Raw genomic sequence first — 72,089 nt, 5'->3', positions numbered from 1 at the left:
TTTCTAGATTTTGGCATAGTCTGCAGGATGCAATGGGAACAGAATTGAGATTTAGTACAGCATTTCATCCACAGACCGATAGACAAACCGAGAGAACTATTCAGACCTTAGAAGACATGCTTCGTATGTGCGTTTTGGATTTTCAGGGCAGCTAGGAAACATATTTGTTATTGGCTGAGTTTGCTTATAACAATAGTTTTCACACAAGCATCAGTATGGCACCATATGAGGCATTATATGGCAGAAAATGTAGGTCGCCAATTTGTTGGACAAAGGTTGGTGATAGGGCTATTTTTGGTACCGAACTTGTGCAAGAAACGACCAAAAAGATTAAAATCATTCAACAAAGACTCAAAACTGCATAGAGCTAACAGAAAAGTTATGCGGATCAATGAAGAAGAGACTTAGAGTATAAAGCGGGGATCATGTATTTATCAAAGTAACACCGATGAAGGGGCATACGAGATTTAGCAAAAAAGAAAAATTGACTCGTCGCTGCATTGGGCCATTTCAGATTCTCAAGAGGTTGGGTCCTATTGCTTACCATATTGCCTTGCCACCGAGAATGGAACAAGTGCATAATGTTTTCCATGTATCCATGCTTCGTGGGTATCTTAGAGACCCATTCCATGTGATTGATCACCACCGGATTGCTTTAGACAAGAATATGATGTATGAAGAATGGCCATGCAAATCATTGATCGACAGGTAAAGCAATTGAGAAACAAAACTATCCTTATGGTGAAAGTCGAATGGAAAAAACATTATGGGAAGGAGGCCACTTGGGAGAAAGGGGAAGAGATACGGCAATGGTACCTGCATTTATTTCCATTGGAAGGTAACTTAAGTTTGGAGGACCAAACTTTCTAAGGGGGAGAGACTGTGACGACCCCGGCCTCCGAACTATTATATTATATTATTTGAATAAGTCTAATTGCATAATTATGTGTTTAATTGTGTGATTACATGTTTAATTTTGTAGTTATCTGTTATTACATAGAATGTCTTCGCTCGAGTGGGGGTTTAAAAATAAGGGTAGTCGCTCGAGTGCAACCTCGGTCGCTCGAGCAGTCTGAAAACTTTTGTAAAATTTCTAGGAGCTCGATTTTCACGCTCAAGCGACATTTTCTTTGCTGGAGCGGACAAGCCGAATTCTAGAATTTCCATAATTGTGTTTGAAGTTCAAATTTGGCATTCAAAGGTTCCAAATTCGTGTTTTTGGTACAAAATCATAGGAAAACATTATAAAACATGGAAACATAGTTAATTTGGAACCAATTGCTCAAATCCATGGCAAATTCTCAACCAAACACTCCAACTTCAAGTTATAAAGCAAGTTTGACTCAAATTGGATTGATATTTCTTCAAAACATAATCAAGTGATATGAGAAGTATGAAAACATGAAGGACTCTTCAATTGAGGTGTAAATCTGCCATGCATGTAGGAATTTCATGGATTCTAACTCAACTTATGCATGCATGTACATGATTAACTCTTATCTTCCAAATTCAAGGTGATTCAAGCTTCTACCAAACAATTTCATGCAAATGAACTCAAAACCTAGATGAATTCAATTTCTACATGTTTCATTTTCAAGGATTAAGGTTGGAGATCATACCTAGGGCTTGAATTCAAGTATATACTAGCTTAAATCCCCAAGTCCTCCACTATTTCCTTCAAATTCTCCTTTCTCTCTCTCTAAATGTTGAGCTTAGCTTCCTTCTCTCTCAAAATCTCAACCCAAGTGTTTGTATAAGTGAGTTCAAAACATGTGCTAGGCTTATATAGAGTGTAATTAACTTGGCCTAATCAAAGTTAATTAAGGTTAATTAATTAGGCTCATTTCTAACTAAGTTTATTCTAATTATTTTTATCCGAATAAATTTTCAATTAAAGTTGCCATAAAATTCTAAATATTCTAATTAGTCTATTAAGCTAATCAATTTCAATTTCTCAAGTTGTCTTGGCTCTCAATTTCTGTCTCTAAGTTGCCAATTCGAATAGATATTCCATGTAATAACAGATAACTACAAAATTAAACATGTAATCACATTATTAAACACATAATCATGCAATTAGACTTATTAAAATAATATAATATAATATTTCGAAGGTCGGGGTCGTCACAGTCTCTCCCCCTTAGAAAGTTTGGTCTTCCAAACTTAAGTTACCTTCCGATAGAAATAAATGCAGGTACCGTTGTTGTATCTCTTCCTCTTTCTCCCAAGTGGCCTCATTCCCATAATGTTCTTTCGATTTGATTTTCACCATAGGGATAGTTTTGTTTCTCAATTGCTTCAATCCGGTGGTGATCAATCACATGGAATGGGTCTCTAAAATACCCACGAAGCATGGATACATGGAAAACATTATGCACTTGTTCCATTCCCGGTGGCAAGGCAATACGGTAAGCAACAAGACCCAACCTCTTGAGAATCTGAAACGGCCTAATGTAGCGATGAGTCAATTTTTCTTTTTTGCCAAATCTTGTATGCCCCTTCATCGGTGTTACTTTGATAAATACATGATCCCCCGCTTCGTACTCTAAGTCTCTTCTTCGTTAATCCGCATAACTTTTCTATCGGCTCTGTACAGTTTTAAGTCTTTGTTGAATGATTTTAATCTTTTCGGTTGTTTCTTGCACAAGTTCGGTACCAAAAATAGCCCTATCACCAACCTCTGTCCAACAAATTGGGGAACTACATTTTCTGCCATATAGTGCCTCATATGGTACCATACCAATGCTTGCGTGAAAACTATTGTTATAAGCAAACTCAGCCAATAGCAAATATGTTTCCCAGCTGCCTTGAAAATCCAAAACACACATACGAAGCATGTCTTCTAAGGTCTAAATAGTCCTCCCGGTTTGTCCATCGGTCTGTGGATGAAATGCTGTACCAAATCTCAATTATGTTCCCATTGCATCCTGTAGACTATGCCAAAATCTAGAAACGAATTTAGGATCCCTATCTGATACAATAGACACTGGAACCCCATGCAGTCGAATAATTTCATCAATGTAGATGGTAGCAAGTCTATATGCAATAAATGAAGTCTTTATAGCAAGAAAATAGGCAGACTTAGTTAGTCTATCAACTACAACCCAAATAGAGTCCATACCTCTAGGTGTTCGAGGTAGGCCAACGACGAAGTTCATGGTGATATGCTCTCATTTCCATTAAGGGAGACAATACTACAGCTAGGCCCTTGCCTGGGGGAGACAATACCATGGCTAGGCCCTTGCTTGGGGGTAATAATACCACAGCTAGGCCCTTGCCTGGGAAAAACAATATCATAGCTTTTGGATTGATTGACACACAGAGATCTCTAGTGTTAGACCATTAAGGTCCATTGTCATTGGAATATTATTACTTCATGGATATCCCACACAAATTGACATTGAATAATATTGATGATGAAGTTAATGGATTATTGAGAACTAAAATGAAATTTGGTTTGGCAATGTTATTGAACTTCATTCATATAACCTCTTTATTTTGTTATTACTCACTAAGCCCTAGCTCACTATTTACTTATATATGTATATAGGTGGGCAAGCTGAACATCAAGGTTAAAGAATGCCTCGAGTCTTCCCGGGTCAGCTTTTTTGAAGAGCTTCTGAACGAAGTAAACTAGGCTCGAGTGGAGCCAAGTTAGTTAGACCCCCTTTTGTTTTGCCCAATCATTTTTGTATGTGTATACTTTGGGGTTTTGTATAACTATAAGATTTTGCTGTTTGAACTTATGTGATGAATGTAATACCAAATAACTACAAAATTAAGCATGTAATCACACAATTAAACACATAATCATGCAATTAGACTTATTGAAATAATATAATGACACGAATCTTAGGCATGAATAATCATGCATAGTACGAATCTGCATAATACAAATATGACACGAATAATCGGTTTAATGAATAATTAATTACACATTTTAATATTATACATTTTTTAATATCATATTAATCTAACTTATTAAAAAGTATGTGAAATAAGATTTTAAGATTACTATAGGTTTCTTTAAAATTTTTAATTGAAATAATACATTTTTTGTGTACCATTTGAGTTAATCTAGTTCAAATATATACATAACAATATGATATAGTTTTTTTTAAATTAAGAAAGTAAAGTGAGTTGAAATCAAATAATGATGAAAATAATAGGGTATAGTTTATACACTTGATGTTTTTAATTAATGGTAAAAATTTTGTGTATACATCATTGTGAGTCAAATTATGAAGAATGCTATACTATTATCCTTCATAATTCATTTTGTAGACTTTATTTTGGGCTCCCAATGATAATTTGAACCATTCGTCTTATAAACTTTGAGGTAAAAATTATTTATGTAAAAAATCAATTTTATTGAATATCGATAAATAAATAAATAAATCATATTTTATTTTATAGACAAAATAATTTAAATTTAAACTCACAATTACTATTTATTTTAAAAAATAAAATATAAACAATTCATATATCTAATGATATTTAATAAAATTAATTTTTTCACAAACAAGAAAATTAAAAATAAATCATTCAAATTATTCTTTTTAATCCATAGCTAGACTGTCTAGCCTAGACCCATAAAATATGACATGGGCCTGATTTGGGAACTTGACTATTTATTTAAGTTAATTTTTAATTTTTTGATTATTTTAGATCGACTAAAAAAATTGTGTTTTGGATAACAGTTGACTCCATTTCGTGTGTAGTTGATTTGATGGTTATAAAGAAAAAAATGAAATAATTATTATTTGAATATAACTTTTTGTCTTATTAATTTATTTTTATTTTTTTTTAGTCTTTATTAGGCTATCTCCAATCGTTTATTAGATCTTTCATCAAATTTAAATTTGATGAAAAACGCGTTAAATGTCAGCTCCAACTCTTTCATCAATTTGACATCAAATTAAAGGAGAACCAAATCTTTCATCAAATGAAGGAAGCTTTTATCTTTCATCAAATTTTGCAGGTAGTCGTTGGTCAAACGTCTGCTCAAATGTCCTCCCGGTCATTCTCTCGGACAACTGAGTTTTATTTATTTAAATGTTAATTTTTCCTCATGGCCATACATCTTCTTGCACATCTTCCAGAACAATCAGCTTGTAACAAGATTTGATAAAATTTTTAAAGGGTGGTTTGCAATAGTCTAAATAAGTACACTTTTTGATTTTTTATAAAAAAAAAAAGTGTAGAAAAATAGAAAAAGTGATTAGAAAAGTAGATGTTGATAGATATGACCCAAATAAGTGTATGTAGGTAAAAAAAAATATTTTTTTTTTTGGTAAGTAAAAGTATATTTTTTTAGTTTACCCCAAACACTTACTAATTTACTATTAAGTGCATCACATCAAATTAAACCTTTTATTAAATTCTTACTTAAATTTAATAAAAATTTTGATACAGCATTATAAATATTCTAGCTATTTTAGTCAAAAATATTTATAAAGTTAAAAATTGATTTTTTTTAGTTGAAATTTATAATAAAAAAAAATAAATTAAAATAATTAATAAGATAAAATATCACATTAAACTTATAATTATTTTTTTTTATCATAAATATTATATCTAACCAAAAAATATATATATATATTTAATTAATTTTAAGCGAATATAGCATTGCTGACTCTCATATTACGGTTACAGTTTGATTCTTATCACCGAGCGCGTATCAGATAAGACGGCGGATATATCACTTTGGAAACGTCACTCTCCTTATAAATTAGCGTCGTCTTGGAGCTACTGTCACATAGTAGTGTTGTGATCTTTAGAGAGAGAAAGTAGAAAGGAGAGGGAGAGGGAGAGGGGCACAGAGTGAGTGCTTCGATCAAATTTCGTTTTTTTTTTTTTTCTCTCAGCCTTTGTTCTTCAATCTTACACTCTCTCTTCCTATATTTTCCCTCACTTTCTCTTCGATTCCTCCGAGCAAGACAAAGGTAAATAAAATACCGGAAAGGAAAGTAGAAAAGGAGTATTGTGAAAATTTCTCTCTTTCTATTGTCATCGATCGATCAAAACCCTACACTACAATCTCTCTCTCTCTCTCTAAATTTGTCTAATCTGATGATCTTGATGAATTATAAGGTTTAGATTTCTTCTATGTATCTGGGAAAGTCGATTTTCTCAAATGAATATAATTTTAGTAGATTTTGAATAATCTATGCTTGGTTGAAAAAATCCTAATTTTCAGTAATTTGATTAAGATGTTGCTGTCACTTAACTGAATTTGATCCATACCAATTTGATTTCTTTTTCAATTTGAGGTTTTTACTGTGTAATTCTGCATATATATGTATATATATGTTTTTAATCAACTTACTGTGAATTCTATGAACTCCATTGTCTTTCTGCGATTTTCAATATCTTCTTTGCTCTGCTTTATTTGTCAGATGGTGATTATCATCAACTCTGTTCTATTCCCACTGTTTTTCTCACATTTCCCCCCTCACTTTCTCGTGAATTCTAGCAAACAGAAAGTGATGAGAAAATTTACTCTGGTATATCGATCTGTCAAACCTAAGTTTTCAGTTCCTTTTTTTTGAAACTTTTTTAAAACAATCTCTCTAAATAACTCAATCAGTCTAATGAACTTGTTGAATTATGTAGCATAGATTTTTTAGTAAATCTTGTAGATATAATTGTCCGATCAAAACCCTAAGTTCATTGCTATCATATTCAAATGCTATTTCTCTTACTTTACTCATTTTGATTGATTATAAGATAGTGTACTTGTTTTGTTTTGATTATCTTTATCGACTGGTTGATACTTGATCAAAACTGAAATCCAGAAGTTTGGTTTGGTCTCTGAGTGTGTTGGCGTGTGAGGGTAAAAATATAAATGTTGTTCCTTAACTGATTTTTAATAATTTGAAGGTTTGGGAGGCAAGGAGGGCCATTTTGGTAATGTCTCTCAGTAAAGAGCTTATCTTATTGATCTTACAGTTCTGTCATGAGGAAGACCTCAAAAAGACAGCTCACATGTGAGTTTTAGTTTTCTTCTCTCATTCAATTTGCAATTGATTGTGTCAATTGATTTGTAATTGTTGTTGTTATCATTTCTGAGATAGGCTTGAGCATGAAACCGGTGTTTTCTTTGATATGGAATATTTTGAGGACATGGTGCTGTTTGGCAACTGGGATGAAGCTGAGAAATATCTTTCGGGGTTCACTAGACTTGAAGATGATAAGTATTCTAGGAAGATCTATTTCGAAATTAGGAAGCAAAAGTTCCTTGAGGCACTTGATGAGTAAGCCATCAATGACCAAAGACTCTACAAATCCATACTAATAACAAAAGTTTTATGTTTCAACATTGTAACAAAAAATTTAATGATAGGCATGATCGTGCAAGGGCCCTAGATATCCTTGTGAAAGAATTGAAAGTTTTTGCCATATCAAATGAAGAGCTGTACAAGGAAATGACCCAGCTCCTTACTTTTGATGATTTCAGGTAATATTGCAATTTTAAATATGTTATAAAGGTATATGCTTTCGTATGGGCTAAATCATTTTCATTTGGAATTGACAGAAAACATGGCTCGCTCTCCATGTATGGAGATGTATTATCTGCTAGAAAATGCATGATGAATGATATCAAAAATATTATTGACGCGGATCCCCTTTTCCAAGACAAACTGAAATTTCCTCACATCAACAAATCAAGATTAAGGCGTCTCATTAACCAAAGGTTTGTGGCTTTTATTTGTTTATTTTAGTTCAGCCTTGATGCTATCTTTTCTTTAAGTTGAATTTGTTTACTATGTAACAAGCAACACGACATCATTTCTACATAATTTCTAGCCGTGCCTATTGCACATTGACAGTGAACTGATTTTACTTTACAATCTGACAGCTTAAATTGGCAGCACATTCTTTGCTCATATCCTCAGCCTGATCCTGATATACAGACCCTCTTCATGGATCATCAATGCCCACTACCTGATCATTTTTCTAGTCAATCAGTTGAGAATGATCTGCTTGTTAGATCCTAACCGAAATTTGTAGTTGCTCTGTTTTTTCACATGGTCACCTTCTCATAAAGGCTGGCTGATTTATTTATTTATTTTGGATCTGTTTTATTCTATCTGTGTACCGTTTTTCTTAGAATGTTTAATTTTTGTATGAAGCCTTCGCAAGACACGGCGGCATCACCATCACGTTCCTCTTGCAAGGGGACTTCTTCTGTGACTCAATCTGCAATTCCTGATGGGCCTCTCAGTCTTGGTGCTCCAACCAACTCAGGGAGTGGTTTCAATTCTGGTAGAGTGATTTGTGTAGGCTCTGTGAACTCATTTAGTTTACTCAGATTGTTCATCGTGACTAAACTTTTAGTTGTTGCAAAACTAACAGGTGCTGAGGTTTCTGTTTGTTCATCTGAAACAAAGTCCTTTAGGACTTCCGATGAGGTAATTGGATCGACTAGTTTTGCAATAGAGTACAGTACAATTTCTGATCTACAATTCATTTAGTCTAACTTTGTTCATTTTATTGATAAGATCATTTCTTGTTCACCTGAGCACAGTGGGTATCAGCCAGAATTGTCCCTGGTCAACCTCACAGTCCAGTATTTAACAACCATGATGATTTACCCAAGACGGTTCAACGAGTTTTGACTGAAGCCTCTTCTCCAACAAGCATCGATTTTCACCCTGTTCAACAGAATCTTCTTTTAGGTTGCCTTACATGAACTTATGTTTTTGTGTAGAATAGATGATATTCTGCAATGAATCTCTGTGTTCTGAGTTGGTTTTAACTTGTGAACACTGTTAATGAGTTCTTCAGTTGGAACCAATGACGGGGACATAGGATTATGGGAAGTTTCTTCTGGGGAGAAATTACTTTCAAGAAAATTTCATGTTTGGAAGATTAGAAATATTTCAAAGACATTCGTGGTACATATCCCCTCCTTAACTATTTCACAAAAACCAGCAAGACCTCAGTTTAATGTCATGTGAATAATATGATTTCTACATCAACTCAATTATAATCAGGTTGCTCTGCTCAAAGATCCACATGTCTCTGTTAATCATATATCGTGGAGTCTTGATGGTTTATTATTCGGTAAGTTTGAAGATGAGAAAAACCCAAGTGATTTGGAAACTTACATTTAGTTTTTTGAACCTCAGCTATCTTCTTTTTCCCTAAGCAGGGGTCGCATATTCAAAACACATAGTGCACTTGTATTCTTATCATGGTGACAGTAAAATTCAGAAACGCTTGGAGGTAGATTTCTGATGGTTTTCTCTTTTGCTAATTTTTCTTTTTAGAGTTCTATATTTGCTTCTAATACTGACTTTTATTATCTAGATTGATGCCCATGTTGGTGGTGTAAATGATCTTGCATTCTCTGAACCAAATAAGGTGCTTTTTCTCATAACCTGTGGTAATGACAAGTTAATTCAGGTTAGTTACACAGTGAATTAGTTATATTTTCATTTCATAGTGAAGTTTACAGTTCCAGACCAACAAGAAAAGAAAACGAACGAGTTGACACTTCATTTACTATTGCTGATATAAGGTCTGGGATGTGAACACTGGTGCCAAACAATTTACTTTTGAAGGTCACGGGGACCCTGTCTATTCTGTTTGTGCTCATGTAAAAGAGAGAATTCATGTAAGAACCTTACTTGATACTGTTTATGGCCTTTTCTTTGTGATACATTTAATCTGGTATATTGTTGGTATTTGTCTTAAATTCGTGATATACATATATGCTTTCATGCCTCAGTTTATATTCTCAACATCAGCGAATGGTGAGATGAAAGCATGGCTATATGACAATATGGGACCAAGGGTAGCCTTTGATGCTCCTGGTCACTGTTGCACAAGAATGGCATATAGTACCGATGGTAAAAGGTGATTTATTGGACCTGCTATACTTCTTTGATGGTCTTGTATGCCGCGCTGAAATGTTAATATTACTATCAAACAACTTGTTAGGCTTTTTTCTTGTGGAACCACAAAGGATGGAGAATCATTCATTCTTGAATGGAATGAAACTGAAGGTTATGTGAAGAGGAGCTACCAGGGACTTGGTAAATGTTCCTCTGGTGTTGTGCACTTTGATACAAGCAAGAACCGGTTTTTGGTTGCGGGTGATGACCATTTAATTAAAGTTTGGGATATAGACCACGCTGAACTTGTAACAGTTATTGATGCAGATGGAGACCTACCTGTATGTTTTTCATTAGTTGTTCATAGCTTTTGATTGTTAAGTTTCATTTTCACTTTCTCAAGTGATATTTTCACTAAAAATGTAACAAATGTTTGGAGAATAAAAACAGTGCCTAATTTACTTAACTTCTTTTCTGTTTCTAAGGCAAGACCACATGTTCGCTTCAACAAGAGTGGCACATTAATGGCTGTTACTGCAAATCATAATAATATCAAAATATTGGCGAACCCATTTGGCCATGAGTTGTTGCAAAGTTCTGAAAATGGTTCCATTGATGCCTCTACAGTTCTCTCGGAAACTTTAGAAAGGGTTAGCACATTAAGTCTTCTCCTGTCCCTTTAGACTGATCATAGAAAATGTTAGTGCCTAATGGTTGTTGTTCATGCAGCTTGTGATCAATCCAATTTCAACTGCTTCTAGTTCTAGCGCTACAGAAGGTGGTGTCTCTGGCATGGGTAGTCCCGGGAAGGTTTGTGTAACAGAACATTATATGGCATACTTCATCACCCCATAAGACATCACATTATTAATTGAACTCATTTTCACGTACATTTGTATGTCATTTTGAATTCAAACTGGACCACAATGTTATTAAGTAGCACAAAGATTACCTCTGAAATTACATTCTAATTTTTATATTTTTTGTATTCGTAGAATGGAGATGCGGGTAACTCAAAGGACATAAAACCTGAATTACCTGCAGAATCCAATGAAATATTAGAGGTTTCGAAATCAGAAATTAATGAACCTTCTCAGTGTCAATCGTTGAGGCTCCCTTCTGAAGTGAAAATTGAGAAGGTATGACTTTTTTCCCCTCTTTTTCTTTTTTCTTTTTTCTCTTTTTTTTTTTTCGTCGTTTTAATGTACAAATTACTCATTATTATTTATATCCATTGTTGGCATGTTTTGGAGCATTTTCCCCTTGCTTCTACCATGTGCTCCTTGAAACAAGGAAAACAAAGGGTATGCATATTGCATAATAGTCACTAGATCTATAGTCTTGGAGATTGATTGGGACGAGTGGATCTTAAATAATTTGGAGATCAACTTCTGTGTTGGTCTAGTTTCAGAGAGGACTATGCCTAAATTAATAACAACTGTAAACCATTTAAGTTCATGTTCAAGTTATGTCAAGCACATAGGCATCTACTACCAATTTCATATTTGTTAATAGACCAGCTGTCATAACTTAAGTTTACCAATTGGTGGTGTATAGAAATAAATTGTGTCTCATTGCCTTCTCTTGTGATGAAGCAGATATCAAGGTTGATCTACACCAATGCAGGTAACTCCATAGTCGCATTAGCTTCAAATGGCATTCATCTGCTCTGGAAATGGTCAAGGAACGAAACTAATTTGAGTGGGAAGGTAAAAAAAACTAGACATCATAGTTTTTGTCTTCAATTTGAAGTTTGATTTCTTGAAGTCTGTTCGCCTTCTGATAGTCTCATTATGCAAGATGTTTATTGGTGCAGGCAACCACAAAGTTTCCCCCTCAATTATGGCAACCAAAGAGTGGATTGCTGATGACCAACGACCTTACTGGTGTTACCTTTGAAGAATTTTTACCTTGTTTTGCTTTGTCCAAGAATGACTCTTATGTTGTGTCAGCATCAAAGGGGATGATTTCTTTGTTCAACATGATGACATTTAAGGTAACCTAGAAAATATCTCAAAATCCACCAAACATTTAACTTTGTACAAGCATTTCACTAAGCATGTACATTAATATGATCAATTACAATTAAGTAATTTCTGATCAAGAAACCAAGAAAACTAAGGGAGAAAAAATGAAAAAAAAAAAAATCATTTGCCACTACTGGCTTCTTGAATTTCTACAAAATCATCCTAACTAACAAATCAGATTTATTTCATAAACAACTCCCTAGTCCTGAATCTGTCACCTTGGTTGCGTGTTGTTTTAAACGAAGCCATAGTCCTGAATCTGTCACCTTGGTTGCGTGTTGTTCTAAACGAAGCCAAGATCAAACTCATCACACAGAACTCTGTTGAAAAATTGTTGCAGAAAATCACAGCTTTCATGCCTCCACCACCAGCGGCAACATGTATTGCCTTTTACCCCCAAGATAACAATATAATTGCAATTGGCTTGGATGATTCTACAGTCCTGATTTATCATGTCCGTTCTGATGAGGTACCATATTTGTTTCCCTTGTGTTACATAATTTAAACTGATTCATTATACAAACTCACTCAATGTGGTCTCTTTCTTTGTCCATGCAGGTTATAGACAAGCTTAATGGTCATTCTAAAAGAGTAACTGGCCTTGCCTTCTCTAGTACACTGAATGTGTTAGTGTCCTCCGGAGCAGATGCTCAGGTTAGTATTCAACTTTCCTTTTCTACATTGGTATGTTTTATTTGGTTCTGCTTGTTCTCAGCCAAACCCCGAGTCCAATTGACCCATAAAGTTTGAAAGCCCATTCAGACCCACAATCCACAGTCAAGTGGAGGAGAACACTCTTATAACCAACTGAACTCGGATTTTTGAGAGCCACTCCTTGTTGGAAAGAGTTTACCTTCACATCCAATTGGTTTGGTTGCCAGATCCTTAGTAATTTCAGTTATGACCATTTCATAATACGGATTTCTGATTTTAATGATTTATTCTTCCGTTCTCATTATCAGATTGTTGTGTGGAATACCAATGGGTGGGAAAAGAAGAAAAGCAAAATGTTGCGGATTCCTGTTAGGGAGTTCCCATCAGCACCATCGAACACCTATGTCCAATTCCACCAGGATCAGAAACACTTCCTTTCTATACATGAGACTCGCTTAGCCATATATGAAACAACAGAATTAGAATGTGTGAAGCAGGTTTCTTCTCTCTTTCTCTGTCTCTCTCTGATTATAAGCAGTGTTTTTCAGTTTGCATAATGATATTCAAGTGTTTTTCTCTCACACTTTTAGTGCGTCATTGGAGAATTTTATGCACGGATCTCCCATGCAACATTCTCATGTGATAGCCAGTTAGTGTATGCTAGCTTTGTGGATGGAACTGTGTTAATATACGATGCCTCAGATTTCCATATACGATGTGAGGTCAATCCCGCTGCTTACCTTCCATCTGACATCAGGTACTTTTAAGAATTTTAGCTGATGCATGTTAAGTGTATTTAATCAATGGCAACTCTCTCTCTCTCTCTCTCTCTCTCTCTCTCTCTCTCTCTCTCTCTCTGGGTGAGTACCAATTATATGCTTTTTTTTACTGGACAAAGAGGGGCCTTGGGCCCTGAAATTGAGGTTTGGATAAAACAGGAGATAGTCTATGAGCCTGATTATTCACCTTAAAAAAAAAGTCTATGAGCCTGATGGCCATAGATGTGTGCATTGAGCTGTTGATATAAATTGCTCTATGTGTACAGATACAGATTATGCAAGAACTTAGTTGATGAGGCTAATGTAATCTCCATCAACTCTGAGTGATTGTTAAATGTTGTGAATGTTGCTTTCAAATTCAATAATTCCTTATTATTATTCAACAGAATTGTATCCGCAAGAGAGAGAGAGAGAGAGAGAATGTAATTACTGTTTCAATGTTGATGTTTCTGCCAACATTAGCTATAACAACATCTGCATATCAATCTCAGGCCAACTTTATAAGCATAGTTTTACATTTATCTAATATGTGGCTGCTGCTGGCTGCAGTTCGAAGGTATATCCGGTCACAATTGCTGCCCACCCACAAGAGCCAAACCAGTTTGCATTGGGTTTAACTAATGGCAGTGTCGTGGTCATTGAGCCTCTGGAATCTACAGGAAAATGGGTTGCAGTGTCGTCCGTCAGTCAATTAACATATCGTTTTTAGAGGATGCTTAATTGAGGCTTGAGTCAGGTGTAAATGAGTTATGCGAGTGGAAATAGAGTGGCATATGTAGACACCTAAAAATAAGGGTTGTAAGTCCTCGTGGAATGCATACTGTGTGGCTCTTTTTAATTTTAAGTACTATAGTTGAATAATGGTTTTTTTTTTTTTTTTTTTTGTTAGAATCCTTTCCCTTGCTTATTTGTCATGGATGGGACTATATAGTATCATGACTGGATGCTTTCCTCGAGTCCGATTTTATTCACACACACAATATACATATTTTAAATAGTTGAGCCTACAGTTTTGGATGGGTCATTACACTCTTTGGATATGGAGTCCACATATTTGAATTAATCATATAATATTATCTGCAATGAATCTCTCACTAATGATTTTGTTGTGTTAATCCAATGGCTTATATTTAAAGTTGAAGTAAAATTACATTATTTTAAGATAAATTATAAAAAATTATCGTGAAAAAATATGACACAAACTAAATTCCTCATAGGCATGCTATGTAAACTAGTTAGAGTCAATTAATAAGTTGCATAAGCTTGACTGGTTTGCCTTTACGAGCTTCAAATTAGGCACAAATTGAGTTTCATCATGTGCATTGACTTGTTAGGTTTTATGAGCTTCAAATTGAGCACAAATTGAGTTTCATCATATGCAAGTCCAAGGCCTATGCTATATTCTTCCCTTTTATATCATAAATTTTAGTTTAATTTTATAATTTCCAAAATTGCGTGTACCGATTGAGAACTCTTACTCCACTTTTTTCCATGGTTTTGTAAAGATAACACCAATAGCTATTTTAACCAGTAAAATTAAACACAATCATATTCTCTATTTTAATTAGAGAGGAAAAAGGAAGAACGAAAAAGGAGATAGTGAAAATATAAATAATTTATATTTTAAAAGTGAAAAGTCACTAGTTAAATATAGTTAGGACGATTGAAACTCCCCAAACTAGTCATTTAACTAACTAACCTGTGGAGAGATGAAATTAAGGAGTATTAAAATGACTACAAATTTCAATTTAACTAGCCAGTTGAAAACTTTGTATTTGCAGGAGTGCACGTGCATTGCTTGTGATTTTGTTTTTCTTTTTCTAATGTTTAAAAAGCACACAAGCAGCTAAAAAAGTTGACTTTTTAGCTAAAAAAGTCAAAAAATTAATTTTTTATCAACTTCCCAATATGCGAGAGGGAAGCTTTTATTAACTAAATTGAAATGGAATAAGTAATTATACATAAAAAAAATTCTAAAATATGACACAATGTAAATAATTATTCCACGTCTTATTTTCAAATAATGAAACTAATTGTAAGTGAGCTAAAACTACAATGCAAATTAAATATGGTCCCAACAAGAATTGAATAAAGAAAGTGCAAATAACAATTGATTGAATGCAGTGATTTTGCAGGAGAAGAAAATAAAGGAAATCCAAAGTAAGAGATGGCTTTAAGAGGTCACAAATTTATTGCAAATAACCCAAGGTGAGGTGGGTTATTCAGGTAGAGAGTGATAAAGTTAGAAATTACAGCCAATTCAACAAAGTCGAAAATAATAAACCCTAGTAGAATGCAAGTAGACTTCATATACCAATAGGTGCATACATATTCAAGCATCTACCTTCGCCCCTGCAGATGCATAACTTACACTGCTGTCCCTCATGGTTTTGCACTGACTTGACTGTTCATATCGAAGGAATTTAATTTTTATCTTCGTTGAGCAGGTCTTCAACATCTGGTCAGAATTTGAAAAAAAAAAAAAAAAATGAAGGAAAAAAATTAGCCAACCAATTGATTCGGTTGGGATTTAAAACAATCAGAATTACGGTAACAAAAATAAAAACAAATGAGTGAAAAAGAAAAGCAAAAACAGACACATGAAGATGAAAACTTTTTGCTATTGGGTGATCTAGCAAAACTCATTGAGAATAACCATTTCCTAAGCTTTCCGCTGAAACAATAATAGTAACTTAACCCAAAAGAGGTAAGAAAGATATGCAGGTACAGACAGATTTCGATAAGTAAAACATTGGCAATTTCGATTTTCAAATCTAGACATGTGTAGTTTTAAATTTATGATAAATTTTTTAGTTAAAAGCAGGATCCAGTTGGGAAACAGAACCAAGTGCAAAAAATTTCAGAAATTTTACTTTAACAGCCAAAGGCTCCATTAGACAATGCTTTCCGATAATTCCCACTGAAAGTTAAGAAAAGGCGAGAAATTTACATGGAGGAAAACACTGATTGGATGACGTCCACAAATTGTGTTCTCATACTCCAACAAGTACTGTTTAAATGCATCTGGATCTCCTGTTTCTATTATATCCATGCCCATCCGATCCAAGGCCTCAATAGATTTGTGGATAGCTCCATGGTTTTTGTCATAATGTGTGTAGTTGAACCTAACACCAAAAGATTTACTTCATATGTAAGTCTGGATAATAAACAAAAATAAGCCAGTCACGAGCAACTGAGTAACACTCCAACCATTTTGGTTGGGGGTGTAAATCTGACAAGGGATAAAGTATCATAAACAAAATGAGTACGCTTATAAAAAAATAAAAAATAAAAAAAGACTGCTTTTGAGGGACATACCGAGAACCCCAGTGACAAAAATCTGAAGACACAGAAAAGAAATTATTCGGGTCATCCACATATTTGGCTAGCAGCCGTCCAAACATGGCTTCATTTTCGGCATTAAGAGCACCAACCAAAATGGGTACAATTTTCACTGAGTACCTGTTGCAGTGTTACCTAGAAATCAGCCACAACAAGATATAAATAGAGAACAGAAATATATGCTGAAACAGACCCTACCCATGAAATACTTTAGCAAGATATGGCAAGTGCATCTCCATGCTATGTTCAGCTTCATCAACATGAAGATCCATCAGTTCAAATTTCCCTGTAGCTTTTAGCTCCTCATTGACTGATACAAAACCAAGCATGGATGCAATGAGTTTCATGTCGAACAAACAGTGTTAACGTTAATGGAATATGTAAATAGAATAAGGCAAAAACCACTTTATTGCCAATTAACCCTCATGTGATTTTGGACTCAAGTCTTACCGTTACATTTTCCGTTAAAACCGACAAAATGTGTGGCATCCTGTTTTGAATGGGGAAGAAAAACTATTCACTCAATGTTGAGTTTTAATGTGAAAAGACAACATAGCCCTTATCTTCATCTTCTACCTAAGAAAACTCTAACCCACCACCCCCTCCTCCCCTCCCCAGTTTTTATTACTTTGCGTGCATAGCCAATTGTACCTTTTACTAGTCTCTTCCCGTGGGAGCAATTAATACATTTGGCAGTCAGGCTTCTCTTTTCCATTTGGTGTATTGTGGAGAGAGAGAGAGAGAGGGAGCATGTTTCACATAATGAAAAAATTTCAGAGGACTTAGACCAATGAGCTGTTTGTTCTACTTATTACTCAGGATTGAGAGTTTAATCAGCTCTACTACAGATTTATAGGAAGGAACCGTTGACTAAAGATGCAGTAACAGTTTGCAAATATTAAAAGATACTTAAATGAGATAGGAAGTTAACACTCATAATCAAATGCAAAAATGGCCTTTTGGGATCAAATGCACAAATTATCACTTTGTGCATTTGATTATCAATAATTAGATCACAGATGTAGGTCACCAACTGGTGTCTTGTAAAATATAAAATGACTGTACTGAAAGAAAAAGATAACAATACCTTCCAGATCAATAGTTAGGTCGCCAACTGGTGTCTTGTAAACAGTGGCTCTTGAAAGAGCACACTTCGGAGTGTAATAGTGATGAGATGGACCGAGAAGAAACACCCGAGAACTGGGAAGTGTAAATTTTTCCCATACATTAGAAACAGAGACAGGAGCAGGTAAATTTCAAGTAAACGAGGGGGAAAGAGAGGAAGGGAGGAGGAAGACAGCAAGTAAACTTTATTATTTCATTTATGAGCCCCAGCGGTTAACAACTTGAATATGATCGATCACCTCACAGGCTCGCACTATAAGAGCAAATGCTAAACAAAATGATGAGATCGTATATACAACTTTCTAAGATGAACGGAAGAGGAGAAGTATTAGCACAACTCACACGCTTGATGGGTCTATGTTTGCAAATGCGTAGGCTGCTGCACGGCCTGAATATGAATAACCTGCATGACTAGTGGGTTCAATGCCACCAAAAGAACAACAAATGCATTAGATCCATAATTGTTGATTAGAGAATAACAGTGAGTGGTCCATGACAACTTACGGTGCAATCACCCCTCGTACATCAGGAGATTTCACCAGGCCAGATGCTCTGAGCCATCCATCAAGCTCTTCTTCTAATTTTTTCGCTGACAAACAAAAAGAATAAAAACATTAGGTAAATCCTTTTTCCTTTCATGAAGTTTTTGATAAATTAGAAGAATTCTTTATATTTTCCATGGATCATTGCTCTCTAGTAAATTGTTTGGCAGATAAATGGTTAGCAGTGATTTTTGACTGTGAAATGTTTGACTAATCAAAACTTGCAATTATCTAAAGAATATTTGCCAATATTCAAATTAATAAAGTACGACAAAATTTGATCCTATATTGGACAAATTAGTATTACCTTAGAATTTATACCACATCCTATGTAATTTAGATCTTCTCCTCCCCTAACATTTCCATTTTCAGTGATCATATCACTCTTCCTAACCATTGCGTCTATAGGTCTTCATTGTATATGACCAAACAATCTTATCATTTTCTCTCCCGAATTATCTTTACTTGGTCTTCCATTTCCGTAGCCTTGACATCTCTTATAAAATTAGCACCGGCATCTCCATCTCTCCGCAGTATTTATATATATATATATATAAACCCCCACCCACCTGTCCACATAGTAACCCAATAGTACCCTTCCCCTCAATCATCACCACACTGCCTAACTGTATCAGTAGAGCCACCTAATTCATAAGGTACATCCACTAAACCAAATTATGGGCCACTCTTATTCTCATCATTTGCTCTACACCAACACATACCAAGCAAGAGTCTCTCTCATCTTCTGTTACCATACCAATCCAACCTCCAAAGCTGCTCCACCCTTATCAAGCCGCTTTGTCCACAAAAGACATAATGCAACTGCTTATAACTCAAAATTGGTCACATAATGCACGGTAGGACAACGCCTTGTACATTAAAAAAAATTATAAAATTTAACATTTTGGACTGTCAACCACCGCCAGGTTTTACAATTTTCTCATTCCTATACAGGGTTTTTATTCTCGCATTCCTCTATGCTTAAAGATATTTAGGAAAATTTTCAAGCTTTATGCTTGAATACACACAAAAAAGGAATCTCTATAGACTACCTTCCCCCAATAGTTTTCCTAGAAATCAATTTTCCCTCTAGACCAACAAAGCCTTACGATCGTGAAAATTCATCAAATTACAGAAAAATTCTCAGACGAATCACTCGAAACCTCACTCAATCAGTAAGGAAAACCAAAGAATCGAAAAGAATGTGACAGATAGTGATAGAAATCTCTGAAAAGACAAGTGATTAAAAGGTTAATCAACGAGTGGCTGTAAAGGTCAAAACTTTGATGACTTACGATTGTCGGTGTACCATGATCCTGCATGCGATGCTCTCCTGATTTTCTCCATATGCTTAGAAACCCTAACAATCAATTTCGATTTTTTTTCTTTTAGGAATCGAGGATTGAAGTGCTCAATGTAGGTATATAGACATAGATATATAAAGAGAGACTACAGACAGACAGACAGACAGAGGCTATGGATTCCAGAGCCAAGTGTGCAAGCAAAAGCTATAAATAAAGTGAAAAAAAAGTGATCCAAACACCACCTCCTCTCTCTCTCTCTCTCTCTCTCTCTCTCCCTCCCTCCCTCCCTCCTTGGCAACAGTAGTTTTTTTTTACTTGCGGGGCAACTACATGCATTTTTTTTGCACCCATTAGTGTAACTGTTAAAACATATTATAAATTATAACTTAACAGATTATAAATTATGATTTTAATTAGAAGTTGTTAATTTATTTGGTGTACCTGTTGGATTATAAATTTAAGTTGCTGAATAATGTTTGTTAAATAAGCTGTGAAATAGTTTTTTCAATTAATTTTTATTTTTTGTTTGTCTACATTTCTCATAAAAAATAATAATAATAATCCATAATCCATTTGAGTCTTTTTCTATTTTTAAAAAAAATAAAAAATAAAAAAATTTATGAGTATAACCATAAATTAACATGTCCACAGCAGAAACTGATAATCAGAAGCAATGGGTGAGTAGCTTCTCAGAATCAGCTTTTTTGAGTTAAAATAAACTGTTAGAGTCGGAAGCTGTTTGAAAAAAGTTTAACCAAACAGTCCAAAGTAACTTTTTCAAAGCTAAAAGTCATAAGTTAGCTCTGAAAAGCTGAAACAAACACTCCCTATGTCTTGTAATTTTTTCTTCTTCTTTCACATGTAGTTCTTCTTCTTCTTCTTCTTCTTTTTATTACTTGTATCCCATAGTCTTTTAATTGCATTCTATCACAAACACATTTACATCTCATGTGTTCTGTAATTTTTTTCTCTTCTCCCACTTACATGTAGTTATCTTCTTTTTTTTTATTGAGGAACCTATTGGTCTCATTTAGAAGTAGACTATTTTAGTAGATTAAAATATTTGTGTTCGGAAAGAATGTTGAATTTTTTTTATAATTGAATCTGATATTTGTGAGAAAAAATATTTGTATTTGGGAAAAGAGTCTGATGTTCTGTAATTTTATGAATTTGATGTGACATTTTATCTTAGGCCTCGTTTGGGAAGTTGGTTATTTTAGTAAGCTATTTTAGCTTTTGACTATTTTAGTAAGCTAAAATATTTATATTTGGGAAAAGTGTTGAATTTTTTTTATAGTTGGATGTGATATTTGTGAGAAAAAAAGTGAAATGATTGTAGATGTGACATTTTGTCTTATTAACTATTTTAGTTTATTTTCTCTTTTTAAATTTTAGTAAAAGAAAGCCAATTTTGATTAAAATAGTTAATAAGACAAAATATCGCATCAAATCCATAATGATTTCTCTTTTTCTCTCACAAACATCACATCGAACTACAAAAAAAATTTAATCCTATTCCCAAATACAAATATTTTAACCTATTAAAATAGCCCAAAACTAAAATAATTTATTAAAATAGCCAACTTCCCAAACAAGGCCTTTGTAACATAAAAAAATAATTTATAAACTTTATCATATATTTATAATTACTTTTTTAATTTACCAGTTAATTTTTATTTTTTCTTTTATTTATTGATTTTTATTTTTTATTTTAAAAAGTTATCATATATTCTTGATTTTTAAATTTATTGATCATAAAAGTTAAAAAATCAATGTAATCTAAAAAATTATTAAAATTTAAAATTTTGAAAAAATGAATTTTTAGTGAATTTTTAAAATTTGATCTATATCTTTTTTATAAAATTTAATGTCTAGAACTTAAATTTAAAAAATTGACAAAAATTTTAAATTTTTTAACAAAGATTAAAAAAATATTGTGATTACTAAAACAAAAAAAACATTTACCAACTCCCCGGCCTTGCTTGGACCAAATTTACTAGGTAGTTTGTTAGATGAAAATTTTTTGTGACACCAGTTTTTTAGATGAAAAAATATAGAACTCAACCTAATGAGTCTTTGAAGTCGATCACTATTTTGTTCTCCACAAATGTGAGATAGAAGAGTTAAAATCATAATATTCAATTACAGGCAAAAAAAAGTTCTAAGAGAACCAAATTGTGTTTGGTTTTAATTTTTTGTATTTAATTTTGAAAAAATTAGTCTAAGGTTCCTCTCATTTTTTAGTAATAGAAGAGATTCACAATATTATTTTTTGATATCTAAAGTTCTTAAACCCCATACCCATCTATCACAGAGAAATTTGATATATTTCATGCTCTCTATCTCTCTCTCCCGCTGCTCTTCTCTCTCACTCTCGTCGATCTCAAAGATGAGATCACTCCGTTATTGTTCTGATCATACAATTCAAAGGCATCCTTCAGCCCTGCCATACCGTCGTCATCTCCGACGGCTCCGGCGTTATCGTCGCCGCCCTTGTAGAAATTGGTGAACTCTTCAAGACTGATGAAGCCGTCAAGGTCAGTGTCGAGCTCCTCCATCATCCATTTCACTTCGTCCTCCGATGTGTTGGATTAGAGAGCTTTCATGACTAATACGAGCTCCGTCGTCGAGATCTTGCCGTCGCCGTTGGCGTCGAAGTGATTGAACACTTTCTTTACCTCCTCCTTGTCCTGCAAGTACACTGATGACTTTGGGACTGAGTTAAGGTTAGGATGGGAATGGATTGATATCGACGAAGGAATTGCACGCTGTGTTGAAGAGTTTGGAAGAGAAGTGCTCATGAAGAGATTGTTTGAAAATGATCAAGTCTGTTGAATTTCTCTGAGAAGTCCAGTCCAGAAAAATTTGGATTCCCAGAATTTCTTTAGAGTTGTGGTAGTATTATTTTCTCTTTTCTTTGAGCTGTTGTTGACTCAAGTGAGATCATGCGTGGCTAGTTTGCAGTTGTTGTATCTGCTTGTTGTCCAGCTTATTCTAAAAGGGTCAAATCAAGCCATTAATGGGTGGAGTTGATACTATTATTGCCTCATGCTACCTCCAGTTAATCATTTGTCTTGTTGTGCATTTGTGTTGATGCGATCAAAGTGTTATTGCTTCTATGGCTTTCATGGTGCTGCTACAGCTGCTTATTTGATGTAGAAAGAAGATGATGATGATGATGAAGGCTATCAAAGAATTTTTGTGGAGAAAGAATTTCTTTAGAGTGGTTTAAATTTTCTCTAGATCAGGTAAGAACAAAGTAGATAAATTTTGAATTTTTCTGGAGTGGTTTGAATTTTGTTTAAATCAGGTAAGAACAAAGCAAAGAAATTTTGAATTTCTCTGGCGTGCTTTGAATTTTCTCTGGATTAGGTAAGAACAAAGCAGATAAATTTTGAAGCCTTGTGAATGCACCCTACAATAAATTACAGATTTATAGTCCAAATTAATTCTCAACAATTCAAATTTATAATCTAGAGAAATTCTCAATAATAATGGAGCCTTGTGAACCAGAATTTCTCTGTGAAGTCCAAAGAAAATTCGATCAGAGAAATTCTTTGTGAACTAGAAATTCTCTGGATCGATGTTGAAGGACCTTGGACATTATGAAAACATTGAATGTCCTTTATGCGATAAAATCTTAATACTAGGGACCTTAAAAAAATCTCTAATTTTTTGAAAATTAAATTTTTTATTTTTTGTATTTTTTTTGTTATTAGTAAGTATTTTCAAAATTTTAAAGTGTCGTTTGGAAAGTGGGTTGGCTTTTTGACTTTTTGACTATTTTAGCCTGGGGCTAAAAAGCCTAATTTGGGAAGGGCTTTTGGCTTTTTTGGCAGAGAAAGAATGTAATGATTATGGGTTGGATGTGATGTTTTCTCTTATTGGGCTAAAAAGCCTATTTTATTTTTTGTGGCTATTTTAGCCCAAAAAAAGCCCTAAAAGCCTCTTCCCATACAGAGGCTAAGTATTTTTTTAGATACACCTTACTTAAATGTATTTAAAAAGTAAAATATTTTAAAAAATAAATAAATACACAAGAATACAAAAATTAACTGAATTCTCTTTTTTTGTTTTTTTGTAATTTTAGTATTTAATGAATTTTTTAAAAATATTTTTCACAAATATTGTACTTTTTAAATGTATTTATATTTGGTGTATCTAAAAATTAAAAAAAAATGATTAAAATATTTTAAAAAATTAGTGAAAAGAAAAATAAAAAATTTCAATTTTCAAAAAAATAATAAATCCTGAAACCAAAAAACTACTTTTTAATAGGGCATTGATTAAAGTTTAAATAATAATAATAATAATAATAATAATAATAATAAAGACAATACTTGGAAATTGTTTGGCTAGCACTGAAAAAAAAAAAAAAATTTATCTTTTTTAAGTCACATCACCTCTTTATTTTGTTTTTATATTTTTTCATAAAAAGTCAAAAAATATATTAATCTAACATATCCCAACAAACCTTTGTTAGGGCAACTCAGAGCAAAGGAAGTAGGCCAACAGAGTAAAGTGGCATCACCATAATCAATCATATGAGAAATAGAAAAGATGTCACTCAAACCCTAAAATTGTCCCTAGTCAAGCAAGTGAAAAACGAAAAATTTCTCATCCAAAAAGCTATAAAGAACACAATGCATCTATTTCAATCTTAGGAAAAACACTTCAGACTAATCAAATTCTCCTGGGATGTCAAGATCCACAATGAATAGATTCAAGAAGGTATGATAAGAACGACAAATCAATTAAATAAGTAGACATAAGTTTCATGCCACTTCTGGAACCCAAAAAGAATTTTATGAATAAGCAAGCATGAAGCAACTAACAAATGAATAGTATAACAAATATTACCACTGCTTATTGGTTCAAATGACTTTACAAAACCAATCATTTACCCACTATCTCAAACTCTGAACAATCTGACAACAAAGAATAAGACTCCTGCTTCTTCATGTCGTCTTTGCTAATAAATCCCCTAATGAAGGAGAATAAAATCCACAAATGAGGGGAAAGAATGCTACATGCGTCTTTGCAGCCCAATCAAAAAAATAACTCACTCCCATTCCAAAACCAACACTCAACAACAAACTCTGTATCTTTGCTTCCAAAAACAACTTCTTAATGGTGAAAATAACAATCCATGAAGAAAACCTGCAATATCAGGAAAAAGAATATGTTTCACTCAGTAACAGCATGGTATTTCAACACCAGCATAGAAAACAATGATACATACTCAACACCAGCATAGACAACAATGCAATATACGCCATATGGTGAGAATTGGAAACACTGCACAGGAGAAATTTCTCCGAAGAAACAAGAAATAAATATATAAATCAAATAATGAAAGAAAGTTTCACCAGCACAAACACCTTCAAATCATCTTTGAAATAGGCCAATGTTTTTACCAAAACCAGGTGAAGAAAAGATTCATCAAAAGATCACCTATGACAACAAAGTAAAATTCCCTTTTGGTTAAAATTCAAAAATGATCAGTAGATTCATCAAATGGTCACCTATATCAAGTAAAGTCTCTGCTTAAGAAGTCAAACAGGAATAGGATCTGACAAATGGACATAGACCACTACAATTTAGGTATGAAGGGCCAAAAAAATCAAGAATTGTGACTATTAGAATAAGATTGTCAAATTGAAAGCTATGGCATTAAAGATTTTGAAGGAGATGGACAATATTCTACCAACTTCAGAGCATGAAGTATGAAAGTAGGTTTTATGGTTGGAGGATGAAAGGGTTCTACATTCCAAATTAGGCCCTTAACAACAATGCCGGAGGATACCTACAACCATGCATCCAGAACCCCATCTGTTCACGGTGGACAAAACATGACTAGTTTACATTACTCACAGTTGTTTTGTCCATTACTGTTCACATTGCGGATAAGATGTAACACCTAACTGAAAACAGCAAAGAGAAACTACTTTCTAGTAGTATGCTAGAACTTTGAAAAATTCAACTAGTATGTAGAAATAAACCTCATGTCAAGCAATCTTAAGAAAGACTATCTTAAACTCAATCCTAACCACAATGCAATGAATCCACTATCCATCTTTATTACTGGCCAAGTCATTTTGAGGATATTTATGTCTACCAGCATAACTTAACAGGAAGTAACAAACCAGCATTATGAATTACTTTGAGTCAAAGCCATACGTCCCATTCAAGCTTGCAATAATAAATGCTAATTTTTTTTTATAAGATTTAAAATGTTACGCGGTAAGATTGATATATTACACCAGTAACCTGTTAAATGTTAATTTCACCTAAATACTAAGTTTGACATCACCATAAATTTTAAGAAATGAGTAACATCAAATGTTTAGTTTTGGCTGCATAGTTGACTCCGTTAGAAGATCGTTAGGATTAAGGAAGAACATTAATTCAACAAGCAAAGTTACAGGCTTACCTATCACAGCTTGTAACCACATAATAGTCTGACAACTAAGTAACAATCCCGGTGCTTTCTTTCACTGGTCCTAGAAAATCTCCAATCATGAGCGAAAAAATTAAATATGCTCCAACATAGAATGAAGTTTTGGAACCCGCCGACGAAATAATGGCTCTAGCCGGAAAGATGGAACACCAGTCTGCCACCTTTTAGCATCATACATCTCATTCCATGCTTGCACTATTTCATCAATTTTGAATCCAAGACCTACAAAGTTAAAAAAAAAAAAAAAAAAAGAACATTAGCAAATCTGACATACTCGCAATAAAATTTATTAAACAATTTGCATAAAGATTACTGTGCCAGTAGATTTTTTCTTTCCAAACCTTCCACTGCAGATTCATTGGAACAGTGGTTCTTTATCATCACAGCTATATCGGTTGGAGACGCTCCAGCAAGTTCAAACTTTTCAACAGCAACCTCCAGACATTCTTCCCATGTTGGCAAACCTAACTTAAATTCCACTATGGAACGCTCATAGAGCAAGGTACCCCATAAGAGGTATATTTGAGACCTCATGTTTGCAGCCTGCTCTGCAGCTTCATCAGCCGATACATCTTTAAATAGCCCATCCAACCCCATTTTCTGCAAGTCAATTTTGTGTTTCTCTGATTTGGAGAGCCCATTAAGACGTCGTTCCTCCATCTCCTCCCACATCTGCATGCCCCTCTCCATGCTATCCTCAGCTTTATTATAAAGCTCTAGGATCTCTGTAGCGGACCCTGTCTCTATGTCAACCTCACTACCAATTGCGTAGTACCACGATAGCTTTGCTTGTTCAAACTGCTGCTGCCCAAGGGCAAGAAGACCTTCATAAAAGTCTGGTTTGATTTTTAGAGCTTCTTCATAGTGCATTCCTGCCTTGATGTATTCTTTACATGCCCATTCATATGCATTCTTTACCTGTGCTAGTACTGTTTCCCTTGAACCATCTTCTGTGAAAAATACCCGCTTCCTAGCCCTGGACATGTGAACATTTCCCCAATTGAACATTGCCAAAGCCGCCATCTCTTGGAACTTCTCTTCAGCAATTTCAAAAAGCTCTTCGGCATCTTCACTGGTAACAGTGTCCTCCATCGCTTCTGAGTATAGCTTCATCCCCAGCTCATGAAGATCCAAGTAAGAATCAGAATCAAACCCCACATGATTCTTGAACAGCCGCGCAAATTCAACGATCCAATCATCAATACAACATGTCCCCTTCTCTGTTTCCCTACCTTTCCCCACATCCCCATTCTCAAAAACCTTGCTTGGATTACTATTGATTTTTTGTACCTCCTCATTGTTCTTTACTTCATGAAGTGGGTCTTTGTCAAGACTAACCTCCGCAATGTAGAATCTCAAAGAACCCTGCCTATCACCAGATGCTTCAGCCAGCCTCAGCTCATCAGTTGTGGTGATAGTAACCAAATCACCCTCTTGATCCCTGTACTTGATAAGCACACCCTCTATGTTCGGAAACCGATCCTTAACAACATCTCTTACCAATCCAATCTCGCTGTTAACGGGTAATTGAGCCCATCTTATATCCTCCCCAAACACCAATTTCACCGTCTTTGTCACCACTCTTTCTTCATTCACACTCCTCTTCTCCTCCTCCACAACCACCTTGTCCTCAGACTTCTTTTCCCTCTCAACTTCCTTCTCAGCCTCAGACCTCACCAATTTCTTACCCCTCTTCTTCTTCACCTTCTCTTTCACAATCTTCCGTGAAGGCTTTGCAACATAGTCAGGGACCAAAACAATTTCTTTATCTTCAACCTTGACACCCCCTTTCTCAATACCTTTTTTCACACTATCAGCAATCTCCAAAGCAGTCAAATTATTGGGTTCTATACTCAACACAAGATTAACATCTCTCAAAGCCAAATCAAGCCTATTCAAAGTCTCATAACACTTGGCTCTCTTCAACAAAGCCTTGCTATACTTGGGAGCAACTTGAAGAGCCAAATTACATTCATTTATAGCTCTCGGGTACTCACCGATTCCAATCTGCATATAACAAGCGGCCATATTGCTACGCAAGTGAGCAACATCGATGTGATTTTTGGGTAACAATTTGAGAGCTTTTTCGTATTTCAACATAGCACCTTCGTGATCTCGCTTCTGGAAGAGCTTGTTGCCCTCTTCTTTCAATTCCCGTGACATGTTGATGAAGACAGATGTGTCTTCATCGAAGGCCTTGGAAGTTCGATCTGAAACTTTGCTCTGTTTTGGATTTGCGTCGTTGGGTTTCGATCCAATGGCTTTGTTCTTCTTGCCAGTTGGCTTTCCCATCACCGATCCAAAACCACGAATTAGGGCTTAATTACTTGATTCTGAATCAAATAATGACAATAACAGGAACAGCTTAGAAAGGGTGGATTAGGGGAAGAATGTATTGGGAAAGGTGAGAAAAGGAGGAATGTGAAGAGGAGTACGGAAAGGTTTATTCGGATATATTTTTGTATTCTCTCTCCTCCTCCGCCTAGGGTTTTCATCCCATTAAGAACATCACCACTAATAATATTAATGTATTAAAAAAATAAAAAAAAATAAAAAAATACAACTTCAAGACCAAAACATCATATCATTAATGATAAGATCCACTGCCACCTAATTAGTGGAGCACTAATTAGTGCTCCTAACCATTTTTCTTTTCTTATTCATGAACAGGACGTCAACGCTCCCCAGGGTGTAATTGCTTAGCCCCACTCTCATTAAAACGCGCGTATAATAACAGTTAATAATCACATTGATAGAAGATACAAGGATTTGGCTTCTCCCTTAGTTCAACTTTCAATTGGATCAAAGTTTTTTATCGATAAAAGTCATTAAACAAATATTTATTATCAGCAAAAGTCTATGAAAACATGGCATAATTAAATATTCTTATCAATCAAAATCTTCCCTTTATCGATTTTTATTGATCACAGACATCAACAACTGGTCTAGTTAAAATTTGTAACAGGAGACATGTCATTCCTAAGATATAAACTCAGATGACATTGTTAAAAAATAAAAATAAAAAAACTCAAATGACTCGGTTTAGGAATTGTTTGGTATGTGCTAGTTCAACACATATTTTTATTTTGTTTGGGTCAGATCACTTCTTCTTTGGATCATATTATACATTTTTTCGTAAAAATTTAAAAATATACTTATTTAAATCATCTCAAACAATCTCTTAATTTTTGAAAATTATTTTTGAGTTTTCATTTTTATTTTTTCTTCATTTATTTCAACGTAAAATATTTTATACAACAAATATTTTATTTTATTTTTTGGCATTTGGTTGACACTTGAAATAAAAAAATTTATTATTTAATAGAGAAATTTTTATTCCATAAAGTGTCATTTATGACTTTTTAGTAAGTTAAGATAATAATCTGAAAAAATTAGATGTGTTGAAAGGCAGTGAGTGAGAATCAACTTTATAAAAATTAATTTACGAAAATTTTAAAAATAAGTCATTTTTTGAAAATTGATGCAAAAATATTTTCTTTAAAAAATATTTTATTTATTTTTTATTCAACCAAACAACAAAAAATAAATAAAATATTTTTGAGAACGAACATTTTATATCAAAACAAATAAAGCCTTTGTGTCTTCTTCTTTTTTTTTTTTTTGTGATTTTTTTTTTTTAAATATTTGACGCTTGCACTTGTTTGAGAGAGCACCTTTCTTTTCTTGACATGTCTCTTTCTTTACTTCCAAATTTTAATCCTAATCCCGTCGATCACGATTGCTGGTAGAAAGAAATAAAAAAGAGAGCCAAGGGAAAGATAGAGTTGCACATAAAAGAAGAAAGGAAGGGATTGAGAATGTAATATTTGTTTTTGAGAGAAAGGAAGGGGGTTAATAATTCTTTGGTATTAGTAAGGAGGAGGAAGGGGAATTGGTAAGGAGGAGGTAGAGATGGTATTAGAAAAATAGTGAGGGGATTAGAAATTTTTTTATTTTTTTATTTTTTATATATTGGAAATTTTTTTTAAAATATAATGTTTAATTTTTTATATTTTTTTATTTGTTTTATTATTTTATATAAAAATAATTTAACAATTTCTCACTATTAATTCTCTCACTATCAATCCCTTCACTATCAATCCTCTCACTAATAATCCCCTCACTAATAATCCTCTCATTATGAATCCCGTTCTTTTTATCTCTGAAAACGGAGCCGAGTGACAACGAAAATAGAAAATAGAAATGTGCAGGATTGAAGAAGTGGAAAAGGACACAGAGATCGGCATGTTCTGGCAAGCGAATAAAAAATTATTTTTTTTGTTTTTAATTTATTTTGAGTTAAGCTTGCTTGTTTTTATTTTTCAAAAAATTTTACATTTTTATTTTTTGTGTCTTTTTATTTTTACTGAATTTTTTTAATATTTTAAGCAATTTTTTTATTTTTTAGATACACCTAACATAAATACACCTAAAAAGTAAAAAAATTGTAAAAAAATCTTTAAAAAATTCACTAAATATCAAAAATATAAAAAAAATACAAGAATTCAATAATTTTTTTATATTTTTATGTATTTATTAATTTTTTAAAATATTTTTTTCATAAATTTTTTATTTTTTAGATACATCTAACTAAGGTAGAACTAAAAAAGAAAAAAAATGTTTAAAATTTAAAAAATATTCACTAAAAACAAAAGAATACGAAAATCAAAAAACTAAATTTTTAAAAAATTTAATATAAAAAACTCAAATCAAATATGCTGATTAATTTTTTATTTTTTACATATTTTTTATAAAAAAAAAAAATCAACTTTCGACTAATTTCTTAAAATAAGTCATCAAGGTGGTGCTGGATGGTGGGAAAAGACTGAGGCGTGGTAAGACAAGCTAGTCCAAGCTAGAATGGCAGCTAAAATTGAGGCTACAATTTTGCCCCTTTTGTAATTCAATTCAGGAATAAAAATGGTATTACGAAAATTATGAGATATGAAATGGGGTGCGGGTGCGGGTGCAGGTGCAGGTGCAGGTGCAGGTGACTCTATTTACACACTATAAATTATCTTAAGACAAATTATTTTTAAAAGTATACCTTTAATAATTTAATAAATATATATTTTGCTCATCACACACCATAAATTTATATATTTGTTCTTACTCACACACCCATCCACAACAATATGGGTGCTTCTATTTACATACCACATTTTGTCTCAAGGCACACCATTAATTGATTATTTTTTATTACAATAATGACTTTATCTAAAATGACCAAAATAACCACAAAAGAATATCAATACACATCTTAGTTGAATACACAACATCCAAACCCTAACCTTAGCCACCATTGTTACAACCGCCGGCATTTCACCGTCTCTACCTCGTCGCCTTTCTCCAGCTCCGGCGAATCCCTATCACCACAAACCCTCGCTGGCTCTCTCTCTCTCTCATGATCTGCAAGGTGGTAGGTTGCAGTGTCACGACCCAAACCCGCCCATGTAGGTTTGGCGTCGTAACCGGCCAGTAATCTTTGGATTATCCAAGGCCTCTAAACAGAATAACATATAATTAGGGGCTGCGGAAGCAAATAAGTAAAAATATACATAGTTCATCGAGCTATGCAGACATACATGGGATAAATAATATTAAATTTATAAGCATACTATAGGGAGGTTCAAGGTTAGAGAGGTGATTAGAGAGACAAAACTATGGTAGTGATCCAACAATGGCGGAAGTGGCTAGAGAATGAGTGGCAGCAACTGTATGGAAGTTGGAGAGTGTATAGCTAGGTGAGGGTGAAGCAAGTGGCTCAAGAAGAAATGTATGGCAGTACCAAAAATGGGCAGCATCTCCCCCAAATCCCTAAAATTTCTCTTTTGAACCTTGGGAAATGGGTCCTATTTATAGGCTTTTCCTTGTTGCCAAGAGGATACCAAGTGTCCCTCTGCATGTACTGTGTACTATCTATTTGCCTCTACAACTACCTTTTGAGCCTCAGCAAGTGTAGTTGCAACGAGAGTGTTTGGCGCGGCAACTCCCTTTTTAGCCTCAACAAGTGCAGTTACAACGGGAATATCTGCCTCTGCACTCACCTTCTCAGCCTGAACCTCAATAAATGCACTTATAGCGGTCAACCTTGCAGCTGCATTTGCCTTTTCAGTTCTACTTGGCCAGTACATGCATTCTCAGGACTTCATTAGTCTGCTATCGACTATGTTCGTGTTCATCTCAGCGAAGCCTCCACCCTTAGCCACCTAACCACAAACTCTTTTGTTTTCCAAGGGCGAAGGCCACAACCAAGCTTGCTATCAGCCATGCTATATCTTAGTACCAAGCCCAAGGGGACTTCCTTAGTCCTATCTGTGCGACTAAGGCAGGTCCATGACCTGGGTAATGGGAAGGGAGTTCCTTATGTTCGGGCTACCCTGCTCTCATCTTCGTGGGATTACCGCGGTAAACTGGTATCTTTGGGCCTGCTATTAGCTCCAATCAGTAAGTCTTGGGGCCTGCTATCAGTGCCAAACATTAGCCTCTACTTACAAAGAAATGTCTCTCTCAAAGGCTGCTATCACTTTGGCAGGATATTCCCTCTACAACTTAGTTGCTGCAGTCATAGTTGTTGCGGTAGTTATTTCTCGCGACAAGTTCAGACGGTAGGACCGAAGATATTAGAGATGGTGGCACCGACAGAATGCCTTTGCAACTTGGGTGCTGCAAGTACTACCTCTGTAACTTAATTGCTTCGATTTTCTCTTTTCCTCAGCAACTTCAGATAGTAGCGAAATCGAAGATACTTCAGGTATCATCTTAAACCTGGTCACGAGCCTGCTTACCTACATACATAATAAATAAATAGTAAGCGAGAGCCCAGTGAATAATAACAGAGTAAAGGGTTAAATGAACGATGTCCCAAAACTAATTCAGAAACCAGAGTTCATATCGAGGACAGATTCACATTCGTATTCTTGTTCAGAGCATATATATAAATTAGAATTCATGCTTAATCTTACATAGTACATCCGTTAGCGCTAACAGATCATGTATAAAGCATCATAGATCATACTTGTCAATTCCATAGAGGAACCTCCGGCTGGATACGGATACCTTTTTAGTTCCATAAGGAACCTTACCTTTTTAGTTCTATAAGGAACCTTCAGACTGGGAATGGATAACTTGTCAGTTCCATAAAGGAACCTCCAGCCGGGTGCAGATAACTTGTTAGTTCTATAAAGGAAACTCCAGACCGAGAACAGATAGCATACTTGTGTCACAAGATTAATACCGCAAATATTTTGTCAGAGTTGGACAATCATTCATAATATAAAATACAACATTTCATAGAACAGATCTTATTCCATATGCAGAAAATAATTTAAATTAAACATAGCTTTACTAAGTTAATTCTCACAAATAACAGATGGCTCCAAGCAGACGAATAGAGTAAGCAATTCAGATATCTTGTGGCGCGTGACCTACACAGGTACAGAACGAATACATACTGAATTACACACCCGAAAACATTAACTTGGTTCTTTCTTATCTTGGTGTGTTTCTACTTTTATCCTCATTATTGTGCCTTAATCTTAGCCTAGGAATGCCTAGGATGGAATGAGAATGCAAAAATACATTTGAAAACACTTGGTAAAAAATGCTGGAAACAGGGATCCCGCTTGAGCGCAATTTCCTTCGCTCGAGCGGATATGCAAACATGTAAAGGGACGCTCAAGCGCAACTTTCTTCGCTCGAGTGCTCTGTAAACTTTGAAAAAGTACTGGTTGTATGATTTTCACGCTCGACGGACGCTCAAAGGTTGCTCGAGTGTAAGACTCAGGTCCTCGCTCGAGTGCAACTCTTGTCGCTCGAGCGGTCTGCAAAAAATGAAACTTCTGGGAGTTCGTATTTCATGTCAGAGCGGACTTTAGGTCGCTCGAGCGGAAGTGTAAGATCGCAGAGTGATCGTTTGAGCACAGGTTCTGCCGCTCGAGCAGAGAACAAAATTCTGAAATTTTCAAATTGTTCTTCTCAACTCAAAACTCAAATTCAACCCTTCTAAACACAACTCTTGGGCCCCAAAACTTGAGAAAACAAGTCTAAACTTGGAAAACATAAAGAATTAAGGATCATTTCATGAAATCAAGACCCATAACATGCATGTGGAAATTCTTGAGAATCAAACTCAAAAATGTTATGATATATGTGCATGCATGCATGATACACTTCTATAGTCAACCATCTAAGTTCAATTCTTGCATTATACAACTCAATTCTTTGAATTCTCGTCCCAAGTGACTCAATCCCAAAGCCAAAAAGTTGAATTCTTACCTTCAATGGTCAATTGTTTGAAGTCACAAGTCAAACCCTCCAAATTCTCTTGTAATTCTCCTAAGATGGGCTTAATCTTCTCTTCTCCCTCTCTCTCTACGTTTGTAGGCTCAAGGGATGAGGAAATGAGTGTGTAAAGTGTAATCAAAAGCTCACTTGTGCCTTATACAGGCTCAACTAATGAAGCTTAATTAGTTTGAGTCAAAAATAACTGAGTGGAATTATTTTATTCTATTTTATTCGTTCTAAATCGAATTTCAATTGAACTTACCAATATGTTTTAAAAATTCCAAATAACACATATACCAAGTCAATTTCGTGATCGGATGGCCCTTGATTCGCAAAATATAACAGAATTTTAAACAAATATTCCTACAATAAACAGATAAAAACACAAATAATGTAACACGTATGCAAATAATTTAGAATTTTATCTTAATTACTTATTAAGCGTATTGAATCATGGATTAACGTTAATCAGAGATCGAGGTTGTTACATGCGGAGTTGGTGATGGGAGGGAGCCGTGACTAGGCTAAGAAAGGGACAACGGTGGAGTGCGAGTGAGAAGATGGGCTGACAGCGATGAAGGTGATCTATGAAAGAAGGTGATGACAGGGTTGAGAATGAGGTAGCAGTGGGTCTCTAGAAAACGGTGGTGGCGATCTGCAAGGTGGTGGGTCTCTAGAAATAGAGACGACTTACAAGACTGGGAAGTGGACAGCAATAGTTGTGAAGACGGAAGGAAGGGTTGACGACGGTGGCCATGGTTGGCGTTGACGGTGATGGCTGTTGTCGCCGGTAGCAAGTGTCTAACAGTTAGGGTTTTCTTTTTTTTTTGAATTTGAATTTGAATTTGAGTTGTATACTAAGTAGTGTGAGACTAAGGACAAAATTAGAACATTGTGGTGTGTATTGAGAGACCAAATGTGATATATAAATAGAGACACCCTATGAAATGTTTAGTAATTTTTTTGAGTGCATTTAGAGGCTCCTAAATTTCATTTTGTGAATTGTTTCGAGCCTTTCATATCTTTGCAATTATTTTTAGTTCCTTTGTTCTTTACAAATAATATATATATATATATATATATATTGTTCTTACCATTTATTTATTTATTATAAGTTAAATAAAGTAATAAAGATGTTATGGGTTGAAATGATTTTTGTGCATGATTTTGTTATAATTTTTATCAAGACACGTCCATAAGGCATATAAATTATTACAACTCAAGTACCAAAATTTAGCCCTTTTTTTTTTCCAACCATACGCTTGGCTTCGTTTGGAAATTAAATAAAAATAATTCAAGTAAATGTTATGATATAAAACAACTCTCACTCATTCCAAATTATTTTCACAATTTTTATTTTTTTCAAAATTTTCATAAAAGCTATTACATGAAATTGATGGTAAATGATCTTAGAGTGTTTGACATCTACCAAAATAGTATTATTCTATTTGGGTCACATTCAGCTTGTTTGGTTTGTTTTTTGAAAATAGTTTTCGAAAAATTCTATTTTCTTATTTTTTGTATATTTTTTATTTTTAATGATTTTTTAATATTTTAGGCAATTTTTTTAATTTTTAGATATACCTAATATAAATATACCTAAAAAGTAAAAAAAAATTGTGAAAAAAACCTTTTAAAACTTCACTAAATACCAAAAATAAAAAAAAATACGAGAATTTAGTATATTTTTTATATTTTTATGTATTTAATAATTTTTTAAAATATTTTTTCATAAATTTTTTACTTTTTAGATACATCTAAGTAAGGTGCATCTAAAAAACTAAAAAAAAATGTTTAAAATTTTAAAAATATTCACTAAAAATAAAAAAAAAACACGAAAAATAAAAAACTCAATTTTTAAAAATTTAATTCAAAAAACTTAAACCAAACATATTGAATTTTTTATCACATCATTTCAAATCAAATTTATATTTTATTTTTTTTATAAAAATTAAAAAAATATATTTATTTAAATCGAGTGAGTGAGGCGTGATTACCACGCGTTAGTGAAGAGGTTGGGTCCTATTGGGCTGGGGACGCCAGAAAGGCGGGGAAAATGGAGACTTTGTGATGGGTGTGAAATGACATAATTTAAAATTATTTCCATGTGTGAGAAAATCCTTAGTCGGTCTTCCCCACGTGTTTCTTGTTCACAACGCCAACGCGTTTTCCTTCTCACTAAGAAATAATTACTACATGTGGCTTTAATTTTTTGAATTTAATTTTTTTTAAATTTAATTTTTTTATTTTACGTATTTTTTTTTATAATGATTTGTCTCCCGAAATTCTTTCCCCCGAATCTCCCTAATGACTAAAACGACGTCGTTTTAGTCATTTTTTTTTCTTCTTCTTGTTCTTCTTCCATTTCGACTCTGAAACGCAAGAGGGAGAGAGAGAGAGAAAGAGAGAAGAAGAGGGGGGGAGAGAGAGAGATAAGAGAGCCCGGCCCGTCGCCATCGTCGCCCAGCCTGTCGTCGCCATCGGTCGTCTGCCCAACCCCGATCGTCTGCCCAGCTACCCCGCCGTCGCAGCCTCTGCCCAGCCCCGCCTCCGCCTCCTTCCATTTTGATGGCCCTCTCCAGTTCCACCTCCTCCTCCTCCTTCCTTTGCTTCTGAAAAAAAAAATAAAATTTCAGGAGATTAGGGGTCGCTCAGTTTCGAGCGACGTAGCATGATCCTTTTTTTTTATTGTTAGTAAATATTTTTTAAATTTTAAATAATTTTTTTGTTTTTTTAAATGCACATTACTTAGATGTATCTAAATAGTAAAATATTTATACAAAATTATTTTAAAAAATTAATAAATACATAAAAATATAAAAAAAATATACTGAATTTTCATATTTTTTAAAAATATTTTTTGGTATTTAGTGTATATTTTAAATATTTTTTTTCATAAATATTATACTTTTTGAGTGTATTTATGTTAGGTGTATTTAAAAAAAAATTAAAATTATTTAAAATATTAAAAAAATTCATTCAAAATATTAAAATGCAAAAAATAAAAATAAAAAAGTAGAATTTCTTAAAAACTGAAAACAAACCAGCTGACTAGGGTTGCCCAACTTGGCATGCATGCATGTAGCCAGCCCCCACCCAGCCCAGCCCAGCCCAGCCCAGCCCAACTTGGCACGCCACTCATGCCTCATTTGGGTACTCACTTTTTCGGCTTTAACAGTAAAAAAACAAAATTATTAAAAAAAATAAATTAATTAATTAACAATATTAGTTAAATTTAGGATAAATTACAAATACACTTTTTGAAGTTTGCTTAAAAGTGTATTTGAAGTTTGCTTAAAATACAGATTACCTTTATGATTTGAAAAATTATAAATATCCCCTTATTATAATTTTTTATTTAACAGAATTAATTACAAAAATGAAATTCATAATTATTCTCCTATACAATAATAAAATTACCTAAATTATTAATTGAAACATATTTTTAACATAATTAAAAACAGTAATTGACTTGATGATTTATTAATAAAAGGGACGATTTGTTATGAAATTAGAATCTCAGGGGGTGGAATGTAATTTTCAAAATCATAGGAGGCGATTCGTATTTTAATCAAATCTTAGGAGATGTATTTGTAATTTACCCTTAAATTTAATTCTTATTAAATTATATTGAAAATAAGTTATAATAAAATTATCGCTAAAAATCATTTTTTATGACAATTTTTTACACACGTCACTAAAAATTGACAATTAGTGACTTTTTTATCACGATTTTTATAAATTATTGTTAAAAACTACAATTAGTAACGTTTTTCTGTAACAAAATTTTCAAACTATCGCTAAAAGTTAAAAATTAGTGACTTTTTTTGACGATTTTTTTAAACTATCACTAAAATTTATAATTAGTAACATTTTTTGTAACAAAATTTTCAAACTGTCGCTAAAAATTAACAATTAGTGACATTTTTTAATAGTTTTTAATAAAAACCGCTACTAATTATTATATGACTTATTGGACAATAAGTTCACATATTAAGACTTACACGTACGTCTCCCTTAAAAAAATTAAAAAAAAAAACTAACTAATTTTCAATTTATATAAAAAAAAGCCAAATATTCATTTCTTTTCAATGTGTTTTTACGTGTCTTTTCATACAAATTTAAAAGGTTATTTTTTAATATATTAACTTTTTATTTTATATTTTAGGAAAAATTAGTCTAAAGTCCCTCTACTATTTTTAGTAATGGAAGAGATCCACAATATTATTTTGTAATGTCTAAAGTTCCCCAACCTCACATCCATATATCACAGAGAAATTTATCTCTCTCAAATTAACTTACCGATCTCAATCTCATCATCATCATTCCTTCCTCAATTGAAAACATCAATAGCCATAACAGAACAGAGCATAACAGTGGAAGAGAAATGGTTGTTTACTCACAGTCACAGTGTAATAATTCAAAAATTTAAATTGTTCCTTAAATTTTATATTAGTATTTTAATACTATAATCAATCATGATAACAACAACAATAATAATGGTAGAAATAATAAAATAAAATAATTAATTTTATGGTGGTATGTAATAAAATGAATTTAACTTATATCAGGAGTTATTGTATAATTATTCTATTAATTAGGTTCAATGTAAAATTAAATTGATAGTTGTTGTAGATGAAGCTCGGATAAGCTTAAAAAAAAAAAAAGAAAGAAAAAGATCAACATAAGCATGCCAAAGGAAGGGCCACGTGGTGACACGTGGTTCCTTGGAGGAGAAGGAAATGGTTAAATTAGAGAGAAAAGAGCTGGAAAGGCACCTATATAAGGTACCTCAGGTAAGAAAAGAGGAACAAGGAAAAGAGTAGTCAGCCAGTAAATGAGGATGTTTCGATAAGGGATTAATATAAAAGTGAGTTATATTATATTTTGAGTTATTATAATATATTTTATGTATATTTTGAATTATTAAAATTTATTTTACGTAATTATGTTTTAATTATGTTATTTATTTTATGAACCTTATTTTATAAAATAAGGAAAACCCATGGATATAACTGTTTATTAAAATGTGTTTTGAGTAATTATTTTATAAGTACGATCACGGAGGTCTCATGCCTGGGGGGATTTAAATAACTATTGGCTCCTATTTGGCCACTTTGTGATCCTCTGTTTGTCATGGATCCATTGACCCATGTTTTGATTGTCACTCCAGTGACCCCTGTTCTATTCTGTTTTGTTTTGTACGGTGGTTATAATTATTTATGTAATTTCTGTATTATATGTCAAATGATTTCCATATTATATATTCTGTATTTTAATATCAAGCTGTGTTTAGCCCCCATAATTATTCATGGTGAATTTTATGCTATTATGCTCTTAGTATAATATTTTTCATTTTGCCATGTGCTTATAGTTGTTTATCACTTTCAAGTGACATGTTAGGGCCAGCGCGTGAGGTAGGTACAAAGTATTTCGTAGACATAGTTCAGCTCTGACAATTTAATTAAGTACAAGCTCCAATGATTATTTTGGTACCCTCACTTAAATATTATTTTCATTCGCGTTTATTAATTTGTTCAAGAATTAGCCGTAGGTAACTTCAGTTACTGGCCATCACGATACTCAACCCTTGGGTACGGGGAGTGGATCGTGACACATAGAGTACACGCCATGGACGAACAAGATCCCTATCTCTCTACCAGGTTTCCAAGTACCCGTGGAAAGAACAAAAACAAGAACAACAGCAGCAGCAACAGCTGCAACAAAACACAAAATAATCTTCAAATACTTCTTCGACCTTGTCTTTCTCATCTTCCAAAGGAAGTCACAGGAAAATGGAGATTAAAGGACTTTTTCTTGTTCAAGTGCATCAGAGGGGCAAGTATCGGACAGAGATCCACTCAAGAAATACGCGGTTTTGTTCAAGAAACATGAAGATGCCAAGAACTCTTCGAGCTTCAAATCAATGGAAGGATCCACTACAAGAAAAAATGGAACAATTTATTTAAAAGCAAAAGAGAAACAATAATTATAAGCAAACCAGAGAATTTGGGAAAGATGAGGAATGAAATTGGAAGAGAAGAGAGAACTGCAATTTTTCCTAGTTTGATCAATTTTCTCTAATTGAGTCAAAATACAATTTTCTCTGATATGTTTAATTTTCTCTGTGATATTCAATTTTCTCTGGAAGAAAAGAGAGAACTATAATTTTCTCTGGTTTGATCAATTTTCTCTGGTTGAGTCAAAACACAATTTTCTCTGCTTTGAATAATTTTCTTTGTAATGTTAGAATCCTATGACAAAAGGGGACAAGAGAGAAATTTTCAAGTGTATTGTGTTGAGTGATAGAAGTTAGAATGCTATTATTAAAGTAGGATCAATATTAATTGTGAGTCATTTTTAAAAGATTGTGAATTAGATTGTCATAATGTTGGTATTAACCTCCGCAATTAGTACTAGTTTTCAAGTTGTAGGTTGCAAAAATTTGAATTTCGAGAAATTTCAATTTTCTCTGAGTTTGGAAAGTCCAGAATTTTTCAATTTTCTCTGGTTTGAAACCACTACTCAGACCACCACTGCATTCATCAAAGGCAGTCGTAGAGACATCAAAGATGAATTGTGGGAAAAGAGTACTAAAAGCTTGAAGAGATTTGTAAAGTAGAAAAAATAGTGAAGAGATTTGAATAATAATGAAACCTTGTGAATTTTCTCTAGATTTGACAATTTTCTCTGAATTACCTTTGAATTTTTCCTGGATTTGGCAATTTTCTCTGAATCGATGTTGAAAGACTTTGGACATTATAAAAATATTAGTTGCCCTTTATACTATAAAATTTTAATACTAAGGACCTTACAAAAAAATCTCTCAATATTTTAACTTAAAAATAAAAAACGCATCATAAAGAAGCCTCAGGACTGTTAGAAATCTCACTAATAAGTCACTTTTTTTTTTTTTTTGAATTTTTTACTTTTCAATGATTTTTAAAAAAAAAATTATGTCAAAATATTTAATTTTTCTGTCTGTCATAGATGAATTTAAAAGGTAAATTTAAATAAAAAAATTAAAAAGGCCAAAAATAATTCCACTATTTTTAACCTGTTTTTGAATTTTGTAGACTTTTTTTATTTTATTTTTTTTATTTTTCGTTTTGTCTAATTGAGAGTAGAATCTAAAACCCACAACTTTTTGGAATTTTTTTTTTTATAAAAAAGAATCAATAAAAACATAAATAAGCCAATAAAAAAGTTAACCAAAAAAACCACCCAAACAAGATCTTTGAAAAATTAATTTTGACCAAAGAAATGAAAGGCCATTGGAGAATATTTTCAATGAGGTCCTAGCAATTTGCTTTGACAGGAGTTTTATTACATGTTATTTATTTATTTTTTTAATCACAAATTCAATTCAACCATATAAGACTCAAATTTTCTTATTATGTCACTGTGAGTGAAATTCGAGATTTAAATTTTGGGCATCTTGGCACACCAATGAAACACAAATTAAAAATACAATAAAAACTAAAACAAAAACAAGTAAAAGAAATGAATATAAGGACATTGTGCAGAGTTACATCATGAGGGCAACCCATCATGCAAGTTGGACTAGACTATCTGTAGAAGCTAAGTAAAAATATGGCATAAATCAACTGTACTGTAAGATAAAATGATAGAGAGAGAAATTGATAGTATTGATTTGTTGATGTATTTATGATTGATGTTTTGATGATTTTCTGTCTATTATAAATGGTTCCTTATATAGATGTAGGTGTAGTGGATGGTGGTGGTAGGTGAGTGTAGTAGGTGAGTGTGTGGTAGGTGATGGTAAGTGTGTGGTAGGTGATGGTAAATTATACAATGTACATTAACAGCCCCCCTCAAACTCAAGGAGGATAGGTACTAGCCAACTTGAGTTTGGAGAGAGTAACAAAATAGAAAAATAAGCTGACAAATAAAATTAAAAATGGGATAGGAGACACTGTATGGTTGTGTCAGACCGTTGTAGAAGACACGGTATGGTCGTGTCGGACCGTTGTAGCAGACAGTTTACGGGGTCATGTCGGACCGTTGTAGCAGACACTGTGTGGTCGTGTCAGACCGATGTAGAAGACAATTTACGGGGTCATGTCGGACCGTTGTAGCAGGACAGTTTACGGGGTCATGTCGGACCGTTGTAGAAGATAGTTTACGGGGTCATGTCGGACCGATGTAGTAGGACAATTTACGGGGTCATGTCGGACCGTTGTAGAAGACAGTTTACGGGGTTATGTCGGACCGATGTAGCAGGACAGTTTACGGGGTCATGTCGGACCGTTGTAGCAGACAGTTTACGGGGTCATGTCGGACCGCTGTAGCAGACACTGTATGGTCGTGTCAGACCGTTGTAGAAGACAGTTTATGGGGTCATGTCGGACCGTTGTAGAAGGACAGTTTACGGGGTCATGTCGGACCGTTGTAGAAGACAGTTTGCGGGGTCATGTCGGACCAGTGTAGCAGAGGTTGTGGTGGTGCACAGTGCGCCATGAGTGACTTATACATGATACTGTGTATAACCCCCCCTCAAACTCAAATAGGTGTGAAGATAGAAACCTATTGGAGGTTGAAACAAAGGGATTGATAAAGCTGACCAGTGTAGAAGACACTGTATGAGTGTGTATATAGGCTGCCCAAAAAATATACATGGATGTAGATATCGAGCCCTCAAAAGTCGTGCCCTCAAAAGGTGTGCCCAATCTGTCAAAAGGCGTGCCATCAAAAGGCGTGCCCGATGCATCAAAAGGCGTGCCAGATATGATGGCGAGGCACGTGAGTGCCTTGGCTGGCGTGCCCGTTTGTCTGGCATCAAGAGGCGCGCGATGCGCGTGGCTGCCTCGGCTATTTAACCAAGACGAAGCCTGAGGCCGAGGCAGAAGCAAAAAACCTGCGAAAGAGAGAGGCTGTAACACCGTTGTGCTGAGAGAGAGAGTCTGTAACACTCTGTGGCGAGAGAAAAATGGCTTCGTCGTCCCGTGGTCTGCTGACTCTCTTTCCTGACCTCAACGAGTCAACAAGAGAGATAACGGGTGCGGTGGCCCCTGAACCTCAACCAGGCGCCCCAGGGTTTGCTCCGTTGAACTTTCCGATGCGGTCTGTGGAGCAAAGAATGGCAGTGCAGTCGGATGTGGAAGCCAATCAGTATACATTGAAGTCATGTGTGGAAACCATGACTGCGGTGACAAACTTGTCGAACCGGCTGCAGAGTAGAGCAAATGAGGTGCAGCAGTTAAACTCCCAGCTGGCTCTGCTCCAACGCATGTATAAGGATGCGCGAGCAGAGATAAGCGTGCTAAGGGCAGAAAACAAGGAGCTGAAGCGGAAGGCCACCGTGATGTTCCGATTTGGAGGGCCGCCATATGTTGCAGTGGAGGAGCAGGGTGGAGTGATCGTGCCCAGTGGAGTGGGAAACACGGAAGCAACACCGACAAGGACCGCCCAAGACGGAGGCAAGAAGAAAAGACCGGCGGCAGAGTAGAGAAAGGATGTCGGTGTGTGGCCGTCTGCAGAAAAGAAAACAAAGTCGTTGTTGTGTGTTTTTTTTTTTTTTTTTTTTTTGTTGTTGTTGTTTTTGTTGTGTTTTTTTTTTTTTTTTTTTTTTTTTTTTTTTTTGTAAAATGTGGGCCGGGGTGAACCCCCACGTGAATAAAAGAGTGTAGTGGGTATGAATGCAGTTCGTCTTCTGCCTGTTTGCTGTTTTTTTTTTTTTTTTTTTTTTTTGCAAAAAAAAAAAAAAAAAAAAAAATAATAATAATAATAATAATAATAATAATAATGGAAAACCGTGGGCTTGAAAACTATATAATAAGAATATATTAATGGTTTGATTGTGTAAGAATAATAATAATAATAATAATATATATATAGTAATAGTGAAAGCATGCGCCGTGTGGGAGCAGCTGCAGATAAAGAAAAAGAGATGATAAAATAAAATAAATAAAGATAAAGTGGGGGTAAAAGGAGATGATTATGTTTGTTTTAAAAAAAGAAGAGAAAAATAAAAATAAAAAATAAAAAAAAAACAATCACGGCTCAAAGAAGGTTTAGAATGAAAAAAAAAATAAAGTTTGATTAAAAAATAAAGTGGGCGGTGGATGGGTGTGATTAAACAAAGAAAAGTGAATTGGGTGTGTGTGCCCTACTAAATGTGAGAGAATGATGTCTGAGAGCATCAATGAAAGTTTAGAATAAAAAATAAAGTTTGAAAAAAAAATAAAGTGGGCGGTGGATGGGTGTGATTAAACAAAGAAAAGTGAATTGGGTGTGTGTGTGGTGGTGACTTTGTTGACCAACCATGTCAACCTAGCACTCCCTCTGTTCTCCATGGCTGAGCCAGTCCCGCCTAAAGTCATAAAGCACCGAGACATGCGCTGGAGGAGCGACGTGAAGAGGGCAGTCAGCGGCTAGGGTCCAGTAACAGCAGCAGTCTCCGATGGTGGCTTCCGCAATGGACGGTGTCGCGGCGACGGCTCTCCGGTCAGTCCTCCACCGCGTCCAGCAGGCCGTCGTGAGGTCCGGCTGGAAAAAAAGGTTGAGGGTTCGGCTGGGAGATATTGTATCAGGAGAGTACTGTGTGGTTGCTCCAGACACAGAGATCTTTTGTGAGAGGGAGCCTGTGCGAAGGGAGAACGAAGATAGGTTGGATGAGGTTGGCTATGATGATGTGGGTGGCGTTAGGAAGAAATCCTTTGACAGTCTTTGTCCAAGTAAACACTAGTGGAGAAGAATCGAAATCAGGAGTCGATCCATCTGTGTGGGTAGAACTTGTGAAGCGTGGTAGTTTGGCCTGCCCAAACCTTGAATTTTGTGGCTTGGAATAGCAGGGGATTGAAACCAGACGCAAGGAAGGCCGGTGTCGCGACGGAGCTTCGGCAAAGGGACATCGACGTGCAAGCGACGGTGGTCTCCGGCGACTGAACAGTAGTGCACTCAGCAGGTTGAAGAAAGGAAATTTCAAGGTATGTGTAGAAAATTTTAGCGGACTAGGTTGAGTTCCGGCGGGCGGTCAAAGCAAGGTTGCCGCCCGCCGGAAGGCGAAGAACACCAAGATCTTTAACCTATAGCTCTGATACCATGTAAGATAAAATGATAGAGAGAGAAATTGATAGTATTGATTTGTTGATGTATTTATGATTGATGTTTTGATGATGTTCTGTCTATTACAAATGGTTCCTTATATAGATGTAGGTGTAGTGGATGGTGGTGGTAGGTGAGTGTAGTAGGTGAGTGTGTGGTAGGTGATGGTAAGTGTGTGGTAGGTGATGGTAAATTATACAATGTACATTAACATGTACAATTCTGAAGTTAAATGGAAGTTGTTGCAGAAGATCTGCACTAATATTTGCAGTAAAAAAAAAAAAAAAAAAAAAAAAAAAAAAAAAAAGAAGCCAGATGGTCTATATAGGCTGATTAGCGATTCTCTAGTGGAGAAACAAAGTAAAGACTTGCTTGCTTTTGCCTCAAACTATTCAATTTGTCTGTCAGCACATTCTTTAACCGCATCCACCCTATGAGAAAGAAGTAAATTACCCTAATTTACAACAGAACAATAGGATCTCATTCTCCACAGCATTTAGGAAAGAAACCGTGCAATAGAGCAGTTATTTGCACAATTCCAACAGCAAGATAGAGAGCTCATGAAGCCTGCCTCTGATGGTTGAGCAATGTCCCTTTCCCGCTTTGTAGAACTCTTATAAACTCGTCTGCACTTAAACTTCCATCACAGTTTGCATCAAAAACATGGAAAATGATCCCAACAACATTGTCGGTGAGAGAGACACCGCATACCTGGCATTGAATAGATCATCACTCCATGAAAAATGAAAAATTAAGTGATAAAACTGACATCCAAAAGTTTTAGCTTGACAAGCAAAGACAACTTCATAAAAAGGACAAATGAGTGTCATACTTGGGAAGCAGCACGTTGAAAATCCTTCATTGTCAACAAACCATTCACTTTTCCATAACTGAAAATGGCCAAAGAAAATGGCAGCAATCGTTTCCGTAGCTCTGCAAAATCCTTGAATTCTTCTTCTGTAATGCGAACATTACTAAGATTTGACTCCTTGTTTAATTCTTCAACTCGATCTAGCAACTTGTTCAAATGCCTCATATCGGCAGATGCAACCATGGATAAAGCAAAATCCTTGGCTGATATGGTTCCATGTAATTTGTAGTCATAATGAGCAAACTCCAACCTGACCATCTATAGCATTCAAATAGGTAAATTAAATGTGAAAACAAGTTGCCAAAAGGCAGCATAAAGAACAAAACCACACGACTAACCAAAAAATCAAACGATCAAACCTCACAATTAAAGGGTAAGGGAAGGAATACTCCAAAGATGATGTTAGAAGCTATGTGGTCTGGTAGAGGAAATCAGTACTTGAATTGGGCTTTTTCTCTTTAGGAATCTAACCTCCAATTGAACCTAGAGGAGGTTTCTGCCCTACTTGAATAAAGTTTTCCGCCCTCTATTCTTCTTCATTTTTTGAATTAATTTTTTTTAATTTTAAAATCAGAGGCATTGGTCCTAAACAATGGTTACAGAAACAAAGACAATGAATTCACCCGATTATTATATGCGATGATGGATATGAGTGGTTGAATGTTAAAAAGGAACAAAAAGGAAAAGGCGTTCTAGTCCTCATAAGACAGTCCTAAATAAAATTGGTACATATTTGCCACAGGCAAGATCCACCATAACAAAATCTTGTGAGATTCTACAAAGAAACAAAACAAATTTATGATGAGACAAAAAGAGATTAGACACATAAATTATTTAACATATAAAAATCCATCTTTTCATTAGGAGGTGTGTACATGGAAGCATGGGTGTGGGGGAACATACCTCAGCATGCAGAGATCTCAAAAACTGGACAAATTTTTCATGTTGGAGACATTTCTTGCCATCTTTGCCAAAGAAGTACTCCACCAGGCCTCCATTTTCTACAGAACAACCAACTGTTAGCCCAGCTCAAAGTCCATCCCTATGAATAGCCCCTTGTCTATTATGAGCTCGCATCAAGGCCATAACTCTCTTGAATTCCTCTCTGTCTATCTCTCTGTTAGTGACAAAAAAGTCAAATTATTGGCATGCAGGAGAGAGAGAGAGAGAGAAGTTATTTTTAGTTAGCAAGCCTTTTTTAGACATTAATTTGCATGAGCATATGATAATTCATAGTATTTGTTTTTAGTGTTTCAATGAACTAGGAAATCAATATAATCACACATTCAAGGTACGCAGCATGCAGTAGACGCAACAAGCTTAATTGACATTGGACCACTCATATAAATTTATTTAATTTAACTGTTCATACCAAGAGCTAAGTAACAAATTAACTAAAAAAACTTAGCATTCACTATGCTTAATAAGTGATAGAATGGGTCCATTGGAGATTTCTGCCAAATTTGTACAGTAATGCTTTTGGTGAGAGGTCCACAAAGGTGCTGCTTTATATTTAACTGGGTGCATGTAAGGAAAATGAGACATCCATCAGTAAATCAAGTTAAGAATAATGATCAAACTCTTGAACATTCAAAGATTTCATAGGATACCCATTGCAATCGATGTCAAACATTTTGAATGCCACTGAAAAGCTTGATTCTGGGATGCTTAGGAGTGTAGCAAAAAAGATATACCTGTCACAACAAAAATATTAAGAGATCAATTATAAAGGGAAATATTTTCTTGTGTTAAAATGTACCAAAACCTACCACTACACCTACTCCACCCACTTCACCTACTCCACCTACTACTACCACCTACTACCACCTACTCCACTACATCTCCTATATAAGGAGCCCCTCACCATTTGTAAAAAATATACACATCAATCAATAATACATACAATTTTTCTCTATCAATATATTTTTACATGGTATCAGAGCAATAAGATTTAGGCCTATACTCCTTTCTTTCCGGCGGGCAGCCGGCCGGCAACCTTGCCTTCGCTGCCCGCGGGAGTTTTTCAACACATATCACAAACACATACCTTGACTCCGCTGCCACAAATTCCATAACCGAACCTCCTCTTCCATCACGGTTACATGGCAACACCGTATATGAGATCTGCCCTGTGTGCTCAACCAACCAGCTTGCGCGACCTACGCACCTCGTGTCTGTCGCCTCCAGCCTGGCCATTATTTCCAGCCACAACTCCGCGACTGAGCCACCCCCACCTGCAACCTCACTCGCCTCGGCTGCTTCTCTCTTTCTCTGTCAATGTTCAACCATACTCAGGTAGTCCCGCCAATTTCGCAGCCTACACGGCTGTTCTCAACCCCCATGATCGGATCATGGGCCTGGATTTGCCTTCTGGTGGTCATTTGACTCATGGGTATTACACCTCTGGTGGGAAGAAGATCTCTGCCACCTCGATTTACTTCGAGAGTTTGCCTTACAAGGTGGATTCAAGTACTGGGTATATTGATTATGATAGGTTGGCAGAGAAAGCAATGGATTTTAGACCCAAATTGATCATTTGTGGTGGGAGGTTTAGCTCTCTCAACCTGTTCTCTCTCTCTCACTTTCCCACCCAGGGCACATGCTTTTGTCCTTAATATCTTATTATTCTTATTATTCTTATTCTTCCACCGACAACACACACATGACCCTTTTCTCTGCAAGCTTCCCTTTCCCGTAATGCTTTACAGTGCACGCTTTGTATGCACACCAAACCAAAACAAAAAAAATATATATTTTTATTATAATATATTTCCCCCCATATATTTCCACCATCCTCTAGAATAATAATTCTTCACACACTCCCAATTTGACCAATTCTTTTTCTTATTATTATTATTATTATTATTATTATTATTATTATTATTATATATATATTTTTTTCTTTTTTCATCCCACCGTTTCAGAACCCATTAACAGTTTGTTCCCCACTCCCACCTTTATTATTTTTCTTCATCATTATCTATTCATCATCCCCATGCTCATCATTTCATCACCATCCCCTTATTTATTTATTTATTTTTTTTCGATTCCCTTTTCAACAAAAAAAAAAAAAAACAAAAATAATTTCCAAATTTGCACAACAACCCATATTTTATTTCTCTCAGGGATCCACCCCGATCACAATTTTACACAAAAAAAAAAAAAAAAAAAACAACACAACCACATCCACAGTGGGATTTTTCCCTTCTCTACTCTGCCGCCGGTCTTTTCTTCTTGCCTCCGTCCTGGGCGGCCCTTGCCGGTGTTGCCTCCGTATTTCCCACTCCACTGGGCATGATCACTACTCCCTGCTCCTCCACTGCAGCATATGGCGGACCTCCAAAACGGAACATCACGGTGGCCTTCCGCTTCAGCTCCTTATTTTCCGCCTTTAGCACACTTATCTCTGCTCGCGCATCCTTATACATGCGTTGGAGCAGAGCCAGCTGGGAGTTTAACTGCTGCACCTCATTTGCCCTACTCTGCAGCCGGTTCGACAAGTTTGTAACCGCAGTCATGGTTTCCACACATGACTTCAATGTATACTGATTGGCTTCCACATCCGACTGCACTGCCATTCTTTGCTCCACAGACCGCATAGGAAAGTTCAACGGAGCAAACTCCGGGGCACTTGGTTGAGGTTCCAGTGCCACCGCACCAGTTATCTCTCTTGTTGACTCGTTGAGGTCGGGAAAGAGAGTGAGCAGACCGCGAGAAGACGAAGCCATTTTTCTGGGCAACAGAGTGTTACAGAGTATCTTTCTCAGCAAAACGAAGAATTTTTCAGAGGTTTCTCTCAGTTTTTCTGTCTCAGCTTCTGCCTCAGCCTCAGCCTCCGTCTTGGTTAAATAGCCGAGGCAGCCACGCGTATCGCGCGCCACTTGACGCCAGACGACAAACGGGCGCGCCAGCCAAGGCACTCACGTGCCTCGCCATCATATCTGGCACGCCTTTTTATGGATTGGGCACGCCTTTTGATGGCACGCCTTTTGAAAGATTGGGCACACCTTTTGAGGGTGCGACTTTTTAGGGGTCCGACAAGACTCTGTAAACTGTCCCGACATTGATTCCGGTTAGCTCCTTTATGGGTCCGACAAGACTCTGTAAACTGTCCCGACATTAATTCCGGTTAGCTCCTTCATGGGTCCGACAAGACTCTGTAAACTGTCCCGACATTGATTCCGGTTAGCTCCTTTATGGGTTCGACAAGACTCTGTAAACTGTCCCGACATTGATTCCGGTTAGCTCCTTTATGGGTCCGACAAGACTCTGTAAACTGTCCCGACATTGATTCCGGTTAGCTCCTTTATGGGTCCGACAAGACTCTGTAAACTGTCCCGATATTGATTCCGGTTAGTTTCTACAAGGGTCCAGCAAGACTCTGTAAACTGTCACAACAACTGTCAGAACATTGTCTGCTACAACGGTCCGACATGACCCCATAAACTGTCTTCTACATCGGTCTGACACCACCATACAATGTCCTCTACAACGTTATGACACCACCATCCAGTGTCTTCACCAATGGTCTGACACGACCATACAGTGTCTCCTATCCTCTTTTATTTTATGTATTCGTCTATTTTCTTGTTTTTGTTAGTCTCTCCAAACTCAAGTTGGTTAGTTCCTATCCCCCTTGAGTTTGCGGGGGGCTGTTAAAATGTACCAAAACCTACCACTACACCTACTCCACCCACTACACCTACTCCACCTACTACTACCACCTACTACACACCTACCACTACCACCTACTACCACCTACTCCACTACATCTCCTATATAAGGAGCCCCTCACCATTTGTAAAAAATATACACATCAATCAATAATACATACAATTTTTCTCTATCAATATATTTTTACATCTTGCACAAGCGAACATTTAACTGCAAATTTTGATCTGAAAATATAAGAACAAAGTGAAAAAGACAACAGAAGAACAAAAGACCAAGTGGAATACACCCTAGAAAGCACGGATACTTCGATACAACAAAACCTAAAAAAGTAGGATACGGGTACGGCTAGGATACGTTTGTAAAAAATAAAAAATAAAAAAATTATTAACAGTGAGTTACACATAAGCTCACGAATATTGAGAAACCACAGTAACTTTATGATGCAAAATACTAATATTTAAGAATTAGATATTAATTTAAGGCAGTAGCTGGTTTAGTTTTTAAATTTTCAATAGGTCTTGCAAATATTTCATTTCAATATCAAGTCTAATATGTTGATATTATAATATCAAAACAATCCACAACTTGGCCTTATGCTTTTTCCTTTTACACTAGTCAAAAATATTCTATGCAAGTTTATTTGCTTATTTATTTATTGATATTTAATTTTACTATTGTTATATTATCTTATTAATCCTTACTTCTATGTAGTTATAGGGGACATGCATGATACAATGAAGATATGTCAATTTGATGAATTCTATTACTTTAGCTTGCTATGTTATTTTTATAAAAAAACTAAGCAAAGTATTGTTAAAATATTCTATTTATCCTCGCAATTATATTATATTATGATGTTATACAAGAAATGATACAATTCTAATTTCGTAAAAGGAGTAATATGTGACTTGGAGCATTTGATACTTCAAAATTAATTAAGAAGAATCCGATAATACGTAACTTGGAGTATCCGATACTTCAAAACTAAGTATCCGATACTTCAAAATTAATGAAAAATTAATTAAGAAGTATCCGATATTTTTAATAAGTATCTGATACGTATCCGTAAGTATCCAAGGAGTATCGGTATCCGATACAGATACAATACGGATATGTCTTCCTATTTGAAGTATCCGTGCTTCATAGAATACACCTATCTCAAAAAGTAACTCACTCTTTGAAAGATATAAGCCCATCATTGTTTGTATCAAAAAGCATAAAGAACTCTGAAGGAGCACAACGCAGCTCACCAGGACTCCTTTCCCCTCTAAGATGTCCATCTCTTACGAGGTTTGATTCAGATGGAGGGAAAACAGGAACAACAGCCCGCATCAAATCGCTTGGTGTCATAAAAATTTCTCCTTCTGGGGACCGAAAAGATGCAAAGTACTCAAAAACCTTCAAGGAAAACGTGATATGAGACATTCTCACAAAATATGGTGACTATTCTCGAAATTCACTCCCATGCAAGCAAAAATTTTGGTGTAACAAGAAATCCAAATAAATATACTGTTAGTAGTCTCTTGATGGAAATGTTTTGGTGTCTCATCAGTTTATTCAGTAACAAGATAAAACAAGAAATGCAAATACCTCTACATATTATTTGCTTTTTAGGCCTCTAAAAAAATTGAGTGAAAAGCTTGGACTAAAAATCCTACTTGTTTGGCATATCCTAAAAAAATCCAAACTTTTCAAGGCTCTTTTAGCCACTTTGTTCGGTAACAGTTTGGTAACTTTGATATCTTTTGGCATTTCATTTCAAAATGACTACGTTGCCCTTCAATATTTTGTGATTTCCACTTTTCCATTTTTTATATGAATGTAACTTTCACACCTTTGGAGGGCAAAATAGTCAAGCTAGATTACATCACCATGTTGTCAGCTAAAGGAGATTAAAAAAAAAATATCCATTAGGTGGGCTTTTTGGCTAAGCCCATGCCAAAGACAAAGAAAAAAGTTTGGCTTTCTTTAGCCAAAAAATCAATCTAAAAAGCCGGTCCTGGATGAGAAATTAACAATTATGTGAAAAAGTAAAATGACTATTTGATTCCTTGAACTGGTAATCTTATTGTGTTGTATGTGATCTTGCTATGAGTACCTTTTCAGGAGGACTTCTCATCCTTATGCGTTTCTCATAGTTAAAGAAAATCTTTCTCCTTAATGCATCTGCAACAATGATGAGAAACATTTATACTCTGGCATTATAAGACTTAAAACAATTTATCTTGCATCCAAAAAACCCTTTAACTCAGAAAAAATAAGTGAAGCTGGGACAAACAAATATAATACACTTGATGATGCCAATTCTAAATATTGAAATGTCTACATTCAGCCAGATATAGGTAGACTCTGATCTCCTGCAAACGTAACTGTAAGGTCAATGAAGGATTTGGAATCTTCAAAATATGATTTATTTTTGTGTGGTTTTAAAAAAGGGACAAGGGAAAAATGAATTCTAAAGGGAGAGGTTGTCAACAATCTTCATGTGTAGGGGATTAATGCCATATATTGCTAATTAGTAAGTACTACATGCAATTTTGGGGGGCTCAAGTCTAACTGAATTTCAAAGGATTTGAAGTGTTAGCTGGAGTCATGAGACTAGGAATTAGTTGGAAAATACAAAAAGGGCAATCATTTGATTCTTTCATTTCACCAAAAGAAACTTAGAAAACATAAAGCATAGATGTTTAAATGCAATTAAACATTCACATCCCCTTGAGGCTTAGGTCCTTCACTAACGTATATCAATTATCAACTACAAGTTTATTTTTACCAGTTTGTTTAGCTATACTAGAAAGATTTTAGGATTGTTTAGCTAAACTAAAAAAGATTTCCTTCTCTAACACCCTTGTCACGCATAACTTCACTCCACTAAAAAGGTCATCTTGCTACACACTGAAGCAAATTCCCACTCTCAAAATGCACATTATTTCTCTAAATTCTATCTTTCTACAAATCCATCTAGGCTTTATCTTTTACTGTTTCTCTCATTGTTAATTTCTATTTGCAATCATATTCAAACCCAAAGTTATACTCATTAATTACATACAAATCCAATAAACATGTCAAGTGCAATGAACAATGTATATCAATCACACAACATTGTCAAAATTTAGACAATGCGATCATCCCCAAAATCCATACTTAAAAACAAAAGACAATGGCTTGCCTCCAAAGAGAAATTTAGGGTTTGAGGTCTGATGATCATCCACTGAGACTTCCGCAGTAGCAGCCGTTGACCAGTCAGCGAAAGCCATGAATGACTTCTCTGAAGAAGACAAGTAACCGACCAACCCAACGCTCGAACCCAGAGCAATTCCCGAAACCCATCTGAGGAAAGATCTGAAAGTGCTTGGGTTTTCATGAGAATTGGTCTCGAAGCTTGAGAAAATGAAAGAAGGCGGTAGTGGTGGTGGTGAGGTAGAAAAGGGGCGGAACTGGTGAAGATGGATCAGTTGCAGACGATTGATCGACGGAGGGGATCGTTTCACGAACAGAGACATGGTGTGGATAGAGAGAGTGTCGAGGACATGAAAGTTTTGGGTGTAACCGACTTGAGCGACAGAGAGAGAGAGGAGGAAGTTTTGAGGAGTGAAATTGGTGGCTTGGCGAGGCACCTTGTTTTATAACCAGCTTTATTTTTTATGGATAAAACAGTATGGGTCGTGTCGCCTTCATACTTGAAAAGTTTCGATTTTATTAATTTTTTTAAATAAAAATAAATTTAATTTTAAATGTACTATCAAAAATAATTTTAAATATATTTTTTATACTCTCACTACATATTTTTAAGTAGTAAGACTTTAGTAAGTTTAAGAAGATACAAATTTTGTATCTATTAGGATTAATGTGAATCTTATTTCAGTTTCCAAAATTTTATTATTAATTTGTTAATATGTATAACATTATTTTAAGTGAAAACTAGTAAAAATAAGGGGTCTTCTTTTTTAGAGAAAATTGACCTAAGGTCCCTCCTCTACTTTTGATAGGAAGAGAGGTCCAAAATATTATGTTTTGATGGCTAAGGTCCTTCAAATTTATTTTAAGTTGTAAAGTACCTAAATTACCCTTCTTTTATAACATAAATTTGTTTGAATATTATATTGTTGACTTCACGGTGAGATTTTGGAAACCGAATTTGCAGTGGAGATTTTGTCGGAGATTGCAGTAGAATTGACAAGAAATTTGTTTGAATATTATATTGTTGACTTCACGGTGGAGATTTCGTTGGAGATTTCAGTGGAGTTGACGAGAAAAATTACTACGATCGTGTAGATTTCGTCGGAGATTTCAGTGGTGTTACAGTGTGTTGATCGTGTAGATTTTCAGTGGAGTTGAATCAGGTTTGTTTTCGATGGAGATTCCACATGCATTTTGATTTTTGTTTTGAATTTTTGTTTAGAGAGAGGCCAGCTTGATAGAGTTGATTTTTATTTTTGGAATTAATTTTTTATTCTTTATTTTTTTTATCAATTTCAAAAAGTATTGACAGTGTGTTGATCGCGTAGGTTTTTTAGTGGAGTTGAATCAGGTTTGTTTTCGATTTAGATTCCACATGGATGCTGATTTTTGTTTTGAATTTTTTTTTAGAGAGAGGCCAGCTTGATAGAGTTGATTTTTATTTTTGGAAATAATTTTTCATTCTTTGTTTTTTTATCAATTTCAAAGAGTGTTGACAATGTAGTTGATTTTGATGTTTAGAGTTCATTTTTCATGCTCTGTTTTTTATCAACATACTGATCAATGATAAATTTTGTTCTATGTTTTTACAAACCAGAGAAATTTCATTTTCTGCACTTTTGTTGGTATAGTTCAAAGAAAATTGTAAGTTTGTTATTATAATCCAACGAAAATCACAGAGAAAATTATAAGTGCATATGGACATATTATTAGAAGTTTCTAATGCAGATCGAATCTGAGAAAGTGAATGTAAGTTTATAAATTTCTTTGGACTTTTATTTGTAGTTGAGAGAAAATTATAAGTTTGTTACTCACTTTGAGTTTGTAGTTCAGATAAAATTATATGTTTGTAGAAGATGAATAGAAGTTTTTATTTCTCTAAGGAAAAGTTATTTTTTGTGTTTTTTCTTTCAGTTTAGATGGACAATGCAGTGTTTTTTGTTATTTTGAAGGTGTATATAAGTTTGTAAATTTCTCTGAATTTTTCTATGAGTGCAATATTGCAGAATGACGCATAGAAAATTGTTAGCTTGTAGTGCGGTGAAAATCACCTAGAAGCCTATAATTTCATAACAGATATTCTGTGTAATTTTTTTCTATGATTGTGTTTAATTGTTAGCAGTGAATTTCTCTGTGATTCTCTCTGGATTCATTAAGTTTATGTGATTTTGTTTTTTGTCATATTGAAAGTGAATATAAGTTTGTAGATGTCTTTGGACTTTTATTTTAAGTCCAGAGAAAATTATAATTTTTAGAAATTTCTCTGGACTTTTGTTTTGTTCTTGTGAAGTGTTTTTATGTTAAACAAATTTTTTTTTTTGTTTTTTCTTTCAGTTTCAATGGACAGTGCAGTGTTGTTGCTGTACAAATATGGGAATGATACTATTGTCATTAATGTTTCATGCGAATTGAATTTTGAGGAATTGGTTGGCATTTTGTGCAAAACATGGGAGAATTTGAAACCTGAGACTATGTGTATTTCATATTCTATTGTGGGCCATCCGAAATGTATGGTTAGAAATAATATTGATTTTCTGAATATATTGAGGGTTGTTTGTGCACGCGGTGTTGATATAGTTGATGTTTCAGTTACTAGATGTAGTACTTCTGATGAAGAGGATGAAGTGGGGTCTAATTAGGTAGATGTTATGGATGGTGAGTGTGATAGGCTGGTGGATATTGAAAGGAATTCACTCTCTAAGTTTTGTTCTCACCAAGAAAAGGTGTTATTGTCAAGTGGTTGACGAAATAATATTACGAGTGTCAAACAAAAGTTTGAGGGTAGTGTGGTTGAGTTCCATACTTTTTTATACAAGTATGCTATTAAGGTTGGTTTTCAGTTTACGTATGTTAAAAATGACAAGCTGAGGGTTACGGCAGAATGTGCATATAAGGAATCAAGGGGATGTATGTGGCGTGTACATGCTTCAGTTGAAAAAACAAATGGGTTCTTCTACATAAGGACTTTGAACAATGAACATACGTGTGGTGTGGCGATTCGTACGAGTAAACATGCTAGGATGACTTCCAGCTTAGTTTCTGGGCTGATACTTGAAGAGGTAAATGCAAAACCTTTAACTCGTCCAGTGGATGTTGTCAAAGAAATGAAAGACAAGTATGAGGTCTCAATCAGTTATAACTGTGATTGGTTGAGTGTTAAAAAAGTAAAATGTAGTACATATGGGGATTCTTGTTTGTCATTTGATCAATTATGGTGGTATTTTGATAAGGCATTGAAGAACAATCCAAGTAGTCATTTTGAGTTAGATTTTGAAGATAACAAGCGTTTCAAAAGAGTGTTTGTGGCTTTTCATGCATGCATTGCTGGTTTCAAATATTGTCGGTCATTGCTTTTTCTTGATGGAACATTTTTTAAAGGACGATACAAAGGAGTTATGCTTGCTGCAACGAGGAAAGATGGGAATGAAGGTAATTGTAAATATATCTAATTTTATCTAAGTATGTGAATTTTCTATACATGTAGGAATTGAGTGAATATGATTTTTCTCTGACACTTTGAATTTTCTTTAGTTTTGGCCACTGTGTGGATTTTCTATGGTTGTGGCCACTGTGAGAATTTGCACTGGATTTTGGTCAGTGTGTGAATTTTCTCTGGATGTTGCCATTGTGTGAATTGTATCTGTAGGTGGTCACTAAATGAATTTTCTCTAGATATTATGATTGTGTGAATTTTCTCTATAGTTGGCCACTAAGTCAATTTTCTCTGGATGTTGTCAATGTGTGAATTTTCTCTGGAGTTGGGCACTAAGTGAATTTTCTCTGGATGTTGGCAGTGTCAAACTTCTCTGATTGTTTATTGTTCTATTTTTCTCTGCATGTGTATATCTAATATGCTTGTTCCTATTTGTTTTGTAGGTTTTTTTCCTGTAGCTTTTGTTGTTGTTGATGCTGAGAATAAAGACAATTGGTGTTGGTTTCTTGAACATTTATGTGGAGTATTGGGATCAGAAAGGGCGATAAGTTTCATATCAAATCGACATTATGGTATTGTGGAGGGAATTGCTAGGTTTTTCCTTAACTGCTTTCATGGATTTTGTCTTGAACATCTAAAGAGAAATTTGAGGGATAAGTTGTCATGTGGAAACACAAATTTGGTTAGGGAGACGATTGTGCCCAAGTTTTCAGAATGTGCATATACTCCAACAAAGGCATCATTTCATTTCAAGTTAAATGAATTAAAAAGTGAGGGAGGAGACATTATGAGTGTTTTCTTAAGAAGTTTACCATATGAAAATTGGAGGGATGCATATTTTGTGGGAAAACGTTATGGTGAAATGTATTTAAATATTGCTGAGTCATTCAATTCATGGATACGAGAAGCTCGGCACTTGCCAATAACAAATTTGGTGGACATGATACGGTTGTAAATCATGAATATGAGGTCTGATAGGAGGCTGCTCTCTAGTAAATGGAATAAAGTTCTGTGTTCTCGTATGGATAGTGTGTTGGAGAAGTCTTTTTTGGATGAGAGGACATGGAATGTGAGTTTATCATTTGATAATGTCATTGAAGTGCATTGTTTTCCTTCGGTTATAGTTGATCTTGGGTTGAGAACTTGTTCATGTCGAAAATGAGAAATAAATAGGTATCCATGTCAACATACTGTTGCTGTAATTTTTAGGAGTGAAAACAATTTGAATTCATTTGTTGAACCATTTTTTCATGTTGATATGTATCGTCAAGCATACTCGTTTTTTATTAGCCCAATTCCAACTGTTGAAAAACCTGTGTGTAGCATTGAAAATACTATGATTTTACCTCCATTGAGCAAGAGACCAGTTGGGAGGCCAAAGAAGAACAAAATTGCTTCTACTGGAGTGTTTAAAAGGGTGATTAAGTGTAGTCGTTGTGAAAGTATTGGTCACTATAATAAGAGGACATGCAAGGAATCTTTGTTAAATAGTTGAGGATTATACATTTTATTGATTGAATAATACAATTAATGATTACTTTGTGTATTTTGTTTTGTGAAATGTATTTTTTAGACAGTGTATATAATAATATCAATCAAATTCATCCAGAGAAATTTTCCAATATCAGTTAAAGTGTGTATTGTGTTTATTGATATATACTATAAGCAGTGGGTTTATAATACCTGTCAAATTCATCCAGAGAAATTTTCCTATGACAGAGAAAATTCTGTGTATTGTGTTTTGAATTTTCAAATTCATCTACATAAATTTGAATATGGTAGAGAAAAGTACTGTGTGGATTGTGTTTTTCGAATTTGATAATTGTTTTGTACTAACACAGTGCATTAGAGATTGAATGATCATATAGGCACCTTCTTTGGCGAGATATGAGTTAAATTTCTTTGTGAATTTATGGTAACTTCATATCAGTCATTTCAAGAAATGTGCACACCAGACAGAGCATATAAAAAATTATTGTACAACCAAGAAACAAAATTAAGCTCTTTTGAAATTTCTCTGAGTTGAGAATTTCTCTGGACTCACTTCAACTCAGAAATTTTTGTCAAAGCTAGAGAAATTTTCCTCACTAACTCGTAGAAATTCCTCCTCTCCAAATCACTTAACCCAGAGAAATTCATAACTCAGAAATTTCATTTTCTGTCGCCATTTGATTCCGTCAATTTCATCCGGAGAAATTTTTCACTATCAGAGAAAACTATCTGGGCATTGTGTTTTGAAATTTGAAATTCATCCAATGAAATTTTTCAGTGGCAGATAAAATTTCTGTGCGCTTTATGTTTTGTTGAGTTTGATGATTGTTTTGTACCAACACAAAGTATTACAGATTACATGATCATATAGGCATTCCCTTGGGACGATACAAGTTAAATTTTTCTGTGAATTTCTGCTAGTTCATACCAAAGAAATTTCTGCAGACAATTTTCTCTGTGGGGATTGTGTTGACAATCACAATAAATATATATATATATATATATATATATATATATTTAACCATCGATAGGTATGAAATTTACATTAGTCGAAAAAAAAAAATGAAATTTACATTAGTCAAGAAATGATATATACATATATGTCAAGGATTATCATTCCTTCAATGTATCAACAAAAAACTGAATGGTTAATATTGTATGGATATATACATATATGTGAGACAATTTTCTCTGTGTGGATATGTACATTGTCTTCCTTTCACTAGTTTCACTATTACATTTGTGGTTCTTCTAGAGGTATTTCAATTGGTTCAGTCCATGACCGGCCAACTTCGGTCGCAAATCTCTCTATGAGTTTTGCCCTCATCAACCTTATCTCTTGTGTGGATAATTTGGAGCTGATAGGTTCATACTTGCTATATTGTTTCATTATATAGCAGACAAAGAGGCCACAATCCAGACTTCATACAAATTATAGGTATGGTTAGTTTTAAGAAACATGCAAATCAAATTATCTTATTTATAGATGTATGAAACTTACGAATCACTTTCTTGTTGTGGAGCATTGTTGACATACTCAAGGTCGTAACTTGTGTTTTGTGAGTTTATTAATTTGAAATAGGGTTGTGATTGAGCGTCTCTTTCAAGGCAAGCTTTCAAAAAATTCTCCACGTAATCTTGCTGTAAAAAAATAATTTTTAAATAACAAAGAAATTTACGGACAAATCAATGGGATTCTATGAAAATTATCATCACATAAAGATTATGATGGATTAGAGAAATTTGCACTCGTTACCAATTGTTTTGCATCTTTGACGTATTTGTCTTCTGCATCATCCCTCCTTAGCCTCAGTGAGTTGTAGAACCTCCATAAATTGTCTTGTTTGTCCAGGACAAGCAAGGTCCAGTGATTTCCATGTGTGGACTTCTCATTACCTCCAGTATTTATTAGGAAATAGAGGAACCTGTAGTTCCTCCATACTGTTTCAATATGCTTGTCAAATAAGGACACTCGAAAAGATTGATTTTCTGTCATCTTGATGAAATTCTATGTTCAGAGAAAATCAAAAAATAGTTTTGATATAACTAGTGACACAACTAGTTTCAAGAAGTATCTTAAGAAGAGAAAGTAGTAAGTAAATTTCAGAAAAAATCAAATAAAATAGTAGTAACATACTAAGCTCATGGATGTAAAAAAAAAAAATGAGGTTGGTTGTTGTCTTTCTCTCATTTGGTCAGCCAAAAGGATCTCTCCATAGCCATCAATGACCTAAAAAATATGATTTATAATTGTAATATTGGTTTATAAAGGCTGATGGAACATTGCAGAGAAATTTTGATGAAAGGGAAAGACTTACATTGTTGGCAATTTCTTTTTGCTTTATTAGGTTTCCAATGTCTTCAAAGGTAATGAGATTCAACTCACTTGTCCAAATTAAAGCCCTACAAGATGACAAAGAAGGGATTGAATTGTTGTTAATGTAATATAAGTTCGTAATTTGTTATTTGTTATCTTCTATTTTGTTTGTTATACTTACTCAAGTCCAGACACATTTGATATGTGCTGCAAGATGTCTTTTACATGATCTTTTATCAATCTTGAAATCGGAAAAGTTTGTGGAAAGACCCAAGATTTTCTGATGTTTATAGGTTGAGGCAAGACGTACGCATCAGCATCAAGCACTTCTTTGTCCTTCGTGCTTTGCTCAGCTTGCTTTGCAGCTTGTTTTGAAGCTTTAGTCACTTTCACAACTTCGGGATATTGAAATTCTGGATTGTGTTGCTTTTCCTTCATTTCTTTTGCCTTTAAATTTTTTATCATTGACGTCGGATCTTTTTTGACTGTAGACAGTGAAAATATTAGTAAAAGTGAAATTTCTCTGAAGTAACAGATGATATTTCAATATGTAAATTTATTTGATTCAATATTTTTCAGTTACCATAGACTTTGTCTTTTGTTTCGGTTGTTCTTTGTGTGCCATTTGTTCTTGTTGGGTTGTTGGTTGTTGTTCCACTTGCATTCCAACTATACACAGTGAAAATCAAACAAACCCCAAAAATGAAATAAGAAAATATACAGAGAAAATGAAATGAGCAGTAGAAATATAACTAATGTGTTCAGAGAAAATTACCAATGATAGAGAAAATTATAATAAATAGAAATTTCTCTGAGTTATATTGACACATGGACATAACTTTTTGTTGGTCAAGATTTTCACTGACCTTGTGGTTGAAGTTGTGTTGGTGTTCAGTATGGTTGTGTTGCTAGTTGGACGGATAGTTCTTGAACTTGTTCATGCAATTTAGCATTTTCAGTTTCAAGCTCCGAATTTGAACACCTCAACTGTTGAATTGTTTTTGTATCGTTTGCTTTTTCAACCTCTAACATCTTTAGTTTAATTTGGATTGTGCTTTCTTTTTCTTGAAGTTCTGAATTAAGTGATGTCAGGATTTTTATTGAAATATCCTTTTCAGCAAGTAATTCAATCCAATTTCTCTCTTCTTCTTTTTTAGATTGAGAAAGTGCCTTCAGTTTTTGACGTAGATCAGCAATTTGGGCATCCTTTGATTCTTCAAATTCTTGAGGCTGATGCATTGTTAAGCCACAAATGCAATCACGTTGTTGGTCCATCGGCTCATTATGTTCTTCTTCATCACTTTCCTCTTTGTTTTCTTCTTGCTATTCATCTTCTTCTTCATCTTCTTGTTCACTGTCTTCTTCTTTCTGTTCATTTTGTTCTTTGTCTTCTGCTTCTATTTCTTCACTTTCTTCTCTGGTTTCTTCTTCTCCACTGCTTGCTTGATGTTCTTGTCCATTGCTGGCTTCGTATTCTTTTTTGTTGCCTTCTGTTTCTTCATTCCCTCCATCTTCATATGGATCTTGTAATGTCTCCTTGAATTTGACAATTACCTTTTTTGATTCTTTCTTCGTCTTTTTACCAAAACAAAACTCCTCTGATGTGTTTTTGACTAGCTGCTTGTTATCTATCTGTAACAGGAGACTCGTTTATTAGAGAAATGTTACAAAATTCACTGAGAGAAAAAATTCAAATAAGGAAAATAAAATTCATCTAAATGATACTAATGGGAAACAAACTTCAGAGAAAATTATATGGGCCAGAGAAAATTAGAGACAAGGAGTTAATTTTACGAGGCAGAGAAAATTATGAAACAAGCAACATAATTTAGATATCAGAGAAAATCAATCAAGGCATACAAGTTAATGTTTGACTATAATTGTGTCAGAAAAATTTGGATTCCAGAGAAAATTCAATAGAAGGATAAAAATAAATAGTGTTTATCAAAGATGCAAGGCACATAAGTTATGGGCAGAGAAAATTACACACAAGGAGAAAATTTTATGGGCTAGAGAAAATTATGAAACAACCAACATAATTCAGATATTAGAGAAAATCAATCAGAGCATATAAGTTAATGTGTTACAATTGTGGTTAGAGAAATTTAGATGGCAGAGAAAATTGATTACAATGGCAGAAATAGACCAGTGGTAACCAAAGAAGAAAACATAAATTGATAGTTCAGAGAAAATTGATCTTAATCAATCAATGCACAAGGAGGGAAACAAAGCAGTGGTCAGAGAAATTTTGAAATTTCACTGAGATTTCAGTAGTAATAAGAATCTAACCTGTCGAGGTGCAAGAGAGTGGACTGGTGTCTTCTGCAGCTGTTTCGTCAAGGTTTGTAGGTTCCACTTGGCACATCTTGGGAAGTCAGTTGTGTTACTGTCTTCCGAGTCAATGATAGTTGCACGTTCACATAGCCAATACTGTGATGAAAATTAAAGTAAATAAAATTTTCGAAATGCACAAATTTGTAAGTATGATAACTGCAAATTTGAATGGATATTATACTTACCAGCAATGCAATGACACACCCTGTAACTTTTTCTGGAGTTTTGTGCAATGCCATGATAGAATCAATCAATGTTGATGTGATTGTTTCTGGCCAATTATACTGTTTCATTGATTCAAGAGGTTTCACATAGTTTATAAAACCCAACCTATTGAATTCCCACTTGTTACAAAAAATAGGGTGAGACACAAGTACAATGTAACAATGATTGCTACATCTTTGAAGTCAGTTGGTTGCTTGCCTTTCATTGCTTTGACCAAGGCATTTTTAAGAACAGGACCAGTGAGCCTTATGTCCTTTTGGAATCTTCTCCCGAGGAATGCAGATTTTGACTTTTTAGAGTATCTTAATGACTTGGCTCTTTTACCTCATTCTAACCAAAAATCAATGTCATGTCATTTGTTGTAAAGGTCAGGTTCTTCTTACCAACTGTGAATGATTTTGTTTTTTCATTGTAACATTGGATTATGGCAACTACATTATCATCGGATTTCCTATATTTCTTTGGATCCATCCTTCCAGTGGTTAGAGCTTGGATCAAATACCAGAATGGGGTTTTTTGAAGCTCTAAAAGTTGTTTTGAATTGAATTTAAGTGTTTGAAAAAAGGAGACGACAGATGAGCAGTTGGATCGGAATTGAATGCTGTAGTGAGCTCTCTTTCTGTGGAGTTTAACAGGTTTTTTCCCCTTTGAGCTTGAGTCTTTTGAAGTTGGGATACTCATTTGGATGCTAGTTGCTTCATTACCCTGGACTTGTGTGTTTTGGTGAGGAGTTTGTGGTGTTTTGCTGCTAGTTTTTTATCTTAGATCATAAGAAGACTGAAAGATTTGTTCTTTTTTACTTGGTGTTTCTAGTGTTTTGCTGTTGGTTTTTTATCTTAGCCCATAAGAAGACTGAGAGAGTTTCTGTTTTTTGCTTGGTGTTTCTAGTGTTTCGCTGCTTTTACGTTTTGCCATTTCTAGACAATGATTAAAACATAAAGATGTCAACATTAAATCCCAAAGAAAATTGAACATGCCAGAGAAAATTGGACATGTCAGAGAAAATTACAGATAAGGGAGAAAATTACAGAAAAAAGAAAATTGGAGATGCCAGAGAAAATTACAGAAAATTGGACATGCCAGAGAAAATTGGACATGCCAAAGAAAATTAGACATTAAAAATTAAATGTCAGAGTAAATCAACACATCATCATAAACATGAGAGATAAATTTTCAATAATTGTTAAAATTACATATAGAAGTAAACATACCAGAGAAAATGAATGATAGAAAAAAGTAAACATAGCAAGCGAAAGAAAATTTTCATTCCATAATTAGCAAGATAAAATAAATAAAGTAATGTAAACATGTCACTAAAAATTATACCACATTGAAACCAAGAATTGAACAAAATAAACATACCAGAGAAAAAAACACATTCCGGAGAAAATTACACATTCTTGAGGAAATTTCCATTCCAGAGAAAATTTCAATTCATAATATTAAAATGCCAGAGAAATTTACATACACAACCAGAGAAAATTAACCATGATAGAGACACACAAGGGAGGAAAGTGGTGTGATGTGGTTAAAGAAAATTATAAATACCAGAGAAACTTAGACAGGCAAGAGAGTAATAGACATTCCAGAGAAAAATACATATTCTAGAGAAATTTACAAAGCAGAGAAATTCATAGAAAAAATCACAGAAACATGTTCAAGAATAAAATCAAAATACAGAAAAATAACTTTTTCTCAAAATACACATGGCAGAGAAAATTCAAAGAAAAAACATTCATTCCAGTCCATAATATTAAAATTCCAGAGAAAATTAAAAATGATACAGACACACAAGGGAGAAAAGTGATGTGATGTGGTCAGAGAAAATTATAAATACCAAAGAAACTTAGATAGAGGCAAGAGAGTAATAGACATTCCAGAGAAAGATAGACATTTCAATTAAAAATACATATTACAGAGAAATTTACAGAGCAGGGAAATTTATAAACAAAATTACAGAAACATGTTCAAGAATAAGATAAAAACACAGAAAATTATTTTTTTGAAAATAAACATGCCAGAGAAAATTGAAAGAAGAAACATACATCAAGCAAAAATCAGAGAAATTCAAATGCCAGAGAAATTTACAGATAAAATCACACAAACATGTTCAAGAATAAGTTCAAAACACACAGAAATAACTTTTTCCAAATTCAGGTAGCTTTTTATTACGAAATTGAAACCTTAATTTATGGAAGGTTAATATAAAATGCTATTAACTGTGTTTCCAGAGAAAATCTAGTGGTATTGTAGAAAAACTGACCAGAGTTAGAATGAAACTTGAATGACGAGCTGATATGGCCTGAGATGAAGATGCGACGTGACGTGACGAAGATAGACTGAGATGACGATGAACAGTGAAAACGAAGCTTTAACGAAGGTCAGAGAAATTTGTGAGGAAGGAATGAGAATGATTTTTGCAGAAGATAACGAAGCTCTAATGTCGATGGTGAAGATGATGTTGAAACCCTAATTCTGATGTTCTCCTGTTCGTGAAGATGCTGGATGCTTGGAATGGAACTCAAATGTCGGAATGAGTTTCGTTTCTGTGTTGATTTTGGCAAGGGTATTTTGGTCCACAAAATAATTAAAAACGCGCGCCAAGTTGTTCAGGGACCCGATGCATCACTATTTTTTTGGGTGTCCTTTATCCTCTAAATTATTATTATTAGGGGCTTTAAAAAAAGTTCTTCTTTTTTTTTAGGTCCATGGTATTAAGAATTTATAACACAAAGGACATCTAATATTTTCATGATGTCTATAGTCCCTCAATCTGAACTAGAGAAATTTCATCTAGAGAATTTCTCTAGACTTGCCAGAGAAATTTTATCTAGAGAAATTGTGGACCAGAGAAATTCTATCCAATCCAGATAAATTTCGCTGACCTTCCATTCTTTCCAGAGAAATTTTCCTTCTCTGGCCTTCAGAGAAATTTCACACTCTAGAGAAATTTTGGAAATTTCTCTGGCCTTCCTAGCTTTCCCTTCTCTCCAGAGAAATTTCCTTTCTCCAAACCTAGAGAAATTTCCCCAAACCAGAAAAATTCCCCTTCTCTAAACCTAGAGAAATTTCTCCTTACAATCTTTTTTGGTTGAACAATCATTAACAATCTATCAAATAAAGAAAAGATTACGAAACGCTTATCTTGGCCAAGAGTGAACTTAAACGGTGTTCCCTTATCACAACTCGAATCGAATTGAGTACTATCAAGTAAAGTCCCAGTGTAATTTTCTCTAGTATGTTTAATTTTATCTGTTATGTGTAATTTTCTCTGGTATGTATAATTTTCTCTGGTATGTTGCTTCTTTGTTTTCTCTGGCTAGTTGTGTGATTTTCTCTGCCATGCGTAATTTTCTCTGCTAGGTTGCTTCTTTGATTTTCTCTGTCATGTTGCTTCTTTAATTTTCTCTCCCATGTTACTTCTTTGATTTTCTCTGCCATGTTGCTTTTTTAATTTCTCTACTAGGTTGCTTCCTTGATTTTTTCTGCCATGTTACATCTTTAATTTTCTCTGCCAGGTTGCTTCTCTGATTTTCTCTACCATGTTACTTCTTTAATTTTCTCTACCATATTGCTTCTTTAATTTTCTTTGCCATGTTGCTTCTTTGATTTTTTCTGCCATGTTGCTTCTTTGATTTTCTCTGCCATGTTGCTTCTTTGATTTTTTCTACCATGTTGCTTCTTTAATTTTCTCTACCAGGTTACTTCTTTGATTTTCTCTGCCATGGTGCTTCTTTAACTTTCTCTATCAGGTTGCTTCTTTAATTTTCTCTGTCATGTTACTTTTTTAATTTTCTCTGCCAAGTTGTTTCTTTAATTTTCTTTTCCATATTTTTTCTTTAATTTTCTTTGCCATGTTTCTTCTTTAATTTTCTTTGCTAGGTTGCTTCTTTGATTTTCTCTACCACGCTGCTTCTTTAATTTTATTTTCCAGGTTGCTTCTTTGTTGCTTTTTTAATTTTTTCTGCCAAGTTGCTTCTTTGATTTTCTCTGCCATGTTGCTTCTTCAATTTTCTCTACGAGGTTGCTTCTTTAATTTTTTCTGCCAGGTTGCTTCTTTGATTTTCTCTGCCATGTTGCTTCTTTAATTTTCTCTGCCATGTTGCTTCTTTAATTTTATCTACTATGTTGCTTCTTTAATTTTCTCTGCCATGTTGCTTCTTTGATTTTATCTACTATGTTGCTTCTTTAATTTTCTCTGTCAGGTTGCTTCTTTGATTTTCTCTGCCATGCTGCTTCTTTAATTTTCTCTACCATGCTGCTTCTTTGATTTTCTTTGGAGGTGCAATTGATCCAAAACATTATATACAAACACACATCATAATTACACATGGCAGAGAAACATAACCACAGAGATACACAAGGATGTTTTCAAATTCAACATCTACACCACCCATTAAGCTCATCACTTGCTTCCCTGAACCATGATGCACAGGTAGTTGACTTATTTATTTGGCCAAACACAGCAAAACAAACAGTTGAGTGACCAAGATAAACTTAGAATTGATGGGGAAAAAATATTTATTATTTTCAAATAAGCATAGTAACTTAAGTTCAAATTAGAAAAATTCAACTTATGTGTCTCATTTCCGATTATGTGTTTGTAAATATGCCTTAATTGCGTCCTTCAAAATAACATCCTTCACAAACCCACCAAAAAGCTACCTTTCTGTATCAATAATTTAATGAAACAGCTCAAGATAAACAAACAAGCAAAAAGAAGAGAAAAATAGTTCATTTAATGTTTCAATTTCAACATAAAACATTGTTATGCCTAAAAAGAAATCGATCAATCTAGAAAAACATAGGAATAGAAATAGAAAGAGAATTAGAGAAAGTGACCGTGAGAAATACTGGAGTGAGCACAGAATCTACAATAACCGCAAGAGCTTCTATAACGGCCAACATCAACAACAAAGCTTTCGCTCTCTGTTGGTTCCACTGCTGCTGCTGCTGCTAGCCTCGCTTCTGTATCGATCAATCTAGAGAACTTCTTTGGATTTCTCTGGACTTCCCAGAGAATATTTATTCTTGAATCTGAGTTTGTCACTGAAGTAGTCCATAGCAAAGCAAATAAAGTTTTTAATCAAATTTGGGTCAACTTTCAGGTTCTCACACTTTTCGAGTGTGTGTTTTCCAAGACAACCTTTCGATTCATTTCAAATTGGTAGAGTCAGAGTGATAATTAAAAAATTTGTTGTTGATTTTGATTCATATTGGGAGAGTCATAACTACTACAATACCTAAGCTTTGATTTCTAATCAACTCTTTAAAGCTCCACTATGATAACCAACACCTTGTCTCTCTCTCTCTCTCTCTCTATATATATATATATATATATACACATATATCTATATATTCATGTATATATCTTCGTGAATTTCTAGGGCTTGTTTGACTACTGGAGTTGCCAATGAAAATTGATACTCAAAGCCTTTTGGACTACGATCTCAACTCCAAACCACTATTCACAAACGATTGTGTTTCTGAGAAATGGTATCATCGTTCACTTCCACCATTGGGTTGTCTTCTCGTCGCGGTATGTTTCGATTCCGATATCGGTAAAATCATACATGGATAAGGATGCTTCGAGCTTCGCTTGACGGAGAAGAGAGAGTTGGAAAAGACGACAACGATGATGAACTCCGGCGGAATCCAAAGCGGCCATTGAAGGGAGTGAAGTGAGGTTTGGATTTAGAGAGAGAGAGAGAGAGAGAGTGTCAAATTGAAGGACTTTAGACATCATAAAATAATATTGTGGATCTTATACATTACTAAAAGTAAGAGAGTGATTTTAGACTAATTTTTCCTAAAAACAATTATAGTAATGATGCATTTGGATATAAATAAAATCATATTTTAAAATTTTAGTTCATAATTTTGACTTAATTAAATTTTAATTAATATAATACTTAATCATACGAATTCTAATCAATTTAACATTATTATAGTCGGGCCTTATTTAAGAAGTAACTAAATTAGTAAAAAATTAAAAGATTATTATAAAAGATTAATTTCTCTATTTTTAAAAAAAATTATAAAACAAATTAAAAAATTAATTCTTAAACGAACCGTTAATTCTAGACTTGTAGGAGTTAACATATATTCTTCAAAGAGACTTGCGTAATTTACCCATTTTATATTTATTTTTTATTTTTTTCACGGTAAATCATACATGGCTTTGTTTGTAAATTTTCACATATTTTCCTTGTCATTTTCGTCATGGGCCTCTGATATATCCGCGTCATTTTCGTCCTTGTCATTTTTGTCCTGGGGCTCTGATATTATCCGCGCCGAAAGCCAAGTAGTTGTAGGTCTATTTTAATTTACTAATTTATTTAAATCATATTATTTTTTTATTTTTTATATATATTTAAAAAAAAATAAAACAAATTAAAAATTTATATTTATATTTTTTTTACTTTTCAAAATAAGTGGCAATAATTTTCAACTTTTCAATTCGTTAATAAAATTTTAAAGTCCGAATATAGAAATCAATCTCCGCCTTCATTTGAAAAGTAAATTACTTTTTCACTTTTTAATTTTTTTTGATATTTTAATTTGGGTCAAAAAATTTGATTTGGAAAGCGCTTTTTAATTATTTGACTTTTTGATTTTTTTTATGAGAGAAGAGTATAATGATTATAAATTAAATATGATATTTTATTTATTATAATTAAAATAATCTATTTTATCTTTTACGGCTAAAATAACACAAACTAAGTTGTCAAACAGAGCTTGAGTCAATTCCGAGTTCACAACTTCGACATCATATTTGTAAACAATTTAAAATTAATTAAAAATTAATAATAATAATTAAGAATTGAAATAAATAAAAAGAAAACAGAGCAAGAAACGTAAACGCATACGACAAACATATACGATAACGGCAAAACGTGAAAATTAATCGCTGCGAACAGATGGAACGGATCGAATCATCCTATGGCTTCACAAACCAAATACCAATTCTTCAACAAATCTTAGCCTCCGTTTGGCAAGTTAGGTTAGGAATTTATTTTATTTATTTATTTTATTTTATTTTTTTTATTTTTAACTATTTTAATTATAAAAGATAAAATAAATTATTTTAATTACAAAAAATAAAATATTACATCTAATTTATAATCATTACATTCTTCTCTAAAAAAAATAAAAAAAATAAAAAAATTATTTCCAAAACAAACTTTTTAACCCAAGTTAAAATAATTAAAAAAAAAAAAAACAAAAAAAAGTCAAAAAGCCAACCCTTCTCCAAACCAACCCTTAATTAATTATGAACAATTCACCACCATAATTAGATCTTAATCTTGATTTTAAGCTCGCAATTCTCAGTATTAGTTTGAATTAAAATGCAATTGTCCAAAACTTTCCTTCATTTCCAATCATCAGCTGCAGCAAATTATATATGTACAAGGGGTTCGAATCTCTGTGGTACAAACAATCCATCCGAAATCGCCAGATACTAGCCGGAATCATCGCTGGAAACCTGCAAGTCTCAGAAATCATAGCCTGTGGACACGATCGAGAGCCGACTGTGCCTAGGTTGAAAATCAGCTCTCCGCCTCTGCTGATGCGAGGAAGGCCGAATAAGTTGCGCCAAAGCTCGCTTCACCAAGTCACCTTCCACGGTTCCAATCCGCACAAGCGAGTTCGCCATCACCGATCTGCGAGCGTTCAACCGGTTCGGCGAGTACGAAATCGACTGTCCAGAATCACAATTCTTGTGCAGACTACACCGAAACGAGCCAGGATGCGTCGAAGGCGAGCACGTACACGTCTTCTTCCGGATTGGATTGTAGTTCGGCTTCCGGAAGACATGATCTCGAGGCGAGACCGCCATCGAACGGCTGGGAGACCTCGATCTACTACTACCAATCGAGAACCGCACAGAGGAGGACGCCAGACCATGGAGTTTCACGCGCGTCGGTGAGGAAGGCCTGTGGAAGACATGACCTGGATCTATCAATGACGACGGAGTATCGGACGGTGACGAAGAATCAAATCGACTCGACGGTGAGATTACTGATGCCATCGGTAGAACTGGTCCACTGGATCTTCTAGACGAGTTCGCCATTGTTGTACAATAGAAAAACTAGAGAGAGAGAGAGTGAGAGAAAGAGAGAGAACTTTTTTTTG

The 72,089-nt window shown here is 34.4% G+C and overlaps 5 protein-coding genes across 6 annotated transcripts; 1 reads left to right on the top strand and 4 right to left on the bottom strand.

The window, feature by feature from the left end:
- The first annotated feature begins 5,694 nt into the window (after positions 1–5,694).
- Positions 5,695–14,163, top strand: LOC114273907 (topless-related protein 1). 2 transcript variants are annotated; one of them, XM_028215728.2, is made up of 26 exons: positions 5,695–5,945; positions 6,883–6,989; positions 7,077–7,256; positions 7,346–7,459; positions 7,538–7,696; positions 7,862–7,970; positions 8,136–8,268; positions 8,359–8,414; positions 8,531–8,681; positions 8,791–8,900; positions 9,000–9,069; positions 9,158–9,231; positions 9,316–9,411; positions 9,527–9,622; positions 9,737–9,864; positions 9,949–10,183; positions 10,328–10,492; positions 10,572–10,652; positions 10,838–10,981; positions 11,441–11,551; positions 11,659–11,838; positions 12,210–12,338; positions 12,428–12,523; positions 12,832–13,020; positions 13,114–13,280; positions 13,852–14,163. In XM_028215728.2, the coding sequence occupies exons 2-26, from the start codon at positions 6,913–6,915 to the stop codon at positions 14,009–14,011; spliced, it is 3,210 nt and encodes a 1,069-aa protein (XP_028071529.2). In that variant the 5' UTR covers positions 5,695–5,945; positions 6,883–6,912; the 3' UTR covers positions 14,012–14,163. The 2 variants fall into 2 exon arrangements, with proteins under 2 accessions (XP_028071529.2, XP_028071528.2); XM_028215727.2 differs by having other exon boundaries at positions 7,862–7,988.
- A 1,307-nt stretch (positions 14,164–15,470) lies between these two features.
- Positions 15,471–19,965, bottom strand: LOC114273908 (AmmeMemoRadiSam system protein B). Its single transcript, XM_028215729.2, has 8 exons — positions 19,607–19,965; positions 18,274–18,358; positions 18,112–18,180; positions 17,732–17,844; positions 16,843–16,954; positions 16,621–16,764; positions 16,253–16,427; positions 15,471–15,760 (listed from the first exon to the last, which is right to left on the bottom strand). The coding sequence occupies exons 1-8, from the start codon at positions 19,656–19,658 to the stop codon at positions 15,635–15,637; spliced, it is 876 nt and encodes a 291-aa protein (XP_028071530.1). The 5' UTR covers positions 19,659–19,965; the 3' UTR covers positions 15,471–15,634.
- Positions 19,966–24,349: 4,384 nt separating this feature from the next.
- Positions 24,350–28,571, bottom strand: PHOX1 (Octicosapeptide/Phox/Bem1p (PB1) domain-containing protein / tetratricopeptide repeat (TPR)-containing protein). The gene is made up of 3 exons (XM_028207855.2): positions 26,417–28,571; positions 26,049–26,297; positions 24,350–24,775 (listed from the first exon to the last, which is right to left on the bottom strand). The coding sequence occupies exons 1-2, from the start codon at positions 28,365–28,367 to the stop codon at positions 26,149–26,151; spliced, it is 2,100 nt and encodes a 699-aa protein (XP_028063656.2). The 5' UTR covers positions 28,368–28,571; the 3' UTR covers positions 24,350–24,775; positions 26,049–26,148.
- A 15,513-nt stretch (positions 28,572–44,084) lies between these two features.
- Positions 44,085–54,609, bottom strand: LOC114273910 (calcium uptake protein, mitochondrial). Its single transcript, XM_028215731.2, is given in 8 exon segments — positions 44,085–46,034; positions 46,037–46,139; positions 46,261–46,557; positions 47,203–47,416; positions 47,910–47,993; positions 52,148–52,371; positions 53,072–53,139; positions 54,143–54,609. Coding segments are annotated over 8 exon segments (1,434 nt in total). The 5' UTR covers positions 54,477–54,609; the 3' UTR covers positions 44,085–45,924.
- Positions 54,610–71,448: 16,839 nt separating this feature from the next.
- On the bottom strand, positions 71,449–72,027 carry LOC114273913 (uncharacterized). The gene has a single exon (XM_028215740.2). The coding sequence runs from the start codon at positions 72,025–72,027 to the stop codon at positions 71,449–71,451; it is 579 nt and encodes a 192-aa protein (XP_028071541.2).
- Positions 72,028–72,089: the final 62 nt, after the last annotated feature.

The sequence above is a fragment of the Camellia sinensis genome, chromosome 13, assembly GCF_055761805.1.
Source record: "Camellia sinensis isolate YWXY chromosome 13, ASM5576180v1, whole genome shotgun sequence".
In the NCBI taxonomy this organism is placed as follows: Eukaryota; Viridiplantae; Streptophyta; class Magnoliopsida; order Ericales; family Theaceae; genus Camellia; species Camellia sinensis.
The sequence above is the reverse complement of the archived record's forward strand: the minus strand, read 5'-3'. Positions and strand labels throughout refer to the sequence as shown.

Excerpts from the sequence above, each read along its gene's own strand:
- LOC114273907 (XM_028215727.2), top strand. The coding sequence starts at position 6,913 with ATGTCTCTCAGTAAAGAGCTTATCTTATTGATCTTACAGTTCTGTCAT. Across the intron at positions 6,990-7,076 it reads CTCAAAAAGACAGCTCACAT|GCTTGAGCATGAAACCGGTG; the intron begins GTGAGTTTTAGT and ends TTTCTGAGATAG. Across the intron at positions 8,415-8,530 it reads CCTTTAGGACTTCCGATGAG|TGGGTATCAGCCAGAATTGT; the intron begins GTAATTGGATCG and ends ACCTGAGCACAG.
- LOC114273908 (XM_028215729.2), bottom strand. The coding sequence starts at position 19,658 with ATGGAGAAAATCAGGAGAGCATCGCATGCAGGATCATGGTACACCGAC. Across the intron at positions 18,359-19,606 it reads ATCATGGTACACCGACAATC|CGAAAAAATTAGAAGAAGAG; the intron begins GTAAGTCATCAA and ends TTTGTTTGTCAG. Across the intron at positions 16,428-16,620 it reads TTTTGTCACTGGGGTTCTCG|GTTCAACTACACACATTATG; the intron begins GTATGTCCCTCA and ends TTTTGGTGTTAG.
- PHOX1 (XM_028207855.2), bottom strand. The coding sequence starts at position 28,367 with ATGGGAAAGCCAACTGGCAAGAAGAACAAAGCCATTGGATCGAAACCC. Across the intron at positions 26,298-26,416 it reads CAATGAATCTGCAGTGGAAG|GTCTTGGATTCAAAATTGAT; the intron begins GTTTGGAAAGAA and ends TTAACTTTGTAG.
- LOC114273913 (XM_028215740.2), bottom strand. The coding sequence starts at position 72,027 with ATGGCGAACTCGTCTAGAAGATCCAGTGGACCAGTTCTACCGATGGCA.